The following is a 72089-nucleotide window of genomic DNA, read 5'->3' as shown; positions in this document are numbered from 1 at the left end:
AACATCCTGTTATCTTTGGTTTCTTTGGAACGGGGATCATGGTGGAGCATCTGAAAGAGGGAAGGGACTTCACACAACTCCAGAGATCTGTGAAAATATGGAGGCCAGCTGGTCAGCACAGGTGTTCAAACAGGCCGGTGTCACACCGTCTAGGCCTGGTGACTTTCTTCTTTTGTTCTTCCTGAATACTCGTCTCACATCGTCCTCACTGATCTGTAGTGTAAGAGTGTGGAATGCGGATTGCAGGAGGTGTTAACAGTTGTGTAGAGAGTTGGTCAGAACAGGTGTGTGTAGGGGGTGGGGGGTGAGGGGGCTTGAATAATACAAGACTCGGTCCCCATTTCTGTAAGCATCCTCTTTGGCCTGACGAAGATGTCTGAGTTTTGCTGTAAACAATGGCTTATTAAATGTTAAATAAGTCCTGGTAGGAAAGCATATATATCCTCACAGAAACTAATATGGGATGTTACAGTCTCCGTGAGTTCATCCAGATCAGTGGTAGCAGCTTCAAAACCAGTCCAATCAGTGAGGTCAAAACAGGCTTTTCAAGCACACTCCGTTTCGTTCGTCCATCTCTTTACAGCCTCTGTTTTCATCCAAAAATATCTTAAATTGTGTTCCTAAGATGAACTGAGCTTTTATGGGTTTGGAGCCCTTTAACACTGTATATTAGTGGAGTACACTTTTGTAATATTTTGTCACAGCTTCTGAAATGTATTTATTTCCCTAGTTCCCTATTAATTTCTGTTGCATTAATTAAATCAGGTCAGGAGAGTAAATTATGATTAAAAGTTATGTTATGCACTTGTATTTAAAAGGAAAGACCCATTAGAGTACAATGCAGAGTTATATTTGACGTTTAAAAGTTCCTGTTATGCTAAAGTTTATATGGTTGGCATTGTGTTAAAGGGTAAAGACTGTGGTCTGGTTGTGGTAGGCTACATGTTATATTTAGAGCATTTTGATTCACACAGCACACAATATTTACGATAATGCCAACACCATTACAAATACGTTTTTTTGTTGATTGCATTTACATAATAAACTGTAATCTGCTCAGTTTAATTGAACTTATTCAATGTTTTTCAAATCACAACTGCATTTCAGGTACTATTTTCTGTATATTGTATTTAAATTGACTTTACTCATATAAATACATAAATACTGAAGCTTGTTTGATATGAATCTGTCAAAAGCCTTTGATGAGGTCATAAACTCTTTTGATTTCTATGTTTATTGGGTTTTAAACAAAGATGTCAAAAATAATTACAGACACTTTTTAGTAATGTGTCTTTTTTAAAGGTATTTAAGAAGGAACTGCTGACCCTCTCTGTAAAGCTTCCTCTTTCCTCTTTCTTTGTTAAAGTGATGTAGTTTCCTGGTGTGTCAGTAGAGCTGCTGTCTGTCTGTCAGTGAAGACGCTGTGTGAGACTCGATCTGACACTCTTCTGCTGGGATTGAGCTCTTCTCTTCTGGAGACTGGACTTTAGAGAAATGATGCTGATCTTTGGACTGATGCTGCTGCTGCAAACTGCTGCATGTGAGTCACTTTCACATCAAACTCATCAGTTTCAAGGTTTCATCAGTAGTCTTCTGATCTTAGCTGTGTGTATTGGTGAAATATTATAATATGTCTGACGGAAGTGTCTAGTTACAGTAAAAGAGCATCTGTGTAAGATCAAAATAACAGTCTTTATAATTATAGTCTTCTTAGAAAAAGTGCAACAGCTGATATTTTTACTTTTATACAAATAACATTAAAATAATAGTTCACCAAAAAAATGAAAATGAGATGTTTATCTGTTTACCCCCAGGGCATCCAAGATGTAGGTGACTTTGTTTCTTCGGTAGAACACAAACAGAGATTTTTTTTTTTTTTTTTTAGCTCAAATCGTTGCAGTCTATCAGTCTTATAATGTAAGTGGATGGGAATCATAGCTAAAACATTCAATAAAACAAAACAAAAAACATACACAAGCAAATCCAAATTAAACCCTGCGGCTTGTGACAATACACTGATGTTTAAAGAAACAAGATGATCAGTCTGTGTGAGAAACTGAACAGTATTTATATCGTTTTATTTTACCTCTGATTCACACAATGTCCGAACTGTTAGAAATCTCTTGAGCACATCCTCATGCACATTCTTCTTCTGGCTTGATTGTGGATCACAGACTTATAAGTGCATTACCCCCACCTATCTCTCAAATGGGCCATTGACACGCTATCTACAATCTCAATTAAGAGTGACAAAAAAAGAAATTACAAAAATAAAGCTTTTTTTTTTTTGCTTTGAGACTTTTATTTTGTTTATTTTATTTTATTTTGGCTGCTACTACACATCAAAGTCTGGGTCTCATGCAGACATGCAGGTCTAAGTGTTAAGAATCTTTTCCAAATTACAAGCAGTATCAGAAAATAAATACTAAGACTTCAGGCTTCAAAATAAATCCTTCAGGTTTTTCAGATAGGTTAGTTTTCAGGTACAGAAATTAATAAAGTAGTTAAAATGTAAAATAGGCTAGTCTTTATAGTCTTCAGTGTATAAATTAAATATAGATTAATTTAATCCACCCGTCGGCTCACAATGTGGAATCCAGCAGCCTGGTTGAAGGTTTAATGTGTATTCAGTCTTTTACTTGTGCTTCTGAATTTATCTGGATTTAGTTTAAAATTTAGTCCAACTCAATTTGACTCCAATTTCACGTGATCATTCAATTTGGGTAATATTTCTATCAAAAGCTGATCAAAGATATCGGTTGTGTAATAAATTTAAGGGGTCATATGCACTGAATTATAATAGAGAACTGGATTGCTCATGACATCATGAAAGTGAAGCTGCTGCGTCGCCGTATTGGTAATCCCTAGTATGCGTAAAAGTTCTATTGAATTAATAGATTTTAATGAAAAAACATCACCTAACAAGTCAGCGTTTTTAAATATGGATTATGTCTCTACATTCTTTTTCAATTCAATTCAATTCAAGTTTATTTGTATAGCGCTTTTTATGATACAAATCATTGCAAAGCAGCTTTACAGAAAATGAAGTTTCTACATTATTTAGTAGTTGCTTATAAGTGGTGGCTGTCAGTTTATGTGCATATGACAGGAATTTTCAAAACAATTAATACAAGACATAGTCAACCAGATGATGAACACTATTAAGAGCAATTATTATATGATGCAATCACACTAGTAGCAATATTTGTTGGTTCTGTATGTTGTTTCAGGGTTAGCATCATCTGAGGGCATCATCTCTTGAGACATAATGAGACATCATCAGCATAGCTGCTGTTCCAACAAAGTAAAATTAATTTGTTTAACCCAAGCTAAAGAATAGTAATGCGCATATGATCAATGCAACTACACTCACAATTTAAGAGATACATTATTTGAATGCTTAACCAAAGAGATGCGTTTTTAATCTTGATTTAAACAGAGAGAGTGTGTCTGAACCCCGAACATTATCAGGAAGGCTATATTTTGTGTTGGATCAGTTACCCGTGTCAGCAGTGCATAGCAAACCCACCACCTAAACGGTTTATATATATATATATATATATCACTTATCCTGCCCAAACAGACTTTAAATACTGCAAATAACATCTGAAGTAAACATTAATTTACATACACATAACATAAAAACTAATCTTGTTTGAGTGATTTTCTTCAAATCTTGTGGTTTTGGGTCAGCGGTTTGCATCTGACTCAATGTTGCTCTCTGCTGGTAGGAATTAGTAATATAGCGGATCGAACAAGATGCTTCACTGCCTGTAGGCAGTTTAGAACGCGATGAGCAATATTATTTTGTGTTCTGGGAATCTGGAAAAGCAAGGTGTGCTCTGATTGGTCAGCCGTCCAGTGTGTTGTGATTGGTCGAATGCCTCAAGCGTGTGATGGAAATGAAACGCCCTTAACACACTGTGATGCTGTCTCTCAGGCCAGAAGCCCGAGACTCAGTCCAGCTGCTCTGATCGTGCACATCCCATCATCGGTTCACTTTTAGCAGTTCAATCAATGTACTGTTAGGAGTAACTGAATAACTGATATTGGTTTATTTCATGACAGAGGGAGTATAAGGCATGTTTATAAACTGAATAACTTAAGTAATTTGTGGATTAGTGCATACTGAAAACACGAACCGTTTCAAACGATTCATTTCGTTTTGATGAACTGGTTCGATTGGTTCACTAAGAAGATCCGGTTAAATAGAAAAATGAGTTCGCGACCCGAGAAATCAGACAAGACAAAAACAATAAAACCCATTACAAATGAGGCATTTGTTGCATTCAGTGGGGACATAATTACTGATTATAATGACTTTTACTGTCTTTTTAATCGCTGTTGTGTATCGCGCTGCTTAAACATTAAACCTTGGTTACTGGCTACTGGTTCAGGAAACAGTCCTCATCCTCCTTAAAATGCACTGCACACATCTGTATATTTGGGTCGGTCCTGGAACAGTGTGGAAATTCAACTCAACTGATTTCTAGTTGTGTTATTTTATGGACGGCCAAACATTGTAGTTTTGCTTTCACAAGGAAACACACAGCGAGAATAAAAGGTACGCCTGGGTATTTATTTTGATATGAATTGAACCTTTGAATTCTATGTCAAGAACTTGGTTCAGTCCTGTTTATATCAGTTAAGAAATATATCGAAGATGAGACAGTTATTAAATTTTAATGATAATGAGAAGCGTATCATTAAAACACACTGTTCCGGGTGAATGTTCACGATGAGTATGGGTCACCATACCTGGTTGTTTGTCACTTTACTTTCACTTCACTTCACTTATTCATGCTTTTATATCTTTCCGTCTTGATGCCTTGTTTTCTTCTTTGAACCATCGTAATATATCGAGGTTACATTTAGTGCAGAATGCTGCAGTGAGACTAGTGACATGAACAAAGTTAGATCAGCATATCACAGCTGTTCTTGCCTCTTTACATCGATTACCTCTTCATTTTAGGATAGTTTTTAAGATTATCTTATTGACCTATGAAGCTTTAAATGGCCTTGCACCACTGTATTTATCCAAACTTTTGATACCGTACGAAACAGGGAAATGCCTACGATCCTCTTTCTATGACTTGCTGGAAGTTCCTCGATCTAGATTAAAGACTAAAGGAGATAGGGCGTTTGCAGCAAGGGCTCCTATACTATGGAACAGTTTGTCAGTGGACGTCAGATCTTCTGAGTCCTTGTCTGTTATTAAAGGTCGTTTGAGAACATATTTGTTTAGATGTGCCTATAATATTTTGTTTGTGTGTGTGTGTGTGTGTGTGTGTACTGCTTTTTTAAATGTTTTCTTTTTGTGATTGTGTTTTATATTTATATGTGTTTTATATTTTGAAAAGTGCTATATAAATACATTTTTACTATTGGTTACTTTACTTTCTTTGCTTGAACATTTGGGTGGCATCACGCAAATCTTTCCACATAGTGATGTAGAGATGTGGGGGTGTGTTAGACCGAGCCATTTTAGGGGTGTGTGGATGAACTTTAACTTTGATAAAGAATATATATGTGTCTAAGCAATCGTAAAATAAATAAATATAAAAAAAAATCTAAATAAGTCATGATCCATATAAAATCATCACAGACAAACCATTTTTAAATCATTTACCTGTGGTTTCTGATGTAACTGCAGTCAGATCCAGTATCGTTTTCATCTTTCAATAAATATTTATTTATATTACATTGTGCCTCCTTCACAAAACAAAATGATCCGAACAAACATCAGCTTGTTTCTGAGGCTTGGGTCCTTCTAATGTCTGAACAAAGTCATGAATGAGCTGTTTAAACTAAATGCGTCAAAGCAAACATCTTTCACTCTTCCATCTGTCCTATTGTCGACAGACTATGTCAGTAAGTGCATCTGTATACTGAATCCAGTGAAGACAAGAAAGTGCCAGTTATTGTAATCTTTTTCTTTCTCTCTCATTACGTCTAATGTTTAACTTCGAGTATTAAAGATCGAGACATGAATGTTCAACACTTGTTAATTCATTCCTTGGATCTGGGTGATTATTGGAATATGTCTCTGATTTTAATTAATAATGAGAAAGACATTTATACCAGTATCTCAGGACCTCACTAGTAAAAAAAAAAAAAAAAAAAAAGCCTTATAAATCAGTAATGTTATGTTTCTTTATAAAATTAAGGTAAATAAGAAACATTTTCAGAAAAAGTTCATGATGTAAATCTAGTGTTTTGCACCAGTTTCATGAGAAGAGACGCCCTTTACTGCTGATTGGCTACAAGTTTGCTTTGCTACTCTGCCCAAATCAGTATTCTAAAGCGTTTTTGAAAAATTGCTTACCCCACCTTTAATATTTGGCAATGCAACAGATGCTGATGGAGACCTCGTGTGGTGAACCTGAGTAATGACAGAGATTTCAGTCTCATTTCAGAACAAACTGAGCTGCTTCATCAGCAGAAATGTTTTTACAGTCACCAGTAATCAGTGAGAGCTTTAATACACTTTCAAACCACACATGCTTTACAACTGACATGATAAATATCCTTATGACATCTGGTTTATTTAGCTGCTTTTTCCTGTATATTTTGATCATTTGTCCCTCATATTTTTGATCCAGTCCTTTAATATGAGGAATATTTAAAAATACTTTAGAGATCCTAGATCAGCTTCCAATGGTAAATTAATTCAGACTCTGGTAAAAGTTGAAAGAAGACGTGCAAATCCTGACGTATTTTCTTGAGTAGATGTTTGTTAGTCAGCAATTCAGTGATTATACTACGGCCTAAAAGTATGTGCACATTTTGTGATAAAAAGTATCGATATTATTTAGAGTGTGTAGCAGAATAGTAGACGAGGTTTGGGACAAACAAGTTCATCACAATTGCCTTTTTAACAGACACTCTGTTGATTAGTTAAATTAATGCTGTCACCGTTTAAACCATATATAAATATACATAGGGTCAGTCACAATGTCTATGCATGCAGTCTTTGCACTTGACCGGTTGTGTACTTACATGACATATTTTATATTTTGGCCAAAGTGTTCAAGTTGGTGTGAAAACCACAAGTTTGTGTATGTGAAGTATTTTTGACTAACCAATGATACACTTTTTTTTTTTTTTTTCAGAGCTTTAACACATTTTGTACATGTACTTGTAATACTTTGCACTTTAAAATAAACTCAAGATTATCTGTTTTGTAGTCACTGTAAAGGGTAATTTAATTGTGGTGCTTTTAAGTAAATGATAAAAAGACATTACTGAATTTTTTTTTACAAAATACAAAAAATCCAACTCTGTACCAGTAAAGTGTTTCTTTCTTCATGTCTGTTGTGCTGAAAAGTTTGAGGAAGAATTAATCAAAGGATGTCAATCCATTAAATGTGATGTCAGAAAGATCAAGACATTATTTATAAAGAGAGAAATGCTGCAGGTTAATGGAACTGAACAGAAAGTGCAGGACAAAGACAATTTATGCTTTATCAGAATAAAGCATGTCAACATGAATAAAGTGTTTGTAGACAGTGAAAGTACATTTGAATGAAATCATAATTTAGATCTGGTGTGTGTGTGTGTTTTGTTCTTCAGGTCTGGATCGGTTCTGCAGTTTTAATCAATCTGTTCCCTGTTACGCAGCTCTTGGAGACAAACTCAATCTACTGATGGATCGGGACACTAGAGAATATGATCTGAAAATAATAATGAGAAAAAATGACAACACAGCAGATTTTCCAATTTGTAGAGTAAGATATGGCAGCATGAGTCAATGTGAACTTTATATAAACAGACCTGATGTTACAGTCATTGACAAGACTGTGATAATAAAGCGTGTGATCAGATCAGATTCTGGGAATTACAGATTAACTCTCACTGAATCAGACGGCACAGAAACATCTAGAGATCTTCAAGTGATTGTTGAAGGTACAGAAACTCTCTCATCAGACTCATTCCAGTCTCATGTTCTCCAAAGATCTCACTCTCATGCAGATGAATCAGTTGAATCTCTGGGAAGGTTTTTATTGCAGCTCATTACTGAATGTCTTGAAGAATTTAGACTAATTCATCTGCACTTTCCATGTAAGACTCTTTTCAAAATGAAATAACATCATGCTGCTTACTGTATACTGCATAATGTTTGACCAGGAGAAGATGGGATTGTGCTGCACCAGCCAGGGATGGCCCAGAATGATATCAGCCGTAGAGCCCACTAAAACTAAGAAGTTGATGAATTCACTGTGTAAAAGACCTAGTGTCAGCTGTGCCGGGCCTACACTATAATGGACATGTCGCCTATTTAACTGTCTTCCTGTTCAGTAATTGGAGCTGATGGCAGAGGTCCCCCGAGATGAAGTTCGGGGCTGACCCAGAGTTGAGGAGGGAGGTAACGGGTAACTGGCAATGAGTGATGTGAGCAGCAGTAAGTTGGGCAGTAGTGTAGGTGAGTGGGTTCATCTTAAAGGGAGATGATTTAATGTAACTCACCACTGGGTGAGGAGGACGAAGGGGACAGACCATGAAGTGATGCCACTCACGCCGCAGTATGGCACAGACCCTGGGTCAGCCTCCTCTGCCACTCAGCTGGTGTCAGATAGTTAGTGTTGGTCTGCATGGGTTCTGGGTCAGTCTCGGGAGGATTCTGAATTTCGGTCTGGTGATATCGAGGGATGAGACTGGCTGGTGAGCACTCCTAAAGGCAGGATGGAAGGCGATTTGAGCATCTGATGGTGAGCTGGATAAATCTCTCTAGACCATATGAAGTCATCATACATGGACAGCTGGAGTTGGGTTCCAGGCCTTGACGAAAAGCGGTAAGTAGTGAAACTTCATTCCAACCACTGGCCGCTGCGAGGGTTCTGAACTGTAGGGAATACTGATGTATGGTCATTCTGCCCTGTTTAAGATTGTTAAGTTGCTCACAACTAGACGAGTCACCCTCAGTAATACCAAATACTTCCCAGAAGTGCACATTGAAGTTTTCTACAGACTGAGTCACCAGACCAGCTTACATCCAAAACGTCTCGGCCCAACGAAGTGCGGGACATGTGAGGTACAATATAATAAATGCGAATTTAGACTGCTCTGTGGAATATAATTGATATAATAAATCTGATGACCGGGTTAGAGTACACAATCCTGGAGGAAGAACTAGGAGTGGTTTGTTGTGGTGGATGAGCCCGTGCCAGAGAAACTGGAGGAGTTGTAGGAGGATGTAAAACTCGTCGTAGCGAATCCACTAGCTCCTAAAATGGGTCCGGCTTGCTTATCCTCTGCTTCGATCTGTGACAAAAGTTGTGACAATTTCACAATATTACAGTTTTTACTCATATTTTTATAAAATAAAATATTGGTGAGCAGAAGAGATTTGTTTCAAAATTATTAATAATTTCAATGTTTTAATTTTTTTGGGCATGTGCTTTAATAATAATAACAATTATATTATATTATATTATATTATATTATATTATATTATATTATATTATATTATATTATATTATATTATATTATATTATATTATATTATATTATGTGGGGCTGGTCAGATTGTCCTGCTTTTTTGTCTTGAGCTGATGTCACTAACATGTGCTGTTAACTTGTTAACTTCAGGGAGTCCAGCTTTCATATCAGAAATGTCTTGATATTTACTCATAACTACTCGAGAAAGTGTCACGTGACTGATGTAACTCTCCCTCCAGCTCCCATTGGCTCAGTGGAAGTGTCAATCATCTGCTCCTGTAATCGGAGGTCGGTGTCCTGCTCATCTGATGGGGATCAGATCATCTACAGCTGGACTCTGAATGGAGAAATACTAGAACAAGGACCAGTGGATGGAAACACCATTCAGCTAAATGAGGGAACTGATGGAGACATCAGCTGCAGCGTGAAGAACCACATCAGTCACGCACAGAAGACCATTAGACTCAAACCCTGTCCTGGTGAGATCATTTCTGTTTATCTACATAACTGATGAATTGATTGATTGATTGATTGAATGATTGATTGATTGATTGATTGATTGATGTGTTTGTGTTGTTCAGTGTGTTCAGTGTCTGTGGTGTTTGTTCTGGTCTGGTGTCTTCAGCTGATGGTTCTGTTAGGTCTGTTAGGAGCTTTTCACATCTACATGAGACACACGTCAGGTGAGAGACATTTATCATCATCATTATAGATTTGACATGCAAATATTAAGAGTGTGATGATGATGATGATGATGGTGTGATGCTTTTAGGAAAGAAAGAGGAAGATCAGAAAGTGAGAAGATTTAGAGAGAGACATGAACACACAGCAGAAGATTCATGAGAGCAGCAGCAGATCTTCACATCTGTGAGAAATGACTTCAGAATTAGTCCAGCTTTCACCTGTCAACAACAGGAGATCTTACGGAGTAAAGCCAGAAGACATTTTCTGCCATTTTAGTTAAGAATTTCTTCTTTGATTAGATGATTTTCTGGACATTTGTTTTCGCATCAGTTTAATGTTTATTTTATTAATTTGTCTCTACTCTTGGAATGAACTAGCAGATTTTTTATGTCATTATATTAAACTCTTCTATTCATCCAGATTGTGAAGTCATTCTTTATGTTGATTTTCCCATTTTCTGCTCTTGTTATATTATTCTTTTGGTTCCCTTTCAAGGAAACTTTGAACTGCGTCCTCTTGGGGGTGCTATGGGACCTCGCCGTGACACGTGTTTGAATCATATGTTGAAAAATCACCAACGAGATGGCCGGCGACAGCCTCTGACGTCACTACAGGCGCAACTATAAATAAGCGCTAAGAGAACTCGTAATTTACTTCTTCGTTTTCAATGACTGTTTTGTTTGAAGCGTGCATCTGAGAAACGACCACAGTAAGAGCGATCTTTCTCTGTTTTTCATGGCATCCACTAGCACTAGTGTCTCTTTGCGAAGAAACAGTGCTTCAGGACACACCGCTGCTGAGGCACAGAGGAGAATGAGCTTGTGGGGGTCGCAGGTGGATATAGCTGAGGGACTTTCCCTTTCGCATTCTTCGGCGGTAGACAAGAGTGAACTTCAGGAGGAAGATGTGTTGTCATTAACGCTTTCTGATACTGAAGTTAGTGCTCTGCTGGGTTCTGGCGAAGAAACTGAGGCTGAGCCTTCTTAATCCTCCTTCCCTGCGTATGTGGAGCTGTTAGAGGTTATGGATCGCGCCATGGCAAAGTTGGACTTGCCATGGAAGCGTGCCAGCAAAGTGATGCCTTGACGTCGCCTCGACAAGCATCATTTGTCTGACCATAGCCCTCCAGCCCAGGTGAGCCTTCCATTCTTGCCTGATTTACATGCAGAAGTCAAAAAAGAATGGAAGAGGCAGTTTTCTTCTTGCATCCATTGGTTTCAGCATTCCGAGTTATGCCAACATCGAGGCGATGCACGAAAACATCTATGAGAGGATGCCCCCTGTAGAAGAGACGCTGGCTAGCTATCTCTCTGTGGGAGAAACATTCTCTCTTAAATCTCCCTTTTTGCCATCTAAACCCTTCCTGGATACATCCCACTTAAATGGCAGAGCATACCCAGCAGCAGGTCTGGCTGTGACTTGTTGCACACGATGGCAGTGCTTCAAGCTTATCTGGCTGATCTGCTAAAGGACCTGGATAAAGGCGAGGGCCTTTCAGCTGACCATGTAGCCAAGCTGCGCCACACCACAGACCTCTCTTTCTATGCTACTGAGCAGGCCGCCTCCGCCATGAGTAGGTCTATGGAGGCCACGGTGGTAACGGAAAGATAAATGTGGGTGAACCTGCCAGACATCGGGAGGAAAGAAAGGGACTTTCTTCTCAATGCTCTGGTCTCGCCTTCCGAACTCTTCTGTAACTCCGTCAAGACATTTGTCAAACTAGTCTGGTTTTATCAAAATACTTAACAGTTCACAAAACAACACATCCAATCTGCAAAAAACCTCATATATCATGCAAAATGAAGCACTGCAACTGAAACTACACATAGCATTATCAAAATCAAACTTTTGCATGAAATAGCATACACTTAATTCATATAACCAGATTTTTGCCTAACCAACTACACACTGTTGGGCATAGTGAAAAACACCCCCATCTTTAGTATGCTTTGCCAAAATACTAAAATATGTATCAGATTGTTCCTATGCACAGAAATATTTGCAGATACACACGCTGTTGCAACATTTTTTTTTTTTTTTTCAGTTTCAGTCCAGATTTTTTATCCGTTCAAAACTGTTCCTCCTGATCCGTGTCTCAGTTTTGCAGTGTCTGGTGTTTTGTTGTTTATGTTTTGTGGTTTCAATCTTCTGCGTCAGAGTTAATTTAAATTTAGCTACAGACTTACTTTAGATTTAAAAAAAAATGTTTAGTATTATATTTGTCCTGGTAAGTGTTGTGTGTATGTGAAGTACTTTTGACTAACCAATGACACACACTTTTTTGCCAAATCTTGATAAACAAAGTGATTCTTTTTCTTATATCTTTCTTTGTGTGTATTTAAGAAGGAACTGTTGACCCTCTCTGAAAGCTTCCTGTTCTTTCTTTGTTAAAGTGATGTAGTTTCCTGGTGTGTCAGTAGAGCTGCTGTCTGTTTGTCAGTGAAGACGCTGTGTGAGACTCGATCTGACACTCTTCTGCTGGGATTGAGCTCTTCTCTTCTGGAAACTGGACTTTAGAGAAATGATGCTGATCTTTGGACTGATGCTGCTGCTGCAAACTGCTGCATGTGAGTCACTTTCACATCAAACTCATCTGATCATGCTGAATCAATCAGATCAATGTCTGATGAATGTAATATTACATTAAGAGTCTGCAGGGATCTAGCAAGAGATCTTCTTGATTGAGTGTGTGTCGGTGGTTTATTAATATTATTTTCCATCGTTTACATCACAGTAGAAGAGAGACTGTTTAAGACCCATGAAATCAAAATTATAGTTTCTATTTCTTTATGTAGTCTTTTTAGTCCAGTTTCAGTGGATAGTTCTACAAATGCATTTATTGCTGATGTAAAACACTTCACAAATATGTTGCATCCAAATTCAATAAATATTAATTAAAAATAAAATTAAAAAATGAAGACCTCTTACACTAGCTTGCTCTCTTCTTTTCCTATTCTATCTTTTTATTTTATTTTATTTGTTCTTACTTTTTATTTATTATATGATTTAGTTTGATTTTGATTGCTTCCATTGTTCTCATTTGTAAGTCGCTTTGGATAAAAGCATCTATTAAATGACCAAACTTAAATTTAAATTGCCAACTTATACTACGCCCTAAAAGTATGTGCACATTTTGTGATGAAACTATCTACATTATTTAGAGTGTGCTGGAGAATAGTAGACAAGGTTTGGGTCAAACAAGTTCATCACAATTGCGTCTTTAGACTTGCATGCATCCTGTCACCCTTTTAACCATATATAAATTTAAATAATATAATAATGTCCATGCATGCAGTCTTTGCTCTTGTCCGGTTATCTACATGACGTATGTCCTGAATTTGGCCAAAGTGTTCAAGTTTGTGTGAAAACCACAAGTGTGTGTATGTGAACTACTTTTGACAAACCAATGACACACACTTTCAGTGCTGCAAAAAATGAAGTTCTTACAGAGCTTTACTCAACACATTTTGTACATATAATACTTAGCAATTATTTTATGATTTCAGGGCACATGAGCTCCTGACCGGGATGAATCATTGAATCATCATCAACATATCTATGGTTCCTTATGAAATGTTACTGAGTTGTTGCAGATGAAACATAATGTGGATAACATAAAAAAAAAAAAATCATGTTGATATTGATTATTAATCACTCAAACCCCCTCTATATTACCATCAGTCTGCATGTGTGTTGTTTTTTAACACTTTTTATTTGTGATTGTAGTTCTAATCGAATCCTCGTCCAAATCAGAATTTGCGGGCAGTGTTAGCCATTAGAGTTCGACAGATCTGCACTTTGAGTCTAGTTTTACGTTTGTTAATCTTACACTGTAGTTTTTTGTCTAAGATGATGGACAGTTCTGAGCCGAGGCGGGTTGAGTTTATTGTGTTAATGATTTTAATGCATAATTTTTTTCTGTAATATAAGATTAATGCATTAAATCAGCAGACCTAGTTGCAATATTACATTAAGAGTCTGCAGTGATCTACTCATAGTCTATACAGTAGTGGTATCGGCCGATAATTAATGCGCATCTCGTCAGTAAAGCAGTTCTCTAATCAGCGGAAGGTTCCATCAGGTGTGTGATTTCACATAGAACAGCTGTTATTACACAGAGCCGTTGTTAACTGAGAAGCTGCACAAATCAATGTTCAGCATCATTTCTCTAAAGTCCAGTCTCCAGCAGAAGAGTGTGACGCTGCTTCAGATCGTCTGTGTTCTGGCTCTCATCAAGCGTCTTCACTGCGAGACTCACACTGGACTGACACGTGAGGAAACCTCTGACCGCTTCATCGAGGAAAGAGGAAGTTTCCTCATATGGAGGAAGACACATGCTGTTAGTTCACATCACAACTCATCTAAAACAAGACAAACTAAGAGAAAGAAGGAACCATTGTCAAGCACATTTAATCTAGTTTTAGAAGCTAAAAGAGAGAAGTATCTTTAGTTGAAACAGTATCTGTAGTTGACTGATGAGATGCTGTAGACATGTTTATTGAGAGTAAAGCAGAATCAGGTCACGTCACACTCTTCTGCTGGAGACTGGACTTTAGAGAAATGATGCTGATCTTTGGACTGATGCTGCTGCTGCAAACTGCTGCATGTGAGTCACTTTCACATCAAACTCATCTCAAATAAAATCATTGGAGTTGTAAAACTACATTAAGAGTTTGCAGTGATCTAGTCATCTTAAGAGTTTGTGTTTGTGGAGAGTTACACATGTGAGAGGAAGTGTGTGTTTCTTCAGATCCATTATACTGAAAAGATTTAGTATTTTGTACTTTTATTTCAGATTTTCATATTCATTCATTTTTTATATAAATGATGTCTTCATTAAATATGATGTCAGAAAGATTAAGAGATTATTAGAGAAATGTCAGGGTAATGGGGTTGGACAGAAAACGCAGGTCAAACTATTTCTGTATGATCAGAAGACTGCATGTTAACACACATGAAGCATTTCAGGAAGAAAACAGTGTACACAGTGAAAGCGTGAGTTTAATTTGAATTAAATGGACATTAAGATGATCGAGAGCATATAGACTAGCTGATATTTCAATGTAAAACAGACGTTCTGAATTAAAATGAATGTTTTATTTGAACAGTTATCTTGTATTAGTTGAATCTGTCCAGTAATATGATTATGTTCAGTATTGTGTTAATTCTATCAGTATTAAGTCAGGAGACACACACATGACATTGTTCTTCAAGAGAAAAGAGTTCAGCATTAGATGAGCGTTACTGAGATGAACTGAGATCAGATCAAGAGTCTGAAATCTTACTTCTGTTCTCTGTGTGTGTGTGTGTGTGTGTGTGTGTGTGTGTTTGTGTGTGTGTGTGTGTGTGTGTGTGTGTGTGTTTTGTTCTTCAGGTCTGGATCTGTTCTGCAGTTTTGATCAATCTGTTCCCTGTTACACAGCTCTGGGAGACAAACTCAATCTGCTGATGGTGCAGGACGCTAGAAAATATGACCTGCAGTTAAAAAAGAGAATAAATTACAACACAGAAGATGGTCCAGTTTGTAGAGTAAAGAATGACACGATGAAGAGTGATTGTGATCTTTATAATAACAGAACTGAAGTGACAGTCATTAATGGGACTCTGATAATAAAGCGTGTGATCAGATCAGATTCTGGGAATTACAGATTAATTCTCTTTCACTCAGACGGCTCAGAAACATCTAGAGATCTTCAAGTGATTGTTGAAGGTACAGAAACTCTCTCATCAGACTCATTCCAGTCTCATGTTCTCCAAAGATCTCACTCTCATGCAGATGAATCAGTTGAATCTCTGGGAAGGTTTTATTCCTGTAGCACACAGTAAACACACTACAGACTCCAGTAACAACGCTTGTGATGTCATTACATAAATCCAGCATTTACTCTGAGGTGCTCCTGGTCTGCTGTAACAGAGCTGTGTTCTCAGTTTAGATTCAGATTATCAATGTTGAAAACAGATTTTGCTGCTTAACATTGTGTGTGTGTGTGTGTGTGTGTGTGTGTGTGTGTGTGTGTGTGTGTGTGTGTGGAAACAATGATAACACTCAAACATTTGTGGTAAGATTTTCAAAAGAGAGATAAATTAATTTTATTCATCATATTTTAAAAGTGGTGAAGAGTGAGAGAAGATATTTAAAATGTAAAAAAAAAAAAAAAGATTAATAAATGCTTTAATTTAGTACATATTTAATAAATGCAACTAAATTCTGTTCAGTTAACTTTCTATTTATCAAAGAATCCTGAAAAATAAAATTCATACCATTTCCACAAAAATATTGTGCAGCACAACTGTGTTCAACACTGATAATAATCAGAAATGTTTCTTGAGCAGTGAATCATCATATTTTCATGATTTCTGAAGATCATGTGACACTGAAGACTGGAGGAATGATGCTGAAAATACAGCGGAGCATCACAGAAATAATTTAGTTTATAATATTTTTTTATTGGTAATAATATTTCACAATATTACTGTTTTTATGTTAATGTTTTTTTTTATCAAATAAATGCAGCCTTGGTGAGCAGAAGAGACTAATTGAATAATTGCAATGTTTCCAGATTATTGGCAGGTATTATAATAATAAAAATCATATTATATTATATTATATTATATTATATTATATTATATTATATTATATTATATTATATTATATTATATTATATTATATTATATTATATTAATGATTATCAAACACTTTATTTACAGTACAATATATTATTACAAAAAAGATATATATGTTACTTTGATAAAATCTATATAAAAAAATCAGTGTGGGGTGGGGGAAGGGGCTTGGTCAGAAATGCCTGAAATGCCAGAAAGTGCTGCTTTTTTTTATTATTATTATTATTTTTTTTTATTATTATTATGATTCTTTTTGTATTTTATCCTATTTCCGATGACTAACCTACACCTCATTTTTACTTCAGTGATTATAGATATCATATCAGATTGTCTTGATATTTACTCGTCATGAGTCAAGAAATAATCATGTGACTCTCCCTCCAGCTCCTATTGGCTCAGTGGAAGTGTCAATCATCTGCTCCTCCAATCAGAGGTCAGTGTTCTGCTCATCTGACGGGGACCAGATCATCTACAGCTGGACTCTGAATGGAGAAATACTAGAACAAGGACCAATGAATGGAAACACCACCATTCAGCTAAAAGAGGAAACTGATGGAGACATCATCTGCAGCGTGAAGAACCACGTCAGTCACGCAGAGACATCCATTAGACTCAAACCCTGTCCTGGTGAGATCATTTAATAAACATGAATGTCACATGTACATAAGAACTAAAGCAACACTGATCATGTAAAACAGTCAGTTCTCTTGATTCTTGAAAAGTGTCATGAGTTTGTTTCAGCTTGATCTCAGCAGTGAATGGTGTTGATGTGTTCAGAGAGAAAGAAGCTGATTCTGTGCTGATGTTTTATTTCAGGACCAACTACTGCAGCTGTGACCTCTAGATTGACCACTAGTTTGACCTCTATTCTGACCTCTAGTTTGACCTCTAGTTTGACCTCTAGTCTGTGCAGCAGCTCACAGACATCAGAATGTAATATGAGTTTAAAAAAAAGCATGGATTTGTTTTGTGTCTAACTGTTGTTCAGTGTGTTCGGAGTATCTGTTTCTGTAGTCCCTATGAAGGATCATTTAATTGTGGTGCTTCTAAGTAAATGATAGACAGAAGTTGCTAACGTTTTTTTTTTTTTTTTTATGAAATAGTCATATCTATCTCTGTACCAATAAAATGTGCAACACTTTAGATTTTACACAACTTATTTGTGAGATCAAATTAAATGAACTTACACTGCAAAGTTTTTCTTGACATCTGGCACATGAGCTCCTGACCGTGATGAATCATTCTCACCTGTGAAAGTTTATCACATTTCTTCTGGTGTTTAAATCTCTGTGGTTTTTACAACCAGATGCTGTGCATCTTTGTAAACTTGCTGATTTTTACTTTGAGTGACACGTTGACTGTTCCAAGATGCCGGATGCATCGACGTATTTGAAGCAGTCGAATCTACATCAACATATCTGTGGTTCCTCAAGAAATCGTACAATGTAGTTGCAAATGAAACATAATGAGGATAACATTAAAGGGAAAAAATTCATCAGGTTGATATTGATTATTAATCACTCAAACCTCTTCTATATTACCATCAGTCTTGCTGCAGGATCAGGATATTTTTATTGCATAAGTTTTTCTGTTGTATAAAATTAACGCATTAAATCAGCAGCCCCAGTTGCAATATTACATTACAAGTCTGCAGTGATCTACTCATAGTCTATACAGTGATATAAGTGGAGTTTTAAAACTGTAAGAGAAAGTGTTTCTTTCTTCATGTCTGTTGTGCTGAAAAGTTCCAGAAAGGATTCCTCAAAGGATGTCAATCCATTAAATGTGATGTCAGAAAGATCAAGACATTATTTATAAAGAGAGAAATGCTGCAGGTTAATGGAACTGAACAGAAAGTACAGGACAAAGACAATTTATGCTTTATCAGAATAAAGCATGTCAACATGAATAAAGTGTTTGTAGACAGTGAAAGTACATTTGAATGAAATCATAATTTAGATTTGCTTTTTGACTGAAGATTTAAAAAAAAAAAAAGGATATTCCAGTGTTAAACAGACATTTCAAAATTATTTGAATGTTTTATTTACATTTTCTTTTGTGACATCTTTAGATTTTGGTAAAACAATTTATTGTGTGTGTGTGTGTGTGTGCGTGTGTGTGTGTGTGTGTGTGTGTGTGTGTTTTGTTCTTCAGGTCTGGATCTGTTCTGCAGTTTTGGTCAATCTGGTCCCTGTTACGCAGCTCTTGGAGACAAACTCAATCTGCTGATGGTGGACGCTAGAAAATATGATCTGCATTTAATAAAGAGAATAAACGACAACACAGCAGATGATCCAGTGTGTAGAGTAAAGAATGACAACAAGAAGGAATGTGATCTTTATAAAAACAGACCTGAAGTGACAGTCATTAATGGGACTGTGATAATAAAGCGTGTGAACAGATCAGATTCTGGGAATTACAGATTAACACTCACTGAATCAGACGGCACAGAAACATCTAGAGATCTTCAAGTGATTGTTGAAGGTACAGAAACTCTCTCATCAGACTCATTCCAGTCTCATGTTCTCCAAAGATCTCACTCTCATGCAGATGAATCAGTTGAATCTCTGGGAAGGTTTTTATTCCTGTAGAACACAGTAAACACACTACAGACTCCAGTAACAACGCTTGTGATGTCATTACATAAATCCAGCATTTACTCTGAGATGCTCCTGGTCTGCTGTAACAGAGCTGTGTTCTCAGTTTAGATTCAGATTATCAATGTTGTGTGTGTGTGTGTGTGTGTGTGTGTGTGTGTGTGTGTGTGTGTGTGTCCGTGTGTGTGTCCGTGTGTGTGTCCGTGTGTGTGTGTGTGTGTGTGTGTGTGCGTGTCCGTGTGTGTGTGTGTGTGTGTGTGTCTGTGTGGAAACAATGATAACACTCAAGATTTTGTGGTAAGATTTTAAAAAGAGAGGTAAATGTATTTTAATCATACATTAAAGTTGTGAAAAGTGAGTGAAGATATTTAAAATGTAAAAAAAAAAAAAGTTTAGTAAATGCTTTATGTGGCGAGTGGGGCGGGGCCGAGAGGCGTGGGAGCGAGGAGTGAGGCCAGGTGTAGTGATTGGAGATGAGCTACACCTGCGCCCCACCGCTAGTATCGAGTCCCACGTAGGAGATGGAGGGATATAAAACTGGAGTGATGACCGTGAAGGACGAGAGAGGACCAGGCCTGGGACATTATTTTATGTTTTTGCTTTTTATTTGTGCGCGTCAGTCGCCGTGAGGGGCTGGTGCGCCGTTTTGTTTATTTTTGAATTATTAAAGTATTTTGATTTTGCGCCGGTTCCCGCCTCCTTCTTCCCAATGAATAGGAAGTTTGGATCGTTACACTTTAATTTAATAAATATTTAACAAACGCAAATAAATTCTGTTTACCACCATTTCCACAAAAAAATATTGTTTATAACATTGATAATAATCAGAAATGTTTCTTGAGCAGTAAATCATCATATTATTCTGATTTCTGAAGATCATGTGACACTGAAGACTGGAGGAATGATGCTGAAAATACAGTTTTAACATCACAAAAATAAATGACAGTTTATAATAACAAAAAATTTTTTTTATAATATTTCACAATATTACTGTTTTTATGTTAATTTTTCTATCAAATAAATGCAGCCTTGTTGAGCAGAAGAGACTAACTGAATAATTGAAATGTTTCCAGATTTTTGGCAGGTATAATATTATATTATATTATATTAATTAATGATTATTAAACACTTTTTATTGTTACAGGACAATCTATTATTACAAAAAGATATATCTGTTACTGTGATTTTTTTTTATTTTTTTTATCCTATTTCCGATGACTAACCTACACTGCATGTTTACTTCAGTGATTATAGATATCATATCAGAATGTCTTGATACTGACTCATCATGAGTCGAGAAATAATCATGTGACTCTCCCTCCAGCTCCTATTGGCTCAGTGAATGTGTCAATCATCTGCTCCTCCAATCAGAGGTCAGTGTTCTGCTCATCTGACGGGGATCACATCATCTCCAGCTGGACTCTGAATGGAGAAATACTAGAACAAGGACCAGTGGATGGAAACACCACCATTCAGCTAAAAGAGGGAAATGATGGAGACATCATCTGCAGCGTGAAGAACCACGTCAGTCACGCACAGACGTCCATTAGACTCAAACCCTGTCCTGGTGAGATCATTTAATAAACATGAATGTCACATATACATAAGAACTAAAGCAACACTGATCATGTAAAACAGTCAGTTCTCTTGATTCTTGAAAAGTGTCATGAGTTTGTTTCAGCTTGATCTCAGCAGTGAATGGTGTTGATGTGTTCAGAGAGAAAGAAGCTGATTCTGTGCTGATGTTTTATTTCAGGACCAACTTCTGCAGCTGTGACACCAACACCAGAATCTGGTATGAGTTCAACAAACATTACTGGAAACATGAAGGATGGGTTTGTTTCGTGTCTCACTGTTGTTGTTCAGTGTGTTCAGTGTCTGTGGTGTTTGTTCTGGTCTGGTGTCTTCAGCTGATGGTTCTGTTCGGTCTGTTAGGAGCTTTTCACATCTACATGAGACACACGTCAGGTGAGAGACATTCATCATCATCATTATAGATTTGACATGGAAATATTAAGAGTATGAATATAATAATGATGTGTTGCTTTTAGGAAAGAAAGAGGAAGATGAGAAAGTGAGAATGAGAAGATTTAGAGAGAGACATGAACACACAGCAGAAGATTCATGAGAGCAGCAGCAGATCTTCACATTTGTGAGAAATGACTTCAGAATCAGTTCAGCTTTCACCTGCTGAATAAAACCAGGAGACAGAAGAAGCTTTCATGATAGACATTGATCTTTACATGTGTTTATTTCTTGAACACTTTTTTTGTATCAGTTTTATTCATATAATTATTTTGTATTCTTTATGCTTTCAATGACTAGGAGTATTTTATTACATTGAATTAAACTCCTTCTGTTCATCCGTGATCAAATTCTTTTATTTCTCTGAATCAGATCCGTCAGATTGTGAACTCATTCTGTGTGTTTTTTCTGTTCTTTCTCTTTTAATTTATTCTTGATTTGGTTGATTTCTCTTTATGTTCAGTGTCTGTTGAGGTGTTTTATCTGTTTGAAGCTCTTCATCCGTGTCTCAGTTTTGCAGCATCTGGTGTTTTCTGACTCTGGTTTTGCTTGAATCTGCAGGTTTTTTACATGAATTTTAACACATTTAACCACATATGTGCATTTAACTTCACAATATATTTGTGTCATTATAGAGTGATGATAAACATCTCATTCTTTAGAAACTGTAATTGATGTCATTGTTTATTTTGTTATGCTTTACTTTGAGTTATATTAAAATAAAATGCTTTGAAATGAAATGTAAATATACAGTCAATTAACATGTTATCTATCAGCATGATTCCACGGTTGATATTTATTTTAGACTATTCATGGTAACTTCTAGCTAGTTGTCTTGGTCAAATCTTATGTAACAACATTAGACAGATTCATTTCAGCAACAATCTGAAATCTGACCCGACAGACCAGAATATAGATTATTTACAGACTTAGAGCAGTAAAACACAATATCAAATACACTAAAACAGCATTATTTAATGATTAATTAAATTCTTTGTTGACTATTAATGAATAATTAGTTGATGGTAACTGAAAAGCATCTGTAATGTGTCTTTAATTAGCAGTTAAGTTCAGATAAATCAGATGAAGCTCATTTTAAGCGTGATGTTGTGAGTGAAATGAAAGCAGCTGTAGTTGTAGTTTCCTCCTGCAGGTGTCGCTCTCTACATGAGCAGCTCTGAGCAGATATAAACTCAATGTCCCATGAGTCTCAGCTGCAGCAGACAGAAGATTGAAGCTCACAATCCTCTCTTCATTCACACATCAACTGATGGATCCGAGTCAAACATCATCACACACCGTCTGCTGGAAACACCACATATAGACCTGATTCTGCTTTACTCTCAATAAACATCAGTCAACTAAAGATACTGTTTCAGTGGATTTAAAGGAGAATCTGTAAAGCATATTTCATAATAGAAATTGAAAATCATTAATAAACAACCATAAGAAAACGTGTTGCTTCCAAAAACAAGATTTTTTTTTAACTTTGTGACTGAAAAAGGTTCCTTCTTTCTCTTAGTTTCACTTTTGGATAAATTGTGATGCAAACTAGCAGGATGAGTATTCCCCCATAGCCTGTAGTGATGGGTCATTCCTGAATGATTCGTTCATTTTGAACAAATCATTAATGTGACTTGGAAAGAACGAGTCGTCTCGGAGAGTGATTCTTTCAGTCGCACATGCACAAAACTTTATAGGTTCTTTACTGGAATTAGTTCACCTCTTTCAGTCAATGTAGTTTGAGCCAAAAAAAAAAGAGATTGTTGTCACTGCACTACCTGGCCAGGTGGCTCACCTTTTGTGCCTCAATGTCATCCACAAACTTAATGAAGAGATTGGAGTTGTGTGATGGTGTGTAGTCGTGGGTCAGCAGAGTGAAGAGGAGGGGGCTCAGCACACAGCCTTGGGGGGCCCCAGTGTTCAGTGTGATGGTGCTGGATGTGTTGCTGCCGACCAGTCCTGCCTGAGGTCTTCCAGTCAGAAAGTCCAACAGCCAGTTGCACAGTGAAGTGTTGAGCCCCAGCTGAATCAGTTTGTAGATGAGCTGTTGAGGGATGATTGTGTTGAATGCTGAACTGAAGTCTATGGACAGTATGTGAAGATGAACTTTAACTTTGATAAAGAATATATATGTGTCTAAGCAATCATAAAATAAATAAATATATATTTATATATAAAAAAAAAATCTAAATAAGTCATGATCCATGTAAAATCATCACAGACAAACCATTTTTAAATCATTTACCTGTGGTTTCTGATGTAACTGCAGTCAGATCCTGTATCGTTTTTATCTTTCAATAAATATTTATTTGCGAACTCTCCATTACATTGTGCCTCCTTCACAAAACAAAATGATCCGAACAAACATCAGCTTGTTTCTGAGGCTTGGGTCCTTCTAATGTCTGAACAAAGTCGTGAATGAGCTGTTTAAACTAAATGCGTCAAAGCAAACGTCTTTCACTCTTCCATCTGTCCTATTGTCGACAGACTATGTCAGTAAGTGCATCTGTATACTGAATCCAGTGAAGACAAGAAAGTGCCAGTTATTGTAATCTTTTTCTTTCTCTCTCATTACGTCTAATGTTTAACTTCGGGTGTTAAAGATCGAGACATGAATGTTCAACACTTTTAATTCATTCCTTGGATCTGGGTGATTATTAATCTAATGGAATATGTCTCTGATTTTAATTAATAATGAGAAAGACATTTATACCAGTATCTCAGGACCTCACTAGTAAAAACAAAAGCCTTATAAATCAGTAATGTTATGTTTCTTTATAAAATTAAGGTAAATAAGAAACATTTTTAGAAAAGGTTTATGCTGTAAATCTAGTGTTTTGCTCCAGTTTCATGAGAAGAGACACCCTTTACTGCTGATTGGCTACAAGTTTGCTTTGCTACTCTGCCCAAATCAGTAATCTAAAGCGTTTTTGAAAAATTGCTTACCCCACCTTTAATATTTTACCAATTCTAAAGTTATTTGACATGTTGTTCCAGAAATATACTCTTAATCCTCTCCTCTGCGGAGATCAGGATACTCCTGAATGTTTTTCTTTTTCTTTTTTTTCTTTTTTGTCCTAATATTACTACAATATTTGAATAAAACACATACTGAAGTTTTAATCCAGGTCAAAACCAAGACTATATTACATGACCTAATAAGGCTTTAGAATCTTTTTTAAGTGTTTGATAAAAAACATATTCAATATTTAATTCAATTTGATAAATGAAGTCCAGTAAAATCTCCCCTGACCTCCAGAAGATTCAGGTCAGACATGAAGCAGAGGCTGAAACAGGCTGCTGTTACTATGGCAACAGATGCTGATGGAGACCTCGTGTGGTGAACCTGAGTAATGACAGAGATCTCAGTCTCATTTCAGAACAAACTGAGCTGCTTCATCAGCAGAAATGTTTTTACAGACTCCAGTAATCAGTGAGAGCTTTAATACACTTTCAAACCACACATGCTTTACAACTGACATGATAAATATCCTTATGACATCTGGTTTATTTAGCTGCTTTTTCCTGTATATTTTGATCATTTGTCCCTCATATTTTTGATCCAGTCCTTTAATATGAGGAATATTTAAAAATACTTTAGAGATCCTAGATCAGCTTCCAATGGTAAATTAATTCAGACTCTGGTAAAAGTTGACAGAAGACGTGCAAATCATGACGTATTTTCTTGAGTAGATGTTTGTTAGTCAGCAATTCAGTGATTATACTACGGCCTAAAAGTATGTGCACATTTTGTGATAAAAAGTATCGATATTATTTAGAGTGTGTAGCAGAATAGTAGACAAGGTTTGGGACAAACAAGTTCATCACAATTGCCTTTTTAACAGACACTCTGTTGGTTAGTTAAATTAATCCTGACACCGTTTAAACCATATATAAATATACATAGGGTCAGTCACAATGTCTATGCATGCAGTCTTTGCACTTGACCGGTTGTGTACTTACATGACATATTTTATATATTTGGCCAAAGTGTTCAAGTTGGTGTGAAAACCACAAGTTTGTGTATGTGAAGTACTTTTGACTAATCAATGACACACTTCCATTTTTTTTTTTTTTTTTGAGTTTTAACACATTTTGTACATGTACTTGTAACACTTTGCACTTTAAAATAAACTCAAGATTATCTGTTTTGTAGTCACTGTAAAGGGTAATTTGATTGTGGTGCTTTTAAGTAAATGATAAAAAGACATTGCTGAATTTTTTACAAAATACACAAATCCATCTCTGTACCAGTAAAGTGTTTCTTTCTTCATGTCTGTTGTGCTGAAAAGTTCGAGAAAGGATTCCTCAAATGATGTCAATCCATTAAATGTGATGTCAGAAAGATCAAGACATTATTTATAAAGAGAGAAATGCTGCAGGTTAATGGAACTGAACAGAAAGTGCAGGACAAAGACAATTGATGCTTTATCAGAATAAAGCATGTCAACATGAATAAAGTGTTTGTAGACAGTGAAAGTACATTTGAATGAAATCATAATTTAGATCTGGTGTGTGTGTGTGTGTGTGTGTGTGTTTTGTTCTTCAGGTCTGGATCGGTTCTGCAGTTTTAATCAATCTGTTCCCTGCTACGCAGCTCTTGGAGACAAACTCAATCTGCTGATGGATCGGGACACTAGAGAATATGAGCTGAAAATAATAATGATAAAAAATGACAACACAGCAGATTTTCCAATTTGCAGAGTAAGATATGGCAGCATGAGTCAATGTGAACTTTACATAAACAGACCTGATGTTACAGTCATTGACAGGACTGTGATAATAAAGCGTGTGATCAGATCAGATTCTGGGAATTACAGATTAACTCTCACTGACTCAGACGGCACAGAAACATCTAAAGATCTTCAAGTGATTGTTGAAGGTACAGAAACTCTCTCATCAGACTCATTCAAGTCTCATGTTCTCCAAAGATCTCACTCTCATGCAGATGAATCAGTTGAATCTCTGGGAAGGTTTTTATTGCAGCTCATTACTGAATGTCTTGAAGAATTTAGACTAATTCATCTGCACTTTCCATGTAAGACTCTTTTCAAAATGAAATAACATCATGCTGCTTACTGTATACTGCATAATGTTTTAGAAAAACTAACACGTGAAACCATTTCAAACAGTAATTTGCTACATTGTTGTCACAATGCAGGGATGTGATTTTCTAATGCATCATGGACAGAATGAATGATTCTGAGAAACTGAACGAGCTCGCAGCATGATCTCAGTGCTGTTTTCAGTTGAAACTCTGCTGCATTTGAGACACTTTCATTTGAATTTGGGAACAACATTTGTCATTAAAATTGTAAAAAATCTGCTATTGTTTACTAAGAGAAGTTTCAGTGTCACATGATCTTCAGAAATCATTCTACTATGCTAATTACAGTTTTTAATATATTAAACTAGAAAAACTTCTTTATTTGTAATAATATTTCTGTAACAAACGGATTCGATAACAGAAGGTTAGTATAATGCAGGAGTTTATTGAAACAGGTAGAGATCGTGGCAGTAGGAGAGATGCAGGTGAGTGAATCCTTTGATGCGTTGGATATGGGTATAGGAGAGATAGATTGACAATAGTATTCTTCTTACAGTGAATGTGGGGTGACAAGGGCGGCTGAATGGTTGCACACACCTCAGAGAAGATGCTGGAGAGGAAGACTTGGATGATGAGCTCACTGGAGGAAGTTGGAGTCACACGGAGAAGAGGAGATTCTCACTGGAGAAAAGGTAAGTCAAGGGGTAAGTTAAAGGAGTCAATGCAGGTAACTATGACAGAGGATATTCCACTGTGTAGCCACGAGATTGGACATAGTGCAGACTGAGGTGTGTGCTTAAATGTGGTGGTGAATTGGGGACTGAATTGTGAACAGGTGCTGTTGATCGGTACTCAGGTGAGGGGGTGTATTGTGATTGTCTGGTTGAAGAGCCTGACCGAATTGTGACAGTACCCCCTCCTCCAGGGCCCACTCCTGAGGGAACGTGAATGACGTGGTGGTCTCCCTCTGCTCCGAGGAGCTGAACAATCTGGGTGTGATGTATGGAATGTGGTGTATCATTTCAGTAATGAGACATGGAATGTGGGGTGTATTTTGTTTTGTGGAGGGAGTTGGAGTCTGTAGGTGATGGGATTGATCTGTTCCTGTATGGTGAAGGGGCAGACAAATCTGGAACTAAGTTTCCTACAGGGCAGGTGCAGCCTGATGTCTCAGGTGGACAGCCACACCTTTTGCCCCAGTTGGTAGGTAGGAGTAGGTGCTCTGCAAAGGTCGGCCTGTTGGAGGTGGTGATAAGCCTCGTCCCAGACTCTCTCTCTCTCTCCCTGAACCAGTAATCGACCTCAGGAACATCGGAGGGGTCTCATGACCAGGGGAAGAGAGGGGGCTGGTAACCGAGTATGCACTTGAACGGGATAAGGCCCATAGATGGCCGGCGGAGGGAGTTCTGGGCATACTCAGCTAAGCCCAGGAACTAGTTAAAGGGGTCGTGGTGGCAATGGCAGTAGGTCCTGAGGAAACGTCCTACTTCCTGTATTTTCCGCTCTGTTTGACCATTGGATTGTGGCTGGTAGCCGGAGGAGAGGCTTACTGTCACATCTAGGATTTTGAAAATGAACTTCCATACCCGGGATATGAATTGGGGTCCACGGTCTGACATGATGTCCTCGGGGAGGCTAAATTGATGAAAGGCCCAATTAAAAAGCAGCTCCGCACTTTTTAGGGCGGTGGGTAGACCCTTTAGGCGAACGAGGAAGCAGAATTTACAGAATCTATTGACTATTACCAGGATACAGGTGTTACCATCAAATGGAGGTAGGTTCGTTATAAAGTCTACTCCTAGGTGTGACCATGGACGGTTAGGAATGGGTAATTGATGTACCTTGCCAGCTGGAAGATGATGGGGACTCTTCGAAATGGTTGGTCCATCAGAAGTGGTCTTTCATAGGCGAGAGAGTTGCGTCAGCAACTTTAGTGCCTAAAGATGTATGGGTAGTTTGAATGAGAGGGGTGCGTTGTGTCCGTGGGACATACCGACGTCCCGGGGGGGCAGCCTGGCGGATCAGCAGGAGGGGCTTCAGTGGCAACTGGCGGGAAGGTCCACTGGATCGCACTGGAAATTATTTGAGTGGGTATGATGGTTTTTGGCTAATGTTTCGGGACCGGGTCTATAGGAGATGGTGAAGTGAAACCTTGTGAAGAACAAAGCCCACAGCTTTTGGTTTCCAATGTCATAATTTCTCTCCGCTGGGCTGGGCTTCCGGGAGAAGAAGGCACATGGATGGATTCGACAGGGGGACCTCTGCCGCTGAAAAATGACTGGTCCCACTCCCGTGGTTGAGGCATCCACTTTGACCATGAAAGAAGAACTAAGATTGGTAAGCACTTGTAAAGGTTTGCTTGAGAGTGGCAAAGTCTTTAGTGGCAGGTGGGGTCCAGGACAGAAAATTGGATTTATGAAGTAGGAGGTTGGTGATGGGACTGGTGAAGGTACTGTAGTTTTTAATGAACCGGCAGTAAAAATTGGTGAAACCCAGGAAGCGCTGGAGTTCTTTTATGGTGTAAGGGAATGGCCAGGAAGTGATTGCCTCAATCTTCCCCTCGTCCATGTGGTTCCCGGTACTGTCAATGGCCTTCTGTTCCAGTAAGGAGAGAGGATATATCTTACCAGCAGACACTGGCTCACCCAGAATCAAATCAATCACACAACCCCAGGGTCGGTGAGGAGGTAATTGTGAGGCTTTGTGTTGGCAGAAAACATTGTGGAATTATTTGTAGCATGAGGGGATATCCACTGAACGATTTTCAAGGGGACTTTCTATGTAGGTTGTGTTAAGGGGTAGGACATCCGGAGGTCGTTCCGGCAGAGATGGATGATGGGGTAAGCATGGTGGAAAACACTTGTCACCCACTGGAGGATTTCACCTGTTGACCAGGAGAAGATGGGATTGTGCTGCACCAGCCAGGGATGGCCCAGAATGATATCAGCCGTAGAGCCCACTAAAACTAAGAAGTTGATGAATTCACTGTGTAAAAGACCTAGTGTCAGCTGTGCCGGGCCTACACTATAATGGACATGTCGCCTATTTAACTGTCTTCCTGTTCAGTAATTGGAGCTCATGGCAGAGGTCCCCCGAGATGAAGTTCGGGGCTGACCCAGAATTGAGGAGGGGGGTAACTGGTAACTGGCAATGAGTGATGTGAGCAGCAGTAAGTTTGGCAGTAGTGTAGGTGAGTGGGTTCATCTTAAAGGGAGATGATTTAATGTAACTCACCACTGGGTGAGGAGGACGAAGGGGACAGACCATGAAGTGATGCCACTCGCGCCGCAGTATGGCACAGACCCTGGGTCAGCCTCCTCTGCCACTCAGCTGGTGTCAGATAGTTAGTGTTGGTCTGCATGGGTTCTGGGTCAGTCTCGGGAGGATTCTGAATTTCGGTCCGGTGATATCGAGGGATGAGACTGGCTGGTGAGCACTCCTAAAGGCAGGATTGAAGGCGATTTGAGCATCTGATGGTGAGCTGGATAAATCTCTCTAGACCATATGAAGTCATCATACGTGGCCAGCTGGAGATGGAGCTTGGGTTCCAGGCCTTGACGAAAAGCGGTAAGTAGTGAAACTTCATTCCAACCACTGGCCACTGCGAGGGTTCTGAAGTGTAGGGAATACTGATGTATGGTCATTCTGCCCTGTTTAAGATTGTTAAGTTGCTCACCAATAGACGAGTCACCCTCAGTAATACCAAACACTTCCCGGAAGTGCACATTGAAGTTTTCTACAGACTGAGTCACCGGACCAGCTTGCATCCAAAACGTCTCGGCCCAACGAAGTGCGGGACCTGTGAGGTACAATATAATAAATGCAAATTTAGACTGCTCTGTGGGATATAATTGGGGTTGTGTCTCGATGGTGAGAGCATTAAAGGAGAAACCTGTTGCATTCCTCCGCCAAGCCAGAGTAGGGCACTGGTCTGACGACCGGGTTAGAGTACACAATCCGGGAGGAAGAACTAGGAGTGGTTTGTTGTGGTGGATGAGCCCGTGCCAGAGAAACTGGAGGAGTTGTAGGAGGATGTAAAACTCGTCGTAGCGAATCCACTAGCTCCTAAACTGGGTCCGGCTTGCTTATCCTCTGCTTCGATCTGTGACAAAAGTTGTGACAATTTCACAATATTACACTCATATTTTTATAAAATAAAATCTTGGTGAGCAGAAGAGATTTGTTTCAAAATTATTAATAATTTCAATGTTTTAATTTTTTTGGCATGTGCTTTAATAATAATAACAATTATATTATATTATATTATATTATATTATATTATATTATATTATATTATATTATTATGTGGGGCTGGTCAGATTTTCCTGCTTTTTTGTCTTGAGCTGATGTCACTAACATCCGCTGTTAACTTGTTAACTTCAGGGAGTCCAGCTTTCATATCAGATATAATTTTTGTTTGGAAATGTCTAGATATTTACTCATAACTAGTCGAGAAAGAGTCACGTGACTGATGTGACTCTCCCTCCAGCTCCTATTGGCTCAGTGGAAGTGTTAATCATCTGCTCCTGTAATCAGAGGTCAGTGTCCTGCTCATCTGACGGGGATCAGATCATCTACAGCTGGACTCTGAATGGAGAAATACTAGAACAAGGACCAATGGATGGAAACACCATTCAGCTAAATGAGGGAACTGATAGAAATATCAGCTGCAGCGTGAGAAACCACATCAGTCACGCACAGAAGACCATTCGACTCAAACCCTGTCCTGGTGAGATCATTTCTGTTTATCTACATAACTGATTGATTGATTGATTGATTGATTGGTTGATTGGTTGATTGGTTGGTTGCTTGGTTGCTTGGTTGCTTGGTTGATTGATTGATTGATTGATTGATTGATTGATTGATTGGTTGATTGATTTATGTGTTTGTGTTGTTTAGTGTGTTCAGTGTCTGTGGTGTTTGTTCTGGTCTGGTGTCTCCAGCTGATGGTTCTGTTCGGTCTGTTAGGAGCTTTTCACATCTACATTAGACACACATCAGGTGAGAGACATTAATCATCATTATTATAGATTTGAGATGCAAATATTAACAGTGTGAAGATGATGATGATGATGATGATGATGATGATGATGGTGTGATGCTTTTAGGAAAGAAAGAGGAAGATCAGAAAGTGAGAAGATTTAGAGAGAGACATGAACACACAGCAGAAGATTCATGAGAGCAGCAGCAGATCTTCACATCTGTGAGAAATGACTTCAGAATTAGTCCAGCTTTCACCTGTCAACAACAGGAGATCTTACGGAATAAAGCCAGAAGACATTTTCTGCAATTTTAGTCAAGAATTTCTTCTTTGATTTAGATGATTTTCTGGACATTTGTTTTCGCATCAGTTTAATGTTTATTTTCTTAATTTGTCTCTACTCTTTGAATGAACTAGCAGAATTTTTATGTCATTATATTAAACTCTTCTATTCATCCAGATTGTGAAGTCATTCTTTGTGTTGATTTTCCCATTTTCTGCTCTTGTTATTCTTTTGGTTCCCTTTCAAGGAAACTTTGAACTGCGTCCTCTTGGGGGTGCTATGGGACCTCGCCGTGACACGTGTTTGAATCATGCATTGAAAAATCACCAATGAGATGGCCGGCGACAGCCTCTGACGTCACTACCGGCACGACTATATATAAGCGCTAAGAGAACTCGTAATTTACTTCTTCGTTTCCAATGACTGTTTTGTTTGAAGCGTGCATCTGAGAAACGACCACAGTAAGAGCGATCTTTCTCTGTTTTTCATGGCATCCACAAGCAAGGTGTCTCTTTTCGAAGAAACAGTGGTTCTGGACCCACCGCTGCTGAGGCACAGAGGAGAATGAGCTTGTGGGGGTCACAGGTGGATATAGCTGAGGGACTTTCCCTTTCGCATTCTTCGGCAGCAGACAAGAGTGAACTTCAGGAGGAAGATGTGTTGTCATTAACGCTTTCTGATACTGAAGTTAGTGCTCTGCTGGGTTCTGGCGAAGAAACTGAGGCTGAGCCTTCTTAATCCTCCTTCCCTGCGTATGTGGAGCTGTTAGAGGTTATGGATCGCGCCATGGCAAAGTTGGACTTGCCATGGAAGCGTGGCAGCAAAGTGATGCCTTGACGTCGCCTCGACGAGCATTATTTGTCTGACCATAGCCCTCCAGCCCAGGTGAGCCTTCCCTTCTTGCCTGATTTACATGCAGAAGTCAAAAAAGAATGGAAGAGGCAGTTTTCTTCTTGCATCCATTGGTTTCAGCATACGAGTTAAGCCAACATCGATGCGATGCACGAAAACGGCTGTGAGAGGATGCCCCCTGTAGAAGAGACGCTGGCTAGCTATCTCTCTGTGGGAGAAACATTCACTCTTAAATCTCCCTTTTTGCCATCTAAGCCCTTCCTGGATACATCCCACTTAAATGGCAGAGCATACCCAGCAGCAGGTCTGGCTGTGACTTGGTTTGTGGCTTCAGGCTTATCTGGCTGATCTGCTAAAGGACCTGGATAAAGGCGAGGGCCTTTCAGCTGACCATGTAGCCAAGCTGCGCCGCACCACAGACCTCTCTTTCCATGCTACTGAGCAGGCCGCCTCCGCCATGAGTAGGTCTATGGAGGCCACGGTGGTAACGGAAAGACAAATGTGGGTGAACCTGCCAGACATCGGGAGGAAAGAAAGGGACTTTCTTCTCAATGCTCTGGTCTCACCTTCCGAACTTCGTTGCACTCTTCGGTAACTCCCTCAAGACATTTTTCAAACTAGTCTGGTTTTATAAAAATACTTAACAATTCACAAAACAACACATCCAATCTGCAAAAAACCTCATATATCCTGCAAAATGAAGCACTGCAACTGAAACTACACATAGCATTATCAAAATCAAACTTTTGCATGAAATGATGAACAATTGAAAACAATTCATATAACCAGATTTTTGCCTAACCAACTACACACTGTTGGGCATAGTGAAAAACACCCCCATCTTTAGTATGCTTTGCCATAATACTAAAATATGTGTCAGATTGTTCATATGCACAGAAATATTTGCAGATACACACACACACGCTGTTGCAACATTTTTTTTTTTTTTTTTTCACATTTTCAGTCCAGATTTTTTATCCGTTCAAAACTGTTCCTCCTGATCCGTGTCTCAGTTTTGCAGTGTCTGGTGTTTTGTTGTTTATGTTTTGTGGTTTCAATCTTCTGCTTCAGAGTTAATTTAAATTTAGCTACAGAGTTACTTTAGATTAAAAAAAAAAATTATAGTATTATATTTGTCCTGGTAAGTGTTGTGTGTATGTGAAGTACTTTTGACTAACCAATGACACACACTTTTCTGTCAAATCTTGATAAACAAAGTGATTATTTGTCTTATATATTTCTTTGTGTGTATTTTAGAAGGAACTGCTGACCCTCTCTGAAAGCTTCCTGTTTTTTCTTTGTTAAAGCGGTGTGTTTCCTGGTGTGTCAGTAGAGCTGCTGTCTGTCTGTCAGTGAAGACGCTGTGTCAGTCTCGATCTGACACTCTTCTGCTGGGATTGAGCTCTTCTCTTCTGGAGACTGGACTTTAGAGAAATGATGCTGATCTTTGGACTGATGCTGCTGCTGCAAACTGCTGCATGTGAGTCACTTTCACATCAAACTCATCTGATCATGCTGAATCCATCAGATCAATCTCTGATGAATGTAATATTACATTAAGAGTCTGCAGGGATCTAGCAAGAGATCTTCTTGACTGAGTGTGTGAGTGGATTATTATAATATTTCAGTGTTTACATCACAGTAGAAGAGAGACTGTTTAAGACCCGTGAAATTAAAATGATAGTTTCTATTTCTTTATGTTGTCTTTTTAGTCCAGTTTCAGTGGATAGTTATACAAATGCATTTATTGCTGATGTAAAACACTTCTCAAAGATGTTGCATCCAAATTCAATAAATATAAATAAAAAATAAAACTTTACAAATTAAGGCCTCTAACACTAGCATGCTCTATTCTTTTCCTATTCTATCCTTTTATTTTATTAAATTTTTTCTTACTTTTGATTTATTATATGATTTAATTTGATTTTGATTGCTTCGACTGTTCTCATTTGTAAGTCGCTTTTGATAAAAGCATCTGCTTAATGACCAAACTTAAATTTAAATTGAAAGTATGTGCACATTTTGTGATGAAACTATCTACATTATTTAGAGTGTGTATCAGAATAGTAAATGAGGTTCAGGACAAACAAGTTCATCACAATTGTGTCTTTGACAGAGACTTGCATGCATCCTGTCACCCTTTTAACCATATATACATCTAAATAATATAATAATGTCCATGCATGCAGTCTTTGCACTTGTCCGGTTGTCTACTTGCATGACATATTTCCTGAATTTGGCCAAAGTGTTCAAGTTTGTGTGAAAACCACGTGTGTGTATGTGAACTACTTTTGACAAAACCAATGACACACACTTTCAGTGCTGCAAAAAAATGAAGTTCTTACAGAGCTTTACTCAACACATTTTGTACATATAATACTTAGCAATTATTTTATGATTTCAGGACACATGAGCTCCTGACCGTGATGAATTATTGAGTTATAAAAACACAAATCAACTCATTCTCACCTGTGAAAGTTTATCCCATTTCTTCTGGAGTTTAAATCTTTTTTTACAGTTTTTACAACCAGAGATTTTTACTTTGAGTGACACGTTGACTGTTCCAAGATGGCGGATGCATCGACGTATCTGAAGCAGTCGAATCTACATCTACATATCTATGTTTCCTCATGAAATGTTATTGAGTTGTTGCAGATGAAACATAATGTGGATAACATAAAAAAAAAAATCATCAGGTTGATATTGATTATTAATCACTCAAACCCCCTCTATATTACCATCAGTCTGCATGTGTGTTGTTTTTTAACACTTTTTATTTGTGATTGTAGTTCTAATCGAATCCTCGTCCAAATCAGAATTTGTGGGCAGTGTTAGCCATTAGAGTTCGACAGATCTGCACTTTGAATGTAAGCCTTATGTTTGTTAATCTTACACTGTAGTTTTTTGTCTAAGATGATGGACAGTTCTGAGCCGAGGCGGGTTGCGTTTATTGTGTTTATGATTTTAATGCATAATTTTTTTCTGTAATATAAGATTAATGCATTAAATCAGCAGACCTAGTTGCAATATTACATTAAGAGTCTGCAGTGATCTACTCATAGTCTATACAGTAGTGGTATCGGCCGATAATTAATGCGCATCTCGTCAGTAAAGCAGTTCTCTAATCAGCGGAAGGTTCCATCAGGTGTGTGATTTCCCATAGAACAGCTGTTATTACACAGAGCCGTTGTTTACTGAGAAGCTGCACAAATCAAAGATCAGCATCATTTCTCTAAAGTCCAGTCTCCAGCAGAAGAGTGTGACGCTGCTTCAGATCGTCTGTGTTCTGGCTCTCATCAAGCGTCTTCACTGCGAGACTCACACTGGACTGACACATGAGGAAACCTCTGACCGCTTCACCGAGGAAAGAGGAAGTTTGCTCATATGGAGGAAGACACATGCTGTTAGTTCACATCACAACTCATCTAAAACAAGACAAACTAAGAGAAAGAAGGAACCATTTTCAAGCACATTTAATCTTGTTTTAGAAGCTAAAAGAAAGAAGTATCTTTAGTTGAAACAGTATCTTTAGTTGACTGATGAGATGCTGTAGACATGTTTATTGAGAGTAAAGCAGAATCAGGTCACGTCTCACTCTTCTGCTGGAGACTGGACTTTAGAGAAATGATGCTGATCTTTGGACTGATGCTGCTGCTGCAAACTGCTGCATGTGAGTCACTTTCACATCAAACTCATCTCAAATAAAATCATTGGAGTTGTAAAACTACATTAAGAGTTTGCAGTGATCTAGTCATCTTAAGAGTTTGTGTTTGTGGAGAGTTACAGATGTGAGAGGAAGTGTGTGTTTCTTCAGATCCGTTATACTGAAAACATTTAGTATTTTGTACTTTTATTTACATTTTTCATATTCATTTTTTTTATAAATGATGTCTTCATTAAATATGATGTCAGAAAGATTAATACATTATTAATATAGAGAGAAATGTCAGGGTAATGGGGTTGGACAGAAAACGCAGGTCAAACTATTTCTGTATGATCAGAAGACTGCATGTTAACACACATGAAGCATTTCAGGAAGAAAACAGTGTACACCGTGAAAGCTTGAGTTTAATTTGAATTAAATGAACATTAAGATGATTGAGAGAATATAGACTAGCTGATATTTCAATGTAAAACAGACGTTCTGAATTAAAATGAATGTTTTATTTGAACAGTTATCTTGTATTAGTTGAATCTGTCCAGTAATATGATTATGTTCAGTATTGTGTTAATTCTATCAGTATTAAGTCAGGAGACACACACATGACATTGTTCTTCAAGAGAAAAGAGTTCAGCATTAGATGAGCGTTACTGAGATGAACTGAGATCAGATCAAGAGTCTGAAATCTTACTTCTGTTCTCTGTGTGTGTGTGTGTGTGTGTGTGTGTGTGTGTGTGTGTTTTGTTCTTCAGGTCTGGATCGGTTCTGCAGTTTTAATCAATCTGATCCCTGTTACACAGCTCTGGGAGACAAACTCAATCTGCTGATGGAGCGGAACACTAATAAAAATGATCTGAAGATAAAAAAGAGAATAAACAACACAGCAGATGATGGAGTTTGTAGAGTAAAGAATGACAGGATGAGGATGAGTGAATGTGATCTTTATAAAAACAGACCTGAAGTGACAGTCATTAATGGGACTCTGATAATAAAGCGTGTGAACAGATCAGATTCTGGGGATTACAGATTAACACTCACTGACTCAAGCGGCACAGAAACATCTAGAGATCTTCAAGTGATTGTTGAAGGTACAGAAACTCTCTCATCAGACTCATACCAGTCTCATGTTCTCCAAAGATCTCACTCTCATGCAGATGAATCAGTTGAATCTCTGGGAAGGTTTTTATTCCTGTAGCACACAGTAAACACACTACAGACTCCAGTAACTACGGTTGTGATGTCATTACATAAATCCAGCATTTAGTCTGAGATGCTCCTGGTCTGCTGTAACAGAGCTGTGTTCTCAGATCAATGTTGTGTGTGTGTGTGTGTGTGTGTGTGTGTGTGCGTGTGTGTGTGTGTGTGTGTGTGTGTTTGGAAACAATGATACCACTCAAACATTTGTGGTAAGATTTTCAAAAGAGAGATAAATTAATTGTATTCATTATATTTTAAAAGTGGTGAAGAGTGAGAGAAGATATTTAAAATGTAAAAAAAAATATGTTCAATAAATGCTTTAATTTAGTACATATTTAATACATGCAAATAAATGCTGTTCAGTTAACTTTCTATTTATCAAAGAATCCTGAAAAATAAAATGCATCACCATTTCCACAAAAATTATGTGCACAACTGTGTTCAACACTGATAATAATCAGAAATGTTTCTTGAGCAGTAAATCATCATATTATTCTGATTTCTGAAGATCATGTGACACTGAAGACTGGAGGAATGATGCTGAAAATACAGCGGAGCATCACAGAAATACATTAGTTTATAATAAATTCAAATTATTTTTTTATTTGTAATAATATTTCACAATATTACTGTTTTTATGTTAATTTTTCTATCAAATAAATGCAGCCTTGGTGAGCAGAAGAGACTAACTGAATAATTGCAATGTTTCCAGATTTTTGGCAGGTATTATATTATATTATATTATATTATATTATATTAAACACTTTTAATTGTTACAGGGCAATATGTTATTACAAAAAGATATATCTGTTACTGTGATAAAATCTATATTAAAAAAAAATAAGTGTGGGGGAAGGGGAAGGGGCTTGGTCAGAAATGCCTGCTTTTTAAATAAATCTATATTTTTTTTTCTGATGACTAACCTACACTGCATGTTTACTTCAGTGATTATAGATATCATATCAGAAAATCTTGATATTGACTCATCATGAGTCGAGAAATAATCACGTGTCCCTCCCTCCAGCTCCTATTGGCTCAGTGAATGTGTCAATCATCTGCTCCTCCAATCAGAGGTCAGTGTTCTGCTCATCTGACGGGGATCAGATCATCTACAACTGGACTCTGAATGGAGAAATACTAGAACAAGGACCAGTGGATGGAAACACCATTCAGCTAAAAGAGGAAACTGATGGAGACATCATCTGCAGCGTGAAGAACCACGTCAGTCACGCACAGAAGACCATTAGACTCAAACCCTGTCCTGGTGAGATCATTTAATAAACATGAATGTCACATATACATAAGAACTAAAGCAACACTGATCATGTAAAACAGTCAGTTCTCTTGATTCTTGAAAAGTGTCATGAGTTTGTTTCAGCTTGATCTCAGCAGTGAATGGTGTTGATGTGTTCAGAGAGAAAGAAGCTGATTCTGTGCTGATGTTTTATTTCAGGACCAACTTCTGCAGCTGTGACACCAACACCAGAATCTGGTATGAGTTCAACAAACATTACTGGAAACATGAAGGATGGGTTTGTTTTGTGTCTAACAAACCCAAAAAACAATAAAAAAATAAAAAAAAGCAGGACTTTGTCATTTCAGGCATTTCTGACCAAGCCCCTTACCCTTCTCCCACCCCGCACTTATTTTTATTATATATATTTTATCAAGAGTCTGAAATCTTACTTCTGTTCAACTTTAGTTCCTTCATTATTTGTGTAATATGTGTCTGATTTTAATTAATTGTGTGTGTGTGTGTTGTTCTTCAGGTCTGGATCGGTTCTGCAGTTTTGATCAATCTGATCCCTGTTACACAGCTCTGGGACACAAACTCAATCTGCTGATGGTGGACGCTAGAGAATATGATCTGAGGTTAAAAAAGAGAATAAACGACAACACAGCAGATGGTCCTGTTTGTAGAATAAAGAATGACAGGATGACGATGAGTGAATGTGATCTTTATAATAACAGACCTGAAGTGACAGTCATTAATGGGACTCTGATAATAAAGCGTGTGAACAGATCAGATTCTGGGAATTACAGATTAACACTCGTTCACTCAAATGGCTCAGAAACATCTAGAGATCTTCAAGTGATTGTTGAAGGTACAGAAACTCTCTCATCAGACTCATTCCAGTCTCATGTTCTCCAAAGATCTCACTCTCATGCAGATGAATCAGTTGAATCTCTGGGAAGGTTTGTTCAGTGTCTATGGCCTTGGTTGATTGATGTGTTTGTGTTGTTCAGTGTGTTCAGTGTCTGTGGTGTTTGTTCTGGTCTGGTGTCTTCAGCTGATGGTTCTGTTCGGTCTGTTAGGAGCTTTTCACATCTACATGAGACACACGTCAGGTGAGAGACATCATAATAGATTTGACATGCAAATATTAAGAGTGTGAAGATGATGATGATGATGATGATGTGATGCTTTTAGGAAAGAAAGAGGAAGATCGAGAAAGTGAGAATGAGAAGATTTAGAGAGAGACATGAACACACAGCAGAAGATTCATGAGAGCAGCAGCAGATCTTCACATCTGTGAGAAATGACTTCACAATCAGTTCAGCTTTCACCTGCTGAATAAAACCAGGAGACAGAAGAAGCTTTCATGATAGACAATGATCTTTACATGTGTTTATTTCTTGAACACTTTTTTTGTATCAGTTTTATTCATATAATTATTTTGTATTCAGTCTTTATGCTTTCAATGACTAGAAGTATTTTATTACATTGAATTAAACTCCTTCTGTTCATCTGTGATCAAACTCTTTTATTTCTCTGAATCAAATCTGTCAGATTGTGAACTCATTCTGTGTTTATTTCCATGTTTCTGCTCTTGATCTTTCACTTTATTCTTGATTTGGTTGATTTCTCTTTATGTTCAGTGTCTGTTGAGGTGTTTTATCTGTTAGAAGCTCTTCATCCGTGTCTCAGTTTTGCAGCGTCTGGTGTTTTTTCTGACTGTGGTTTTGCTTAAATTTGCAGTTTTTAAGATGACTTTTAACATGCTTAACAACAATTGTGAATTTTTTACAACATATGTGTGTTATCATAGAGAAATGATAAACATGTCATTCTTTAGAAACTGTAATTGGGGTCATTGCTGAATTTGTTATGCTTAACTTTGAGTTAAATGAAAATAAAACGCTTTCATATTAAACCACATTTGCAGTCAAAAGTCACAAGCTCATTTATTATTATTTTTTAAATTATTTTTAATACAGTCAATTAACATGTTATCTATCAGCATGATTCCACGATTGATATTTATTTCAGCAACAATCTGAAATCTGACCGACAGATCAGAATATAGATTATTGACAGACTAAGAGTGTTACAAATTGGGTAGTGCTAGACGAAAGACAAAGAGCTTGAGGAGAATCGGGATCAAAAGAGGAGTTTACTGACAATAGGAAATGATACAATACAAATAACAGCATTAACATAGACAGAAGTGTTAATACAATCACGGACCAAGAAGGAACTGAACAGAACGGGTATTTAAACACACAGAAGGTAATGAGGGAACTGGAGACAGGTGGGGAATAATCAATTAACCAAAACAAGGAGGAAGGTGACCAACTAAGGAAACAAAAGTTCATTAACGTGACAAAGAGCAGTGGAACAATATCAAATACACTGAAACAGTCTAGTTAATTAATTAATTAATTATCCTTTTTTGTTAACTATTAATGAATAATTAGTTGATGGTAACTGAAAAGCATCTGTAATGTGTCTTTAATTAGCAGTTAAGTTCAGATAAATCAGATGAAGCTCATTTTAAGCGTGATGTTGTGAGTGAAATGAAAGCAGCTGTAGTTGTAGTTTCCTCCTGCAGGTGTCGCTCTCTACATGAGCAGCTCTGAGCAGATATAAACTCAATGTCCCATGAGTCTCAGCTGCAGCAGACAGAAGATTGAAGCTCACAATCCTCTCTTCATTCACACATCAACTGATGGATCCGAGTCAAACATCATCACACACAGTCTGCTGGAAACACCACATATAGACCTGATTCTGCTTTACTCTCAATAAACATGTCTACAGCATCTCATCAGTCAACTAAAGACACTGTTTCAGTGGATTTAAAGGAGAGTCTGTGAAGGGTTTTTGATAATTACTCATTTTAAATCATTTAGAAACAAATCCTTCTCTCTTTTAGCTTCTAAAACAAGATTAAATGTGCTTGAAAATGGTTCGTTCTTTCTCTTAGTTTGTCTTGTTTTAGATGAGTTGTGATGTGAACTAACAGCATGTGTCTTCCTCCATATGAGCAAACTTCCTCTTTCCTCGGTGAAGCGGTCAGAGGTTTCCTCATGTGTCAGTCCAGTGTGAGTCTCGCAGTGAAGACGCTTGATGAGAGCCAGAACACAGACGATCTGAAGCAGCGTCACACTCTTCTGCTGGAGACTGGACTTTAGAGAAATGATGCTGATCTTTGGACTGATGCTGCTGCTGCAAACTGCTGCATGTGAGTCACTTTCACATCAAACTCATCTCAAATAAAATCATTGGAGTTGTAAAACTACATTAAGAGTCTGCAGTGATCTAGCAAGAGATCTTCTTGACTGAGTGTGTGTCAGTGGATTATTATAATATCCCAGTGTTTTCTTCACAGTAGAAGAAAGACTGTTTAAGACCCATGAAATCAAAATTATAATTTCTATTTCTTTATGTAGTCTTTTAGTCCAGTTTCAGTGGATACTTCTACATGTGCATTTATTGCTGATGTAAAACACTTCTCAAAGATGCTGCATCCCAATTCAATAAATTAAGATTAAAATAAAAATGTCCAAATAAGGCCTCTAAGACTTGCTCTATTCTTTTCCTATTCTATCTTTTTATTTTATTTTATTTGTTCTTACTTTTTACATAATAAATAATTTAATTTGATTTTGATTGCTTCCATTGTTCTCATTGGTAAGTCGCTTTGGATAAAAGCATCTATTAAATGACCAAACTTAAATTTAAATTGCCAATTTATACTACGCCCTAAAAGTATGTGCACATTTTGTGATGAAAAACTTAAATTCTACATTATTTAGAGTGTGGAGGAGAATAGTAAACAAGGTTTGGGACAAACAAGTTCATCACAATTGCGTCTTTAGACTTGCATGCATCCTGTCACCGTTTTAACCATACTGTATATAAATATACATGGGGTCAGTCACAATGCCCATATATTATTATTATTATTATTATATGCAGTCTTTGCACTTGTCCGGTTGTGGACTTGCATGACGTATGTCCTGAATTTAGCCAAAGTGTTCAAGTTGGTGTGAAAACCACAAGTGCGTGAATGTGAGGTATTTTTGATTAACCAATGACACACACTTTCAGTGCTGATTTTACAGAGCTTTACTCAACACATTTTGTACATATAATACTTTTATAAAATAAACTTCAGAGAATCTCTTCTGTAGTCCCTATGAAGGATCATTTAATTGTGGTGCTTCTAAGTAAATTATAAAAAGAAGTTGCTAACGTTTTTACAAAATACACATCTCTGTACCAATAAAATGTGCAACACTTTACATTTTACACAAGTTATATGTAATATCAAATTAAATGAACTTACACTGTAAAGTTTTTCTTGAGATCTAATGATTTCAGGCACATGAGCTCCTGACCGGGATGAATCATTGAGTTATAAAAACACAAATCAACTCATTCTCACCTGTGAAAGTTTATCACATTTCTTCTGGAGTTTAAATCTCTGTGGTTTTTACAATCAGAGGCTGTGCATCTTTGTAAACTTACAGATTTTTACTTTGAGTGACACGTCGACTGTTCCAAGATGCCGGATGCATCAACGTATCTGAAGCAGTCGAATCATCATCAACATATCTATGGTTCCTCATGAAATGTTACTGAGTTGTTGCAGATGAAACATAATGTGGATAACATGAAAAAAAAAAATCATGTTGATATTGATTATTAATCACTCAAACCCCCTCTATATTACCATCAGTCTGCATGTGTGTTGTTTTTTAACACTTTTTATTTGTGATTGTAGTTCTAATCGAATCCTCGTCCAAAGCAGAATTAGTGTGCAGTGTTAGCCATTAGAGTTTGACAGATCTGCACTTTGAGTCTAGTTTTATGTTTCTTAATCTTACACTGTAGTTTTTAATGTAAGATAATGGACAGTTCTGAGCTGAGGCGGGTTGCGTTTATTGTGTTTATGATTTTAACGCATAATTTTTTCTGTAATATAAGATTAACACATTAAATCAGCAGACCTAGTTGCAATATTACATTAAGAGTCTGCAGTGATCTACTCATAGTCTATACAGTAGTGGTATCGGCCGATAATTAATGCGCATCTCGTCAGTAAAGCAGTTCTCTAATCAGCGGAAGGTTCCATCAGGTGTGTGATTTCCCATAGAACAGCTGTTACTACACAGAGCCGTTGTTAACTGAGAAGCTGCACAAATCAAAGATCAGCATCATTTCTCTAAAGTCCAGTCTCCAGCAGAAGAGTGTGACGCTGCTTCAGATCGTCTGTGTTCTGGCTCTCATCAAGCGTCTTCACTGCGAGACTCACACTGGACTGACACATGAGGAAACCTCTGACCGCTTCACCGAGGAAAGAGGAAGTTTGCTCATATGGAGGAAGACACATGCTGTTAGTTCACATCACAACTCATCTAAAACAAGCAAACTAAGAGAAAGAACGAACCATTTACACAGCACACTTTCTAAAAAAAAAAGATTAAAAACCTAGTTTTAGAAGCTAAAAGTGAGAAGGATTTGTTTCTAAATTATTTAAAATGAGTAATTATGCAAAAACCCTTCACAGACTCTTCTTTAAATCCACTGAAACAGTATCTGTAGTTGACTGATGAGATGCTGTAGACATGTTTATTGAGAGTGAAGCAGAATCAGGTCACGTCACACTCTTCTGCTGGAGACTGGACTTTAGAGAAATGATGCTGATCTTTGGACTGATGCTGCTGCTGCAAACTGCTGCATGTGAGTCACTTTCACATCAAACTCATCTCAAATAAAATCATTGGAGTTGTAAAACTACATTAAGAGTTTGCAGTGATCTAGTCATCTTCAGAGTTTGTGTTAGTGGAGTGTTACAAATGTGAGAGGAAGTGTGTGTTTCTTCAGATCCGTTATACTGAAAAGATTTGGTATTTTGTACTTTTATTTCAGATTTTCATATTCATTCATTTTTTATATAAATGATGTCTTCATTAAATATTATGTCAGAAATATTAAGAAATGTCAGGGTAATGGGGTTGGACAGAAAACGCAGGTCAAACTATTTCTGTATGATCAGAAGACTGCATGTTAACACACATGAAGAGTTTCAGGAAGAAAACAGTGTACACCGTGAAAGAATGAGTTTAATTTGAATTAATTTGAATTAAATGAACATTAAGATGATTGAGAGCATATAGACTAGCTGATATTTCAATGTAAAACAGACGTTCTGAATTAAAATGAATGTTTTATTTGAACAGTTATCTTGTATTAGTTGAATCTGTCCAGTAATATGATTATGTTCAGTATTGTGTTAATTCTATCAGTATTAAGTCAGGAGACACACACATGACATTGTTCTTCAAGAGAAAAGAGTTCAGCATTAGATGAGCGTTACTGAGATGAACTGAGATCAGATCAAGAGTCTGAAATCTTACTTCTGTTCTCTGTGTGTGTGTGTGTGTGTGTGTGTGTGTGTGTGTGTGTGTGTGTGTGTGTGTTTGTGTGTGTGTGTGTGTGTGTGTGTGTGTGTGTGTGTGTGTGTGTGTTTGTGTGTGTGTGTGTGTGTGTGTGTGTGTATGTGTGTGTGTGTGTGTGTGTGTGTGTGTGTGTGTGTGTGTGTGTGTGTGTGTGTGTGTGTGTGTGTGTGTGTGTGTGTGTGTGTGTTTTGTTCTTCAGGTCTGGATCGGTCCTGCAGTTTTGGTCAATCTGGTCCCTGTTACGCAGCTCTGGGAGACAAACTCAATCTGCTGATGGTGGATGCTAGAGAATATGATCTGCAGATAAAAAGGAGAATAAACGACAACACAGAAGATGGTCCAGTTTGTAGAGTAAAGAATGACACGATGAAGAGTGAATGTGATCTTTATAAAAACAGACCTGAAGTGACAGTCATTAATGGGACTGTGATAATAAAGCGTGTGATCAGATCAGATTCTGGGAATTACAGATTAACACTCTATAACTCAGACGGCACAGTAACATCTAGAGATCTTCAAGTGATTGTTGAAGGTACAGAAACTCTCTCATCAGACTCATTCCAGTCTCATGTTCTCCAAAGATCTCACTCTCATGCAGATGAATCAGTTGAATCTCTGGGAAGGTTTTTATTCCTGTAGCACACAGTAAACGCACTACAGACTCCAGTAACAACGCTTGTGATGTCATTACATAAATCCAGCATTTACTCTGAGATGCTCCTGGTCTGCTGTAACAGAGCTGTGTTCTCAGTTTAGATTCAGATTATTAGTTGAAAACAGTTTTCTGTATGTGTGTTTGTGTGTGTGTCTGTGTGTTTGTGTGTGTGTGTTTGTGTGTGTCTGTGTGTGTGTCTGTCCGTGTGTGTGTCCGTGTGTGTCCGTGTGTGTCTGTTTGTGTGTGTGTCCATGTGTGTGTGTCCGTGTCCGTATGTGTGTGTCTGTGTGGAAACAATGATTACACTCAAGATTTTGTGGTAAGATTTTAAAAAGAGAGATAAATGTATTTTAATCATACATTAAAGTTGTGAAAAGTGAGTGAACAAAAAAGTTTAGTAAATGCTTTAATTTAATAAATATTTAACAAACGCAAATAAATTCTGTTCATCACCATTTCTACAAAAAAATATTGTTTTCAAAACTGATAATAATCAGAAATGTTTCTTGAGCAGTAAATCATCATATTATTCTGATTTCTGAAGATCATGTGACACTGAAGACTGGAGGAATGATGCTGAAAATACAGTTTTAACATCACAAAAATAAATGACAGTTTATAATAACTAAAAAAATGTTTTTTTTATAATATTTCACAATATTACTGTTTTTATGTGCATTTTTTTATCAAATAAATGCAGCCTTGGTGAGCAGAAGAGACTAACTGAATAATTTCAATGTTTCCAGATTATTGGCAGGTATTATATTATATTATATTATATTATATTATATTATATTATATTATATTATATTAATGATTATTAAACACTTTTTATTGTTACAGGACAATATATTATTACAAAAAGATATATCTGTTACTGTGATATAATATTTATAAAAAAAATTAGTGTGAGGTGGGGGAAGGGGCTTGGTCAGAAATAGCTGAAATGTCAGAAAGTCCTGCTTTTTTATTTTTTATTTAATTTTTTTTTATTATTCTTTTTGTATTTTATCCTATTTCTGATGACTAACCTACACTGCATGTTTACTTCAGTTATTCTAGATATCATATCAGAAAATCTTGATATTGACTCATCATGAGTCGAGAAATAATCACGTGACTCTCCCTCCAGCTCCTATTGGCTCAGTGGAAGTGTCAATCATCTGCTCCTCCAATCAGAGGTCAGTGTTCTGTTCATCTGACGGGGATCACATCATCTACAGCTGGACTCTGAATGGAGAAATACTAGAACAAGGACCAATGAATGGAAACACCACCATTCAGCTAAAAGAGGAAACTGATGGAGACATCAGCTGCAGCGTGAAGAACCACGTCAGTCACGCACAGAAGACCATTACACTCAAACCCTGTCCTGGTGAGATCATTTAATAAACATGAATGTCACATATACATAAGAACTAAAGCAACACTGATCATGTAAAACAGTCAGTTCTCTTGATTCTTGAAAAGTGTCATGAGTTTGTTTCAGCTTGATCTCAGCAGTGAATGGTGTTGATGTGTTCAGAGAGAAAGAAGCTGATTCTGTGCTGATGTTTTATTTCAGGACCAACTACTGCAGCTGTGACACCAACACCAGAATCTGGTATGAGTTCAACATAATTACTGGAAACATGAAGGATGGGTTTGTTTTGTGTCTAACAAACCCAAAAAACAATAAAAAAAATTAAAAAAAAGCAGGACTTTGTCATTTCAGGCATTTCTGACCAAGCCCCTTACCCTTCTCCCACCCCACACTTATTTTTATTATATATATTTTATCAAGAGTCTGAAATCTTACTTCTGTTCAACTTTAGTTCCTTCAATATTTGTGTAATATGTGTCTGATTTTAATTAATTGTGTGTGTTTTGTTCTTCAGGTCTGGATAATGTCTGCTGGTTTGGTCAATCTGATCCCTGTTACGCAGCTCTGGGAGACAAACTCAATCTGCTGATGGAGCAGGACGCTAGAGAATATGACCTGATCTTAAAAAAGAGAATAAACAACAACACAGCAGATGATCCAGTTTGTAGAATAAAGAATGGCAGGATGAGGATGTATGAATGTGATCTTTATAATAACAGACCTGAAGTGACAGTCATTAATGGGACTGTGATAATAAAACGTGTGATCAGATCAGATTCTGGGAATTACAGATTAACACTCGTTCACTCAAATGGCACAGTAACATCTAGAGATCTTCAAGTGATTGTTGAAGGTACAGAAACTCTCTCATCAGACTCATTCCAGTCTCATGTTCTCCAAAGATCTCACTCTCATGCAGATGAATCAGTTGAATCTCTGGGAAGGTTTGTTCAGTGTCTATGGTCTTGATTGATTGATTGATTGATTGATTGATTGATTGATGTGTTTGTGTTGTTCAGTGTGTTCAGTGTCTGTGGTGTTTGTTCTGGTCTGGTGTCTCCAGCTGATGGTTCTGTTCGGTCTGTTAGGAGCTTTTCACATCTACATGAGACACACGTCAGGTGAGAGACATTTATCATCATCACTATAGATTTGACATGCAAATATTAAGAGTGTGAAGATGATGATGATGATGATGATGATGTGATGCTTTTAGGAAAGAAAGAGGAAGATGAGAAAGTGAGAATGAGAAGATTTAGAGAGAGACATGAACACACAGCAGAAGATTCATGAGAGCAGCAGCAGATCTTCACATCTGTGAGAAATGACTTCAGAATCAGTCCAGCTTTCACCTGCTGAATAAAACCAGGAGACAGAAGAAGCTTTCATGATAGACATTGATCTTTACATGTGTTTATTTCTTGTACACTTTTTTTGTATCAGTTTTATTCATATATTTTTATTTTGTATTCAGTCTTTATGCTTTCAATGACTAGAAGTATTTTATTACATTGAATTAAACTCCTGTTCATCTGTGATCAAACTCTTTTATTTCTCTGAATCAGATCTGTCAGATTGTGAACTCTTTCTGTGTTTATTTCCACATTTCTGCTCTTGCTCTTTCACTTTATTCTTGATTTGGTTGATTTCTCTTTATGTTCAGTGTCTGTTTAGGTGTTTTATCTGTTTGAAGCTCTTCATCCGTGTCTCAGTTTTGCAGCGTCTGGTGTTTTCTGACTGTGGTTTTGCTTGAATCTGCAGTTTCTTACATGACTTTTAACACATTTACCCACATTTGTGCATTTTACTTCAAAAATATATTTGTGTCATTATAGAATCATGATAAACATGTCATTCTTTAGAAACTGTAATTGATGTCATCGCTGAATTTGTTATGCTTTACTTTGAGTTAAATGAAAATAAAACGCTTTGAAATCAAACCATAGTTTCAGCATGATTCCACGGATGATATTTATTTTAGACTATTCATGGTAACTTCTAGCTAGTTGTCTTGGTCAAATCTTATGTAACAACATTAGACAGATTCATTTCAGCAACAATCTGAAATCTGACCCGACAGATCAGAATATAGATTATTGACAGACTAAGAGCAGTGAAAAACAATATTAAATACACTAAAACAGCATTATTTATTGATGAATTAAATTGTTTGTTCACTATTAATGAATAATTAGTTGATGGTAACTGAAAGGCATCTGTAATGTGTCTTTAATTAGCAGTTAAGTTCAGATAAATCAGATGAAGCTCATTTTAAGCGTGATGTTGTGAGTGAAATGAAAGCAGCTGTAGTTGTAGTTTCCTCCTGCAGGTGTCGCTCTCTACATGAGCAGTTCTGAGCAGATATAAACTCAATGTCCCATGAGTCTCAGCTGCAGCAGACAGAAGATTGAAGCTCACAATCCTCTCTTCATTCACACATCAACTGATGGATCCGAGTCAAACATCATCACACACAGTCTGCTGGAAACACCACATATAGACCTGATTCTGCTTTACTCTCAATAAACATGTCTACAGCATCTCATCAGTCAACTAAAGACACTGTTTCAGTGGATTTAAAGAAGAGTCTGTGAAGGGTTTTGCATAATTACTCATTTTAAATCATTTAGAAACAAATCCTTCTCACTTTTAGCTTCTAAAAGAAGATTAAATGTAATTGTAAATGGTTCCTTCTTTCTCTTAGTTTGTCTTGTTTTAGATGAGTTGTGATGTGAACTAACAGCATGTGTCTTCCTCCATATGAGGAAACTTCCTCTTTCCTCGGTGAAGCGGTCAGAGGTTTCCTCATGTGTCAGTCCAGTGTGAGTCTCGCAGTGAAGACGCTTGATGAGAGCCAGAACACAGACGATCTGAAGCAGCGTCACACTCTTCTGCTGGAGACTGGACTTTAGAGAAATGATGCTGATCTTTGGACTGATGCTGCTGCTGCAAACTGCTGCATGTGAGTCACTTTCACATCAAACTCATCTCAAATAAAATCATTGGAGTTGTAAAACTACATTAAGAGTTTGCAGTGATCTAGTCATCTTAAGAGTTTGTGTTTGTGGAGAGTTACAAATGTGAGAGGAAGTGTGTGTTTCTTCAGATCCGTTATACTGAAAAGATTTAGTATTTTGTACTTTCATTTTTTTATTTATATAAATGATGTTTTCATTAAATATGATTTCAGATTAATACATTATTAATATAGAGAGAAATGGCAGGGTAATGAAAACGCAGGTCAAACTATTTCTGTATGATCAGAAGACTGCATGTTAACACACATGAAGCATTTCAGGAAGAAAACAGTGGACACAGTGAAAGCATGAGTTTAATTTCAATTACATTTTTGGTTTTGGGTATTTTTTATTTTTTTTTTGTAAACCAGCTCCTGGGACAGGACAGTCACAACAACAGAGGGGTTGTAATAAACACTGATATTTTGCGACCTAAAGAGTAGTTCTCTGTTCGGCCGACTCGCATTTCTTTGGTCGAGTATATTATTAAATGTTTGCTGCAAATAATTTTATTTTATGCAAAGCAAACTATAGGACTCTTTCAGTCACCTAAACAAGTTGCATCGGTCTTTTTGAAAAAAAAAAATTGTCTTCGTTCGAAAACGCTTGTTAAACGAGTTTAAATAAGAAATGTTGTATACATGTTTAAACAGTATGATTTTGTACTAACAACTGTACTGTATGACATTTGACAAAAAAAAAAGGCAATTGTGCACAATTTGCAATTATTATCCATTATTTAGGATTAGACCAACTTGTTCCGTCATATTTGTTTTTTTTAACCAGTAGAAAATGACAAAAAACACAAATCAACAATGTGTTTAACACTTAAACACATATTCATACATACACATATTTCAGTGTGTTGTACAGCATTATTACTCATTCTCATCTGTGTCACATTAATAGATCGCACTTACTTATGTAGCACTTTTTACAATAAAGACTGGTTTCAAGCAGCTTCAGAGTAATAAAGAAGACAATAGTCCTTCAATTAAGTAACAAAATGTAAAGCAGCTCCACAGAAGACAATTATACAGCTTGTTGATGCAATTTAGCTCCATGTGTGTGTGTATGTGTAAAGACCTCTAACTAGCTTCCTCTATTCTTTTATTTTTTTATTCTGTTTTCTTTTTATTTATTATATTATTTAAAATCCCATGCTACGTGTACTGTGTTAACCTAACTGAGACTTGTTATAGCACTTATATATCATTGCTCTTTGTGTTGTTTTTGATTGCTTCCACTGTCTTCATCTGTAAGTTGCTTTTTATAAAAGCGTCTGCTAAATGAATGAATAAATGTAAATGTAAATGTAACACTTCAGAGACCCATAAAATTAAGATAATGTAATTCTTACCATTCAGTTTTTTTGTAGATGAACCATAAAACAGACATCAATTTCCCCTCGGTCTCTGTAGACCGTGCTTTGCTTCTGGAGTCATTTATAGTCCTGTGTCCCTTTGAAATCCATGACCGCACGTATGGATGGGGTTAAACTGAGATAATGGTGGTCCAACAAGGCAGAGAAATAAAAGCAATGAAATTGTGGAAGTGTGGAGAGATGATCGGTTGGCTCTGCAAATTAAGTTCATTTGAGAAAAACCCCTCTCACACATCCTGAGGCCAGTATTCAGGGAAAAGCACTTTAAACTCTTCTATGAATTTGTTGTACCCCATCCGGTCCCCTTCTGCCCTTCTGTATGATAGCATGCAATTCTCTAGGCTTCTCGCCAGACTCCTAAAAATCACCTTGTTGTCCATCCCTTTTTCATCTCTTCGTCCTGGATGCAGAGGAACTCCTTGGAAGATGCTGTGATTTACAGCATTTTGACTGATTTGGCTATGACGTCCAGATCTCTCAGACATTGCCTCGAACACCCTTGTCCAAGACCCGGCAGACTCTAGACAACTGAATGTCTAATTTATCAGCACATTTTTTAAGCTCAATTCAGTTTTTGTTTGATGTGCTGTACAATGTGTATATTTTATCCATGAAAAAATGAACACCCTCCAAAGCACGCAACAGTTCATGGGCTTTGGTCTTCAGTTCAACAAGTTCAACAAAAATATTCTCAGGCGACTCCATGTGCAGCTGAAATCTGACGTAAATTATTAAAGCACTCTTTCTGCTTAAACTAGCTGCTTCATCAAGCATCAGGCCAACTTTAGGAACACAAGCAATAAACTTTTCAAATAATAAATTTTCGGACAGTTTATTTGTTATTGTATTTTGAAAAGAGTCTTCTTTTGCCTTTTCAATAATGTTAAGTTCTGCAATGTGTGCCTTCATCTGAGAATGTTCAAAAAGCTTTTTCATAAATGCCGTCTGTTGTTTTTTAAGATCTGTGTCTGATGACGTTACAGAGCATGTCACCCACTCTTTGGCCAGTTTCCCACCGATTTTTCGGGACCCAACCTTTTTTGCTAATTTGCAGTCCAGATGCGACCCCTCCATAACAAGCCAAAGATATAATGTATTTTTTGTTTTAAACTCTGCTTGAGTCCATACTGCCCCTGTTTTTTGGCTTTCTCCGTATTCAGTGCTTCTTTCCTCTCCTCCACGTGCTTCTTCCTCCGGCCTGCCAGATCTCTCTGTAACATTAGTCGTTGACTTGCTTTGTTCCTTTTTTTTTACATTTATTATAATTTTATATTTTAAAGGGGATAAGGTTTTGACATTATCATTATGTGATTTGTAATTAAATATATGCAAGGTACAGGTCAGCTAATGTTTTTCATTGATGTATGAGGAGGGGGATCCGCCCAAATAAGTTACCAGATCAGATTTCAGAGACTTGATCTGGCACAAATTAAGCCCTGAATTAAATGAACATTAAGATGATTGAGAGCATATAGACTAGCTGATATTTCAATGTAAAACAGACGTTCTGAATTAAAATGAATGTTTTATTTGAACAGTTATCTTGTATTAGTTGAATCTGTCCAGTAATATGATTATGTTCAGTATTGTGTTAATTCTATCAGTATTAAGTCAGGAGACACACACATGACATTGTTCTTCAAGAGAAAAGAGTTCAGCATTAGATGAGCGTTACTGAGATGAACTGAGATCAGATCAAGAGTCTGAAATCTTACTTCTGTTCTGTGTGTGTGTGTGTGTGTGTGTGTGTGTGTGTGTTTTGTTCTTCAGGTCTGGATCGGTTCTGCAGTTTTGATCAATCTGATTCCTGTAACGCAGCTCTGGGAGACAAACTCAATCTGCTGATGGTGGACGCTAGAGAATATGATCTGCAGTTAAAAAAGAGAATAAACAACAACACAGCAGATGATCAAGTTTGTAGAGTAAAGAATGACAACAAGAAGGAATGTGATCTTTATAAAAACAGACCTGAAGTGACAGTCATTAATGGGACTGTGATAATAAAGCGTGTGAACAGAGCAGATTCTGGGAATTACACATTAACACTTTATAACTCAGTCGGCACAGAAACATCTAGAGATCTTCAAGTGATTGTTGAAGGTACAGAAACTCTCTCATCAGACTCATTCCAGTCTCATGTTCTCCAAAGATCTCACTCTCATGCAGATGAATCAGTTGAATCTCTGGGAAGGTTTTTATTCCTGTAGCACACAGTAAACACACTACAGACTCCAGTAATAGTTTGAGTAGTGTGGAAGATCAAGATTCTCCCGTGTTTGTCATGTGACTGTCATCTGTCCCTCCCTCCAGCTCCTATTGGCTCAGTGAATGTGTCAATCATCTGCTCCTCCAATCAGAGGTCAGTGTTCTGCTCATCTGACGGGGATCACATCATCTACAACTGGACTCTGAATGGAGAAATACTAGAACAAGGACCAATGAATGGAAACACCAGCATTCAGCTAAAAGAGGAAACTGATGGAGACATCAGCTGCAGTGTGAAGAACAACGTCAGTCACGCACAGAAGACCATTAGACTCAAACCCTGTCCTGGTGAGATCATTTAATAAACATGAATATAAACACATTTGCTAAACAACAGCAACAGCAACAAGATACAGAATCTCACAAAACATTTCACCACAAAATCACCTTATGACAGAATCTCTGAAGCATATTTTGGTGGATTGTGATGGATTTAACTCCTTTAGCTCTCTCTTATATATATATTACTTTTACTTGCTTTAACTTATTTTGTGACAGTAGCTGTGTGAAACTAAGTTATAAACAACAAACAATACATTTCTATTGGGTATATTTTTGATGATAATATGATTATTTTAATCAGATTTTAATTATAATTTAATTTAAAGATGAAAAACATTATAATTATAGTATGTACACTTTTCTTTTTATAATATAATTGTATTTTTATAGATTTATTATTATTAGGCTATTTATTTTTTACATTTTCCTCAGATGTCAGAAATTATATTTGAGGGGCAAATAATACAATTCAAAACAGTTTCATGTCCATAAAAACATTAATTGAAACATACAAAACATTTACAGCATTAAAGTTCTAACCTGAAATGTGTCATTGTTTTCATGAGATTCAGATGAATCTATTATCATAATTGGCCATTTAATTCTTCAAAAATGTAGTATTTTATATTAAGAGAGAAAGCAGGTGATTCTGTGCTGATGTTTTATTTCAGGACCAACTACTGCAGCTGTGACCTCTAGTTTGACCTCTACAAAAAATGGTACGAGTTTGTCATCAGATCAAACCCACACTGAAGAATTCAGACGAATGCGTGAGTGCTGAACAATAAAGAATACTGCTAATTACAAATAAACCCAATAATAATAGCAGTAGTAATACAGGCTCTGAAGCTAAAAAGATTTTTGACCTAGTTTACTGTGTTATTAATTGCATGAAGTTACTAAAGTTCTGTTCTTGTTGCTGTTGGAATTGGTATGAATTAACTTTTAAAAGCAGTTTTGGAGTTTGTTTTAAGTGACCTTGTGTTTTTCCTTTCATAGTTTTACAATTCTCTCTGATTGCTTTGGGCTGCGTAGCTCTGATCCTGATTCTGCTGTTCATCACCGTATGTTACATTTACAAGAAGAAGCAGGTCAAGTCAACACAAGGTCAGTGTTATTTTTTGGCTAAGTGCATAAGTTTGATCACAATATGAATAGCAAAGTTAAAGTCATTTGATCTCATTCGTGAAACATGAGCATATTTACAAGTAAATTGTTCTAAAAGCTGTTTGGATTAATGAAAGTGTTTGTATTTTAAAAGTTTTGGTTGGTTTGATACATTTGCTCCAACTTCCAACATTTAAAACATGCATAAAACATCCAAATGTGTAGTGCTCTTTTGACATTTCATTATCATAATAGTATGTAATGACACAATTAATTATTTAACCATTAGCTGCAAATTACTCAGAATTTACTCAGATTTACAAAAGTCTAATGAATGAGATCCAACAAATCAAAGATTGGTGAATATACACTTATTGCATTCTTTCCTTGGCTTTTTCTCAATGCGTTACATGCAAACAGTTTGATTTCTGAAAAATGTTTAACCAGCATGATCTGTTATAAAGCTAGTTTTGAAGCCAAAAGTATAATATGAGATTGTAGTTGGTCTGTTGCTAATGTCAGTGTTTTCCCATCAGCCGCTGCTGGAGATATGGAGCTCATATACGCTGATATCTCTCATGAGAAAAAGAGTGAAAAGAAGAATACAGGTAAGAAACTCAGTAAAGCTCAGAGATCAGCTTTACACTGTTGAAAACAACACAATAAACTGTTAGTTTGTAGTTTATTATTCTCAATCCATAAATTAGTGATGCTACTTCCTAAAACTCAAGCTCATATTGTGACTACTGTATCTCCTTCCAGTTGATTTAGCACTTTAGATTCAGATATAAAGAAAAGATGAAGTAGAAACAGGTTGCATTTTACTTTTAAAATAACTTATTTTAAAGTTTGAAAACTGCTTTATGGATTAAGATAATGTTTAAAACTCTAAAACCATGGTAATGTTCAGCTCTTTTAGAGTTGATTCTTTAGCTCTCAATTAGCCCGTTCCCATTTGTTCAATGCAAAGTTGTTACTGTGTTTTTCCCCTTTTTACACAAATGGAGAAGTGACTCATGTAAAAGTGTAGTCATTAACCTCTTTCTACAGGATGACGGAAAGACTTTAATTGCATGGTTGGGTAGTCAAGCGTAGTCTGACGTAGAGTTTGATTTATTTTTATTACATTAAAGGCAGGGTATAGGTAATTTGGTCCAAAACCTTTTTTGTTATTCTGGTTGAAAGTCTCTTCACATCTCGATAACAAGTTAAGTGGTCAAAATATATTTATATGTGTACTATCCCAGATAGCACATGTACATCTGCGAGATGTACATCTCCTGATCTGGAAACCATCTTCTGTGTCCAAACATCTGATAGACATCTTTTACATTCATTCTGAATCATAAACATCTTAAAGACATCTTCTAAACGGCTATTTAACATCTGATAGGAAATGTCCTATTGATGGGGTGCAAAAAGATGTTTTAAAAATATACATCTAGCAGATGTAATGCAGAAGTCAAATAGTCTCTGCGATGTACGTGTGCAATCATGGTGGAGTAGTTGAAAGAATCAGGAAGTGAACTTTTCATATCTTTTGCTATAATATAATGATTTTCTAATTCAGAATATGATCAAAGATTGTGTAAATGTATAACATTTTAACATTTAGCTGCTCAAATGAACAAAATGACTCAAAGACTCATTGTTTAACTTGAACTGGATTGGATATTTTCATCATTATTGTTTGCTACATTCTCAGTGAAGCAGCTTCACTCCTGAAAATCTTAATTTGTCAGTAAGCAACTATATTAAAGATGCTATTTCCACAGTAAACTAACAGTGACTAATAGCTATCCAGAGAGTCTTTTCTTGTCTTGTCAACAGTTTTCCTTTCTCGCCGCAGAATCTTTCTCAGCTTCTGATGTGGAATATGCCGCTGTCCAGCCGCAGACAAAGAGAAAGAAGAAGAAGAACAAGGAGGAGGTGGAGGAGGTTCAGTATGGCGAGGTGACGTTCACTCCAAAACAAGCAACTGCTCCACAGCAGAAGCTTCAGGAGGAGTGTGTTTACTCACAGGTACAGAGAGACTAGTTTCACAGCAACACCTTGTGAAGGATTGCACTTTCCCTGGAAACCGAGTGCTTATTTTCACTAATGTTTGGTTTGGAACTTCTATAGGCTATATAAAGTAGTTATCTCTTTGCATTTGTAAATTATTTAGCTTGACATGTTAACGATGGTACTGTATGTTAATATGTGGTGTTATGGGTTGTATAGCGTGAGCTTTATTGTACATGTCTGGGCTGAACTGTCATGAGTAAGCAAAACAATGAAAAAAAAACAGGAAACCAATCGCATGTTATTTTCTCTCGAACTTCTGTGCACTTCTGTTTTTAGCACTTCTCGATTTGTAACTGCGACTATATGAAGGCAAGAAAAAGCTTAAATGAATGTCAGCTTATAATCATGAATCTTGAGGAGGTGATCGATGTGCACATGTGCTCAAAAGTCATTAAAAAACACCCTGATAGCATACATGCATCACAGAGATGTCTATTTGATGTCTGCATTACATCTGCAAAAACTGAGTTTTTAGAGTTTTGCACATCTGCAATACGTCTATAAGATGTTTCCTATCAGATGTCAAATAGACGTTTAGAAGATGTTTTTAAGATGTTTGTGATTTAGAAATGAATGTAAAACTGACTTCTTAAAGACGTCTATCAGATGTTTGCACACAGCAGATGCTTTCCAAATGAATTGATCTTAAACAGACGTCTTGCAGATGTGATGCAGTTTGGTGATTTGGAATTAAAACATTTCAAAGCAATTGAAGTCTGAGCTTTTCTAGATTGAGTTATGCATTTATAAATGTGCCCATCCTGAGTGACGTGAGGCAGTCACATATTGTTTTGAAACATTTACAGCAGAGTTGGAAATTAACAGGGGCTTGTGGCAAAAAAAAATGCCACCAAAATGAAAAAAAAATTCCACACAAATTCAAGATAAAGGGGTAAAAATTGCCTCAGCGGAAATAAACAATGTATTACAGCTGTCGTGATTAAAATGAAATACTCACGCTGCATCAGATTGCTTTTTACACTTTTTTTATTTTAGTATTTATTATTTGTTTATTTAGTATTTTGATTGATTGAAGTAATTGGTTAAATTCAAGTATTTGACATGAAAGACAACTCCGATAAAATTATTAAGGTGCTGATAAAAACTGCCCTCACGAATGTATAATATGAGTAAATTTCTGACCCTGGTTTACAGAACACTTCTGTGTACAAATAAATATTGCATTACTAATGTCTTAAATTTCATCTCTCAAGTACAGGGAAAGACCTGAGAAAGGCCGAAAAGGCCTGGTAATATCTGAAGGTTTGCACACGTAATTGCATTAAGTCCTGTAGTGTTGATTGATAGTAAATAGTAACCTATTTGTTTCTACCAGCTAAATTAGTCAAGGGGTTCAGTTCCCAAAGAAAAACTTAATAGCTTGAATTCACAGTAAAATGCATGTAAACACGTCTTCTAAAAGCAGAAATCAAAATGCACTCAAATCAGTTGAATCTTTGTTGCTTTCATTGATAATAGTTTTGTTTGGTTGGTTTGAATTGGTTTTATAAGTATGTCAGTTTTTATCTGCATACATTCAGTATACTGTCATTGATTGCTTAAACACATTTCTTGAAACTATGCCTCATGTCTAGTCAGGCTTCTTCCATTCCATCGTCTCTGTGTCCTACAAAAATTGAAGTTCTGATTACTGTAACTGTAAAATCCTTTTTACAAAATGGAAGCAGACAGACACTATCTGTATGCAATTTGATGTTGTAACAGAGTACAGCCCTCAAAAGTTACAGTAGAATACACTGACGAACACCAACTTGTTTTCCTCCCTGAATGTTCTCATGATTGAGGCGAGTGTGAAGCAACTTAAGTTTTGCTGAACTCATTGCCCAGACTTCCTCATAGTCATATCATGGGCAAGGAAGGACATGGTCAACTAGTGTCAAAAATTTCATCTGAGGCTCCTCCTCCTCCTCCTCCTCCACCCTGGTATTTTCAATCACGTCTCTCTGGATCCATTGATGCAAAACTGAATGAACTGACTGGAACTCTTTATTCTATCAATTGAAGGTTCTGATTGGTGTGATTAAACTTTGACTGTAGTGTTACCGCGTCGGTAACTGTGTGCTTATTGAGCTCAAGCTATTCTGACTTGAGTGAACAATATTAAATGCTAGTGTTTTCTTAATGACAACATGGTGTTGGTAATGAGAAATGAAGGGATTTGTGTGTAGAGTTTCACAGTGACAGTTCAACAAATCTGATTCATGTGTCAAAAAATAGAGTTTAAAGTTTAGAGAAATTAGTTTGCTTTTTAATAAATGGTGCTATGGTCTTGAAATTGTAGTTCAAAGCCTGGTTATAGTGTTTAAGCAGTTGAGAAAGAAATTTAAATTAATGTACAATATTGGCCAGATCTTTATATGGATATTTAAGTTGGATATATAAGTATATGAAGCTGTATTTGCATGCATACTGTGCAGTCATGTAGAGATATGATATATATATATATATATATATATTGTATTCAATTCAATTCAATTCAAGTTTATTTGTATAGCGCTTTTTACAATACAAATCGTTACAAAGCATCTTTACAGAAAATTATGTTTCTACAATATTTAGTAGTAGCTAGTAGTTTGTGCACGTTTGACAGGATTTTAGAAAAAAATTATAATAATAATAAAATACAAGACATAGTCAGCTAGACGATGAACTATCAATATTATTAATTAATAGTTATTATATGATGCAGTCACACATGTAGCAATAATTGTTAGTTCTGTTTGTTGATTCAGGGTTAGCATCATCTGAGGTCCTCTGAGGGTCAGCATCATCTCTTCTCAGGTGTTCTGGATCCAGACTGGAAAATGTGTAAATCCTAGTTACCACGGGATGTAAATCCTGTGGCAAAACATAGAAACAAAATAGAGACATCATTAGCATAGCTGCTGATCCAACAAAGTAAAATTAGTTTAACCCAAGCTAATGAATAAAAATGCACATTTGATCAGATACAACTACACTCACAATTTAAAAGATACATTATTTGTATGCTTGGCGAAAGAGATGTGTTTTTAATCTAGATTTAAACAGAGTGTGTCTGAACCCCGAACATTATCAGGAAGGCTATTCCAGAGTTTGGGAGCCAAATGTGAGAAAACTCTACCTCCTTTAGTGGACTTTGCTATTCTAGGAACTAAAGTAATGTAATGATAATTTGTAACTGATACGGAACTTAATAGGTAGCCAGTGCAGAGACTGTAAAATTGTGGTAATATGATGATATTTTCTTGACCTCGTAAGGACTCTAGCTGCTGCATTTTGGACTACCTGTAGCTTGTTTATTGACGAAGCAGGACAACCACCTAGAAGTGCATTACAATAGTCCAGTCTAGAGGTCATAAATGCATGAACTAGCTTTTCTGCATCAGAAACAGATAACATGTTTCGTAGCTTGGCAATGTTTCTAAGATGGAAGAATGCAGTTTTTGTAACATTGTAAATATGATTTTCAAAAGACAAATTGCTGTCTAATATAACACCCAGAATTCTGACTGTAGAGGAAGTAACAGTACATCCGTCTAGTTGCAGATTGTAATCTACAAGATTCTGTGTAGTGTTTTTAGGTCCAATAATTAATATCTCTGTCTTATCCGAATTTAATAGGAGAAAATTATTTGTCATCCAATCTTTTAAATTTTTAACACACTCTGTTAGCTTAGATAATTTAGAAGTTTCATCTGATCTCGTTGAGATATATAGCTGAGTATCATCAGCAAAACAGTGGAAGCTAATTCCGTATTTTCTAATAATATTACCAAGGGGCAACATGTATATTGAAAATAGAAGGGGACCTAGGACGGATCCTTGTGGCACTCCATATTTTACTGATGATAAATGAGACGACATCCCATTTAAGTAATCAAAATGGTAGCGATCGGACAGGTAGGATCTTAACCATCTTAGAGCCTGCCCTTGAATTCCTGTATAGTTTTGTAATCGATCTACGAGTATGTCATGATCTATGGTGTCGAACGCAGCACTAAGATCAAGACTAGAAATGAGATGCAGCCTTGATCTGACGCAAGGAGCAGGTCATTTGTAATTTTAACAAGTGCAGTTTCTGTGCTATGGTGGGGCATGAAACCTGACTGAAATTCTTCATACAGATCATTTTTTTTGCAGGAAGGTGCTCAATTGAGCAGACACAACTTTTCTAAAATTTTAGACATAAATGGAATATTTGAAATAGGCCTATAATTTGCCAGTACACTAGGATCTAGTTTTGGTTTCTTAATAAGAGGCTTGATAACCGCCAGCTTGAATGGTTTTGGGACGTGACCTAAAGATAATGACGAGTTTATGATATTGAGAAGCGGTTCTTCGGCTACAGGTAACAGCTCTTTCAGTAATTTAGTGGGTACAGGATCTAATAAACATGTTGTTGGTTTAGATACAGTGATAAGTTTATTTAGCTCTTCCTGTCCTATATTTGCAAAGCACTGCAGTTTATCTTTGGGTGCGATGGATGAAACTGAAGTGTTAGACGCTGTAGAATCTACATTCACTATTGTATTTCTAATGTTATCTATTTTATCAGTGAAGAAATTCATAAAGTCATTACTATTTAACGTTGGTGGAATATTTGCGTCTGGTAATTTGTTAACTTAGCCACTGTGCTAAATAAAAACCTTGGAGTGTTTTGGTTATTTTCAATGAGTTTGTGTATATGCTCTTTCCTAGCAGTTTTTAGAGCCTGTCTATAGCTGGACATACTGTTTTTCCATGCAATTCTAAAAACTTCTAAGTTAGTTTTTCTCCATTTGCGTTCAATACTACGAGTTACTTTCTTGAGAGAGTGCGTATTACTGTTATACCATGGTACAGTACGTTTTTCTCTAACCTTTTTCAATTTGATGGGGGCAACAGCTTCTAATGTATTAGAAAAAAATAGTGCCCATGTTGTCAGTAATTTCGTCTAATTAATGTGTATTTTTGTGTACAAATAGCAGTTGAGATAGATCAGGCAGGTTATTTGCGAATCTTTCTTTGGTGGCTGGAACAATAGTTCTGCCCAGACGGTATCGCTGAGACATATAGTTAATCAGTTATACGCAGCATGCACGATACAAGGAAATGTAATATCATAACTTTGAGGTACAATATCTATAGCAGTAAGATTGATTCCATGCGATATAAATAAATCTATGTATGATTAAAACGATAAGTGGGCCCGGTGACATTTTGCTTGACTCCAAAGGAGTTTATTAGGTCAGTAAACGCAAGTCCTAATGTATCATTTGCATTATCAACGTGAATATTAAAATCTCCCATGATTAGCGCCTTATCAACTGTAACTAGAAGGTCTGAGAGGAAATCTGCAAATTCTTTTAGGAATTCTGTATACGGCCCTGTTGGTCTTTACACAGTAGCCAGAGCAAGAAATACATTAGATTTCTTTTGCATGTCTGACAGTGTAACATTTAGCAGAAGTATTGCAAAAGAGTTAAACCTGTATCCTGTTTTCTGGGTAACATTGAGAATATCACTATATATTGTTGCAACACCTCCGCCACGACCAGTCTGACGGGGCTCATGCTTATAACAGTAGTTTGGTGGAGTAGACTCATTTAGACCAAAATAATCATTGTATATCTCGCTCTACATGACTGCACAGTATGCATGCAAATTTATACTGTGTGTTAGAATTCTGATACATCACTTACTTTAGCTTGAGTTGTGTTTATAAATGTAAAGTTGTTTAAACCATTGTTTTAGCCAAACACTGTAGATTAACGCTTCACTTGGCCAGTTTTTAATCTTTTGAATTGTTGGTTTGGGAAATCTTTGCGAGGTCCAGGGTGGATTTCTTAAATGTGGTTTCCTGATTATGTCATGTGACTTCCTGTATGTGAAAGGAAGCATCTCATGCCTTCTGAGTTTAAAGGGTGAATGCTGTAGTCATCTAAACATGCATGAACATTTTTTTTAAACAAACATTCAGTTCTATTGATATATTATACAGTCATGTGAAAAAGTTAGGACACCCCATTGAATTTAATGGTTTTCTGTATCAGGACATCATAAAAATGTATCTGGTAACTGGCAGGACTTAAAGTTTAGAAAATAGAACCTCAGACAAACAACATCACATGACATAGTATCACACCATGTCATTATTTATGTAAAGGTCCCGTTCTTGTGATCCCATGTTTTAAACTTTAGTTAGTGTGTAATGTTGTTGTTAGAGTATAAATAATATCTGTAAAATTCTAAAGCTCAAAGTTCAATGCCAAGCGAGATATTTTATTTAACAGAATTCGCCTACAACGAAAGACCCGTTTGGACTACACTCTTCTAGTTCCTGCAGTAATGATGTCACTAAAATAGTTTTTTGACTAACCTCTGCCCACATGAATTCACAAAAAGGGGGCGTGGTCTTGTTGCGCTCCGACGGAGAAGAAGAAGAGCTGCGTGTGTGTTTGCCATATCGTCGAAACACTGTTATTTTCATCTCGGAGTCCAATCATCTTTTTTTGGCCTTCCCAGTGACGCTGTACTTGGAGATTAATGGTTACAATTTATGTTTAACTCGGTTCCCGAAAATTATAATCCACATGTAAAACTATGTGCAGCACATTTTGCTGAGGACAGCTTTCTCAATCTGAATCAGTTTAATGCCGGATTCACACAAAGATTATTCCTGAAAGATGGAGCAGTTCCCTCTTTGTCTGGAGAAGGCGTTGTTTATGGACCACAACTGGTAAGTGTATTTTATTATTTAAGTTGGTGCGTTTAACAGTTTCTGTAACTTATTACACAAAGGGCAACGCTGTTTAGCTTTGTTAACTAGATGGTAGGGCTGTGCAAAAAAATCGAATGCGATTTTCATGCGCATCTCGTCAGTAAAAACGCTCCTGTGATTATAAATACATCTCCAGCACATGCTCCTGCACACTTGCTTCTCAAAACTAGTCTAATCACGTTTCCAGGAGGGCCGCATGCGCTCAGCTGCTCTCGAATCACAACACAGGAACCGCTGCCCCAATCAGAACTTGTTACGTATTTTTGAAGGAGGGACTTTATAGAACAAGGAAGTCATCAGCCCGTTTTTATGACAGTGAAAACAGCGGTATACAGATTGGTGAAATGTGTGAAAAATACTGTGTTTTTTTTACACGCGAAACATGAACACGTTATATTGCACACTGGAAACACAATCAAAGCTTCAAAAAGCACGAAAAACGGGACCTTTAACAACAATAAAGCCAAGATGGAAAAGCCACGTATGACACCCTATGATTCAGTTGCATGTAGATCCACTTTTAGCAGCAATAACTGAAGTAATGAATGAAGTAATCATTTTCTGTATGCCTTTATTGGTCTCACTTATCATTCTGAAGGAGTTTTGGCCCACTCTACTTTACAGCGTTGCTCAGGTTTATTGAGGTTTGAGGACATTTTGATTTCTGCACAGCTCTCGCCACAGTTTTTGAGTCAGGACGAGGTCTGGACTTTGACTGGACTGCTGCAACACCTTGATTCTTTTCTTTCTCCAGCCGTTCTGTTGTAGATTTGCTGGTGTGCTTGGGATCATTATCCTCTGCATGACCCACTCTTGGCCAAGCTTTAGCTGTCGGATGGATGTCCCTAAATTTGACTCTAAAATACTTTGGGATACAGAGGAGCTCATGCCCGACTCGATGACTGTGAGGTCCCCAGGTCCTGTGGCTACAAGAAAATCCCAAAATCGTCAGCCCCCTATCAGCATGTGTGACATTTGGTGTGAGGTGTTTGTGGTGTTGTACTTTATGGCCAAACATCTCTACTTTGGTCTCATCTGTTCAGAGGACATTGTTCTAGAAGTCTTATGGATTGTTCAGATGCAGCTTTGCAAACCTAAACCATGCTGTCTTGTTTCTTCAGAGAGCACACAAGCAAGTCTTCCAAATATTAAATACTTGTGCCATATTTTATCATTGAACATGGTAACTTAGGCCTGGTGAATTTCTTGGATTGGAAGTTCTTCCATTTTCTGAGTGTTACAAGATCTTGGGATGAATTTCCTGTGACGTCCATTTCTGGGAATAGTAGTGTCTGTTTTGAATGTCTTCTACTTGTGAATAATCTGCCTCACTTTATAATGACAGACTGATTGTTTGGAAATGGCTAAGGTGTCCATCTTGGCTTTATTTTTGTTAAATAAACAATGGCATGGTGCGATATGTCATGTGATGTTGTTCATCCGAGGTTTTATTTTCCTAAATTTAAGACCTGCCAAGAACCAGATATTGTTATGATGCCCTGATAGAGAAAACCATGGAATTCAAAGGGGTGTAACTTTCTCACACGTGAGTCAAAGATGAGATGTCACATTTTGCTGTTTAGCTAGGCTAGGCTAAATCTGCTAATCGTTACCTGTTCTAGCGTAGAGTTTGATTTACTTTTATTAAATTAAAGGCAGGGTATAGATAATTTGGTTAAACCTTTTTTTTGTTGTGCTGGTTGAAAGTCTCTTCACATCTCGATAACAAGTTATCTAAAGAGGTCTAAATGTATTTATATGTGTATTATCCCAGATAGCACACGTACATCTGCAAGATGTCTGTTAAAGATCTCTTGATCTGGAAACCATCTGCTGTGTGCAAACATCTGATAGACATATTTTACATTCATTCTGAATCATAAACATCTTAAAGACATCTTCTAAATGGCTATTTGACATCTCATAGGAAATGTCCTATAGATGTGGTGCAAAAAGCTATTTTAAAAATATACGTCTTGCAGACGTAATGCAGAAGTCAAATAGTCTCTGCGATGCACATGTGCAATCATGGTGGAGTAGTTGAAAGAATCAGGAAGTGAACTTTGCATATCTTTTGCTGCAATATAATGATTTTCTAATTCAGAATATGTCAAAGATTGTGTAAATGTATAACATTTTAACATTTAGCTGCTCAAATGAGCAAAAATACTCAAAGATTCATTGATTTTATTGAATGAGAATGAGCAAGAGAGTTGCTAAAATGATCTTGAGCTTCCCATCACTTGTTTAACTTGAACTGGATTTGATATTTTCATCATTGTTTGCTACATTCTCAGTGAAGTAGCGGTTGGAAGGGATTTGTGTGTAGAGTTTTGCAGTGACAGTTCAGCAAATCTGATTCATGTGTCAAAAATGGGAATACTGTTTATAGTTTAGGGAAATGGGTGTGCTTTTTTATTATTGGTGCTATGGTCTTAACTTTTTAGCTCAAAAGCCTGGTTATAGTGTTTAAACAGTCGAGAAAAAAACTGTAAATGTACATTTAAATAAATGTACAATATTGGCCAGATCTTTATATGGATATTTAAGTTGGATATATAAGCATATCAAGCTGTATTTTCACGCATACTGTGCAGTCATGTAGAGCGAGATATACAGTATATATATCTTGCTGTACATGATTGTTATTAATTGTTATATTATTATTATTATATATTAACATATATCCACCTTTCCTGTTTTTCTGCTGACTGAGTGTGTGTTTCTCAGCATGTTAGAGTTCTGATACATCACTTACTTCAGCTTGAGTTGTGTTTATAAATGTAAAGTTGTTTAAACCATTGTTTTGGCCAAACACTGTAGATTAACGCTTCACTTGGCCAGTTTTTAATCTTTTGAATTGTTGGGTTGGGAAATCTTTGCGAGGTCCAGGGGGGATTCTTAAATGTGGTTTCCTGATTATGTCATGTGACTTCCTGTATGTGAAAGGAAGCATCTCATGCCTTCTGAGTTTAAAGGGTGAATGCTTTAGTCATCTATGCATGCATCAACATGTTTAAATACTTTTTTTTTCTGAAACAAACATTCAGATCTATTGATATATTACACAGTCATGTGAAAAAGTTAGGACACCCCATTGAATTAAATGGTTTTCTCTATCAGGACATCATAAAAATGTATCTGGTAACTGGCAGGACTTAAAGTTTAGAAAATAGAACCTCAGACAAACAACATCACATGACATATCACACCACGTCATTATTTATTTAACAAAAATAAAGCCAAGATGGAAAAGCCACGTATGACACCCTATGATTCAGTTGCATGTAGATCCACTTTTAGCAGCAATAACTGAATTAATGAATGAAGTAATCATTTTCTGTATGCCTTTATTGGTCTCACGCATCATTCTGAAGGAGTTTTGGCCCACTCTACTTTACAGCGTTGCTCAGGTTTATTGAGGTTTGAGGACATTTTGATTTCTGCACAGCTCTCGCCACAGTATTTGAGTCAGGATGAGGTCTGGACTTTGACTGGACTGCTGCAACACCTTGATTCTTTTCTTTCTCCAGCCGTTCAGTTGTAGATTTGCTGGTGTGCTTGGGATCATTATCCTGTTGCATGACCCACTCTTGGCCAAGCTTTAGCTGTCGGACGGATGTCCCTACATTTGACTCTAGAATACTTTTGGATACAGAGGAGCTCATGCCCGACTCGATGACTGTGAGGTGCCCAGGTCCGGTGGCTACAAGACAAGCCCAAAATCGTCAGCCCTCCATCAGCATGTGTGACATTTGGTGTGAGGTGTTTGTGGTTTTCACAAGTGTGGTGTTGTACTTTATGGCCAAACATCTCCACTTCGGTCTCATCTGTTCAGAGGACATTGTTCTAGAAGTCTTATAGATTGTTCAGATGCAGCTTTGCAAACCTAAACCATGCTGTCTTGTTTCTTTAGAGAGCACACAAGCAAGTCTTCCAAATATTACATACTTGTGCCATATTTTATCATTGAACATGGTAACTTAGGCCTTGTAAATTTCCTGTGACGTCCATTTCTGGGAATAGTAGTGTCTGTTTTGAATGTCTTCTACTTGTGAATAATCTGCCTCACTTTATAATGACAGACTATTTGTAACTTTGTCACACATGGCTTTTCCATCTTGGCTTTATTTTTGTTAAATAAACAATGGCATGGTGCGATATGTCATGTGATGTTGTTCATATGAGGTTTTATTTTCCTAAATTTAAGACATGTCAAGAACCAGATATTGTTATGGTGCCCTGAAAGAGAAAACCATGGAATTCAATGGGGTGTAACTTTTTCACATGTGGGTCAAAGATGAGATGTCACACTTTGGTATTTAATTAACTAAAGTTTTTAAATTTTGACATTTCGTTTTTCGAAAGGCGGGCCTTCGCTGCTCCGGGTGTGTGATCACAGTGTGTGTGTGTGTGTGTGTGTGTGTGTGTGTGTGATCACTGCTGTGTGTGTGTGCTCACTGCACATAGAATAAAGTAAAGTAAAATAAAGTCCTTTCAAGATATTTAAAGGAATTTATTTACATGATCAGATGAGAATTCTGCTTCATTGTCCTGTTTTCTGTACTGTTTAACAAAAAAGATTGTCAAGCTTGAGTGTGTGAACTTTTGTGTGAAATTGTAAGCTTGTGTAAAATACTTCTATTGGTTTCCTCAATAAAGATACTCAAGTGTGAAATGCAATAGTCATCTCTTTATTTGACGGATGTGATGCTGCACTAATAGTCAGAATATTATTTTAGCAGCAGGAAACTGAAGTGAGGATTTATTTTTAAAGCATGTGCTCTGCACATGCAGACTGACCCATTTTCTTAAATGTGTGATTTTTTTTTTTTTTTTTCACTTTAAATTCAAACAAGGTTCTCTTTTTATAGTTAAATGAATGCAGTCTTCCTTCTCTATCTTATCTGAAACCCAAACATGTTTTTGCATGTCTGTTGTACTTAAAGTGATAATTCAGTAGCAATTTTCTTGTGAATTTTCTTGTGGAGATCATTAAAAAATAAACATATCTGTGTTTATTTGGACCAGAGTGACTTTCATTATGTCAAAAAAAATTTTTAACATTCTTATTTGTGTTCCTTGGTAAAGAATAATAGTAATGTTTTGTTGAATTTCTTATTTAAATACTTAATCTGAAGACTAAGTAATTATTTTGAACTCGTTCCCTACTTAGGGAACCATGGTTACATAAGTAACCTGAGATATTCCCTTTCAAGGGAACTTAGAACTGTATCCTCTAGGGGTCGCTATGGGGAACAGTATACCCACACCACCATGCTGAGGGTAGTGCAGGCCAGAACTATGGTGAGCACTAAATACCAACGCTACCATTTCCATGACAGTTGCCCCGGGGACGTTAGATGGCTGTCCATTACATTATCCCTTACAGCTAAAGGCCTAGGCTACATACCCAAACTTACCTGTTAGGGCCCGACTCCTGGGAACGGGGTAGAACTTATAGAGATAATACTTGAGTGGCCAGCAGTTAAAATCTAGCTGAGGGGAGGGGCAAACACCCAGATGTCAAATGAGAGGGGAGCTTGACCTTCTGCATGTTCTAATGCTGGAACAGCTATCAGTAATTTACTTAGCTGAGGGAGCATAAACCCAGCTCTCAATGAGAGAGGGGCTCAACCTATGGCATGATTGTTAGAATCAGAAGGGTAAGTGTACTGCAAGCTAGCCAAAAACTCAGTGCATCAGAGAGGCAGATTAAGGGCCTAATTCACCTGATGCAGCTGGTTCCAGGTGCTCTGGAAAAAGTGAGAACTCAACTCTGACATGAGAGTTGAGTTCTTTTGGTAAAGGGAAGCGCTGCTAAACTACAACGAGAACAGCCCAAGGAGAGAGGAATTCAACTCCTGAGAAAAGGAAAGAACTCAAGCACCTGAAAGGAAGCACCATGCTCATGCACCATGAAGTCTGAGAGGATGCAATGCTTCAAATGTGTTAATAGACACACTGGTTGAGTGGAGCCCAAGGTACCGGGTCTAACCAATTCAGAGAAAGGGAACAAAGCTAATACGCGTAACTCTTACTGTACAGGATTTCAGGAAGTGCTCAGAGTCTTGCTTGCACACTCACCACTTATGTGGATTTTAGAAAGTGCACAAAGTGCTCAGTGTGCACTAAGGCTGTCAACGAATATTCTAAATTTGAATATGTATTCGAATAGTTAAAAAAAACGAATTTCGAAGGTGAAAATTAATATTCAATAAAAAAATGTGGAAAAAAGGCCAGCGGTCGTAGAGGCGTGGTTGTATGCTTTGCGAGTGTGTCTGCAACACGACAGGCCATAATGGGTAAAATAATTTCGTTCATTTGTAAGGACATGAGACCGATCAATATCGCGGATGGGGCACGCTTCAGGGAGTTCTGTCAAGCAATGGATCAGAGGTTTGATTATTTATCGTTTCATGTCAAGGAAAAGTTCCATGTTTACCACAGCACAGCTCGCTCGGAGCATTCAATGTCAGTTCTATATGCTGTAAAACTTCAATTAATATAAATAATATTTGTTTCAATCACTGAATGAAGCCTGCTATATTTGGGACAACAGTCACGACCTTAAATTGCTTGCACAAAAATTAGTCTGTTCATTTAAACTATTTTGCGCAGAGAACGTGAGGGTGAGAGAGCGTGAGGTCTGCAGTCTTTGCCATTAGTTGATTTCCTTGTTTTTGTGTAGGTAATACATTGTCATATATGTTTAAACTTAAATAGACTATCTATACAAGTAGTTATGTCTCTTTGTATTATTTTGGCCTGTTATTGACGTAATGCGCGTCACTGACAACATGCGCAACCAGATGTTCGAATAGTTCGAATTTTCGTGTATTTTTTAGAGGGAATATTCGAACATCATTTTTGGGCAATTTTGACAGCCCTAGTGTGCACACTTATCACTTTTGTGGATTTTAGAAAGTGGGCACAGTGTTCAATGTGCAGCCTTACCACTTGGGCTGGGTGATGCATTGAATATTAGGGATAATATCAGAATAATGTTCAAAAAAAAGAACATGTACTTTCTGTACTTGTTTTGAACTACTTCAGTTACATATACTGTTTGTGTTCATTTAATAAAAAGTCATCACTTGGTCTAGACTTTTTTAACTGCCTAGATTAGCTGTTCAATCTAAATTGTGTTTGTTTTATTGTTTTTTTTTTAATGGGCAAAAGTAAATCATGTTTTTGTATTATTATTATTTAAATGCAAATGCAACATATTGAGATATATATTGAATATGGTAAAACTTTGACAATGTCGAGATATATGGTTTTTTTATTTATCACCCAGCCCTACTTACCACTTTGTGGATTTCAGAAAGTACACCGACTATATATATATATATATATAAATAAATCATACTCACCCCCCATGGTTCCCGCATTGGAGCCCTACTCAAGAGGCGATCCAAAAAATCCTCTGTCCTGACCATCAGTAAGGTGGTCACTATGAAGCCATGAGACCAACCAAAACATCATAGGTCCAGCATAGGAGACTGTAATGTAGGAAATTCCCACCTAACCTTGGTCAGATGGAGAGCTGGTGGTTAAAGGGGAATTAGGAAGGGTTAGATAAGGGTAGATGTAAAACCCTCAAAGGGAACGAGTAGATACTCAAGAATCACTCTGATCCAGATGAAAGCGCCCACAGGGAGGAGCGCAAGTTGTGACACTAGTGTTCTGCGCCCATCTCTGATCCTCAGACCTAGATGGACCAGGACCCTTATGATGTTCGGGCTCAGACCTGGACCTTCATGGAATGAAGAATTTGAAGGGCACTGAGTGTGCCTTCGCCTCCCTGAACTCGACTACCGTCTCGACGGAAGTGCCGAAAAGTTCAGAAGGTGAAACTGGAGCTTCAAGTAGTAAGCCCTTTTCTTTCTTCCCGATATCTGCCAGGTTCATTGACAGATCTCCATTACTACCATAGTCGCCATAGACCTGCCCATGGCCGAGGTGTCCTGCTTAGTAGCACGGAGAGCGATATCAGTGGTGAGGATCAGACGATGTTAAGGAAATAGCATCATCCTCTAGCAGCTCTCTCTCATCCACAGCTGATGAGTGCGAGAGGGAAAGCCCCTCTTTAAACTCATCAGC

The 72089-nt window shown here is 37.1% G+C and overlaps 1 protein-coding gene across 1 annotated transcript; it reads left to right on the top strand.

The window, feature by feature from the left end:
* The first annotated feature begins 12550 nt into the window (after positions 1-12550).
* LOC113058057 (uncharacterized) lies at positions 12551-59662 on the top strand. Its single transcript, XM_026225725.1, has 11 exons — positions 12551-12688; positions 17130-17372; positions 18900-19229; positions 20667-20909; positions 47300-47338; positions 53270-53599; positions 53810-54052; positions 54718-54816; positions 55046-55153; positions 55690-55761; positions 57003-59662. Exons 1-11 carry the CDS (start codon positions 12643-12645, stop codon positions 57188-57190), a joined length of 1941 nt encoding a protein of 646 aa, XP_026081510.1. The 5' UTR covers positions 12551-12642; the 3' UTR covers positions 57191-59662.
* The last annotated feature ends 12427 nt before the right edge of the window (positions 59663-72089 follow it).

This window comes from Carassius auratus, chromosome 39, assembly GCF_003368295.1.
Source record: "Carassius auratus strain Wakin chromosome 39, ASM336829v1, whole genome shotgun sequence".
Lineage (NCBI taxonomy): Eukaryota > Metazoa > Chordata > Actinopteri > Cypriniformes > Cyprinidae > Carassius > Carassius auratus.
Note: the sequence above shows the minus strand (reverse complement) of the source record. Positions and strands in the feature narration are given on the sequence as shown.

Bases quoted from the DNA above. Each gene is read 5' to 3' on its own strand.
- LOC113058057 (XM_026225725.1), top strand. From the start codon at position 12,643: ATGATGCTGATCTTTGGACTGATGCTGCTGCTGCAAACTGCTGCAT. The intron at 54,053-54,717 runs GTGAGATCATTT...GTTTTATTTCAG, and splicing joins TAGACTCAAACCCTGTCCTG to GACCAACTACTGCAGCTGTG. The intron at 54,817-55,045 runs GTGAGTGCTGAA...TTCCTTTCATAG, and splicing joins TGAAGAATTCAGACGAATGC to TTTTACAATTCTCTCTGATT.